General features: G+C 32.2%; 7 protein-coding genes, 1 long non-coding RNA gene and 1 other non-coding gene across 12 annotated transcripts; 5 read left to right on the top strand and 4 right to left on the bottom strand.

Moving 5' to 3' along the window:
* Window positions 1–13,074: 13,074 nt before the first annotated feature.
* LOC129876582 (uncharacterized) lies at window positions 13,075–14,311 on the top strand. Its single transcript, XM_055952052.1, has 2 exons — window positions 13,075–13,242; window positions 14,028–14,311. The coding sequence occupies exons 1-2, from the start codon at window positions 13,138–13,140 to the stop codon at window positions 14,160–14,162; spliced, it is 240 nt and encodes a 79-aa protein (XP_055808027.1). The 5' UTR covers window positions 13,075–13,137; the 3' UTR covers window positions 14,163–14,311.
* Window positions 14,312–17,173: 2,862 nt separating this feature from the next.
* On the bottom strand, window positions 17,174–18,951 carry LOC129877718 (GPI-anchored protein LLG2-like). The gene is made up of 3 exons (XM_055953247.1): window positions 18,873–18,951; window positions 18,622–18,678; window positions 17,174–17,547 (listed from the first exon to the last, which is right to left on the bottom strand). The coding sequence occupies exons 1-3, from the start codon at window positions 18,949–18,951 to the stop codon at window positions 17,174–17,176; spliced, it is 510 nt and encodes a 169-aa protein (XP_055809222.1).
* A 6,771-nt stretch (window positions 18,952–25,722) lies between these two features.
* Window positions 25,723–29,685, top strand: LOC129877801 (uncharacterized). The gene is made up of 2 exons (XM_055953335.1): window positions 25,723–26,048; window positions 29,195–29,685. Exons 1-2 carry the CDS (start codon window positions 25,811–25,813, stop codon window positions 29,506–29,508), a joined length of 552 nt encoding a protein of 183 aa, XP_055809310.1. The 5' UTR covers window positions 25,723–25,810; the 3' UTR covers window positions 29,509–29,685.
* A 7,227-nt stretch (window positions 29,686–36,912) lies between these two features.
* LOC129876701 (E3 ubiquitin-protein ligase RMA1H1-like) lies at window positions 36,913–43,259 on the top strand. Of its 3 annotated transcripts, none has more exons than XM_055952195.1 (2): window positions 36,913–37,032; window positions 37,793–38,637. In XM_055952195.1, exon 2 carries the CDS (start codon window positions 37,831–37,833, stop codon window positions 38,557–38,559), a length of 729 nt encoding a protein of 242 aa, XP_055808170.1. In that variant the 5' UTR covers window positions 36,913–37,032; window positions 37,793–37,830; the 3' UTR covers window positions 38,560–38,637. The 3 variants fall into 3 exon arrangements, 2 of the variants coding, with proteins under 2 accessions (XP_055808170.1, XP_055808169.1); XM_055952194.1 differs by lacking the exon at window positions 36,913–37,032 and adding an exon at window positions 42,854–43,259 and having other exon boundaries at window positions 37,355–38,449; XR_008763401.1 differs by lacking the exons at window positions 36,913–37,032; window positions 37,793–38,637 and adding exons at window positions 41,252–41,554; window positions 42,854–42,942.
* On the top strand, window positions 42,966–43,639 carry LOC129875843 (E3 ubiquitin-protein ligase RMA1H1-like). The gene is made up of 3 exons (XM_055951069.1): window positions 42,966–43,004; window positions 43,100–43,537; window positions 43,628–43,639. The coding sequence occupies exons 1-3, from the start codon at window positions 42,966–42,968 to the stop codon at window positions 43,637–43,639; spliced, it is 489 nt and encodes a 162-aa protein (XP_055807044.1).
* Window positions 43,640–43,933: 294 nt separating this feature from the next.
* On the bottom strand, window positions 43,934–47,433 carry LOC129876700 (uncharacterized). 2 transcript variants are annotated; one of them, XM_055952193.1, is made up of 5 exons: window positions 47,124–47,433; window positions 45,558–46,781; window positions 45,142–45,414; window positions 44,504–44,623; window positions 43,934–44,411 (listed from the first exon to the last, which is right to left on the bottom strand). In XM_055952193.1, exons 2-5 carry the CDS (start codon window positions 46,680–46,682, stop codon window positions 44,361–44,363), a joined length of 1,569 nt encoding a protein of 522 aa, XP_055808168.1. In that variant the 5' UTR covers window positions 46,683–46,781; window positions 47,124–47,433; the 3' UTR covers window positions 43,934–44,360. The 2 variants fall into 2 exon arrangements, with proteins under 2 accessions (XP_055808168.1, XP_055808167.1); XM_055952192.1 differs by having other exon boundaries at window positions 45,558–47,433.
* Window positions 47,434–55,506: 8,073 nt separating this feature from the next.
* On the bottom strand, window positions 55,507–56,141 carry LOC129877040 (uncharacterized). Its single transcript, XR_008763458.1, has 2 exons — window positions 55,957–56,141; window positions 55,507–55,811 (listed from the first exon to the last, which is right to left on the bottom strand). It is a non-coding gene; the product is annotated as an uncharacterized LOC129877040 (long non-coding RNA).
* A 3,546-nt stretch (window positions 56,142–59,687) lies between these two features.
* On the bottom strand, window positions 59,688–59,760 carry TRNAV-UAC (transfer RNA valine (anticodon UAC)). The gene has a single exon. It is a non-coding gene; the product is annotated as a tRNA-Val (tRNA).
* A 6,787-nt stretch (window positions 59,761–66,547) lies between these two features.
* On the top strand, window positions 66,548–70,047 carry LOC129876516 (expansin-B3-like). The gene is made up of 4 exons (XM_055951969.1): window positions 66,548–66,845; window positions 67,393–67,693; window positions 68,536–68,665; window positions 69,554–70,047. The coding sequence occupies exons 1-4, from the start codon at window positions 66,689–66,691 to the stop codon at window positions 69,749–69,751; spliced, it is 786 nt and encodes a 261-aa protein (XP_055807944.1). The 5' UTR covers window positions 66,548–66,688; the 3' UTR covers window positions 69,752–70,047.
* Window positions 70,048–71,672: the final 1,625 nt, after the last annotated feature.

The following is a 71,672-nucleotide window of genomic DNA, read 5'->3' as shown; positions in this document are numbered from 1 at the left end:
TTAGTCTACACACCTTCTTCCCTTGACTGACAAATCCCTGAGGAAGCTGCATATATATTTCATCCTCCAGGTCCCCATGGAGAAAGGCATTGAAGACATCCATTTGATGGATGTGCCAATTCTTAGAAACTGCAATTGAGAGAATGGCTCTGACAGTGACCATTTTCACAACAGAAGAGAAGGTCTCCTTGTAATCAATCCCTTCCTGTTGACTGTATCCTTTTGCAACTAACCTTACTTTGAACCTCTCTATTTCACATGTGGATTTGTACTTGACCTTGTATATCCATCTACAGCCAATAGGTCTTTTTCCGGCAGGTAATGAAGTGATCTCCCAAGTGTTGTTGCTTTCTAAGGCCTGGATCTCAGTCTGCATAGCTTCAACCCATCTTGGATCTTTGATTGCTTCAGCATAGCTTGTGGGTTCTATCACAGAAGATGTAGCTGCAATAAAACACTGATGAGATGGTGAAAGATGTGAATAGGCTACATAGTTGGACAGGGGATATTGGACATCCTGTTTGGCAGTTAGAGAAACAAAGTCCTTCAGCCAAATGGGAGGCTGTTTGGACCTGACAGATCTTCTAGTGATAGTTGGTCCAGATAACTCAGAGCCACCTGCATCAGTAGGTGGTAATGTAGGCACACAATGTTGCTCATCACCACTTGGATGCACACATGTATCCTCTACTGATAGTACAAATGGAATAGTACCTAAAACTATGAATGGAGGCATTTGATGGAGCTGTGGAGCTATATTACCTAGGCTTTGTAGGTTGTCTACAAACAGCTGCTGTGATGTAGATTTATCATTCTTGAAGAATGGAAATATGTCTTCTCTAAATTGAATATCTCTACTGATAAAGAATTAGCTGGTGTGCAAATCAAACAGAATATAGCCTTTTTGCACTTCAGAATATCCCATGTGAACTGTTGATTTTGATTTGGGCATAAGTTTGTCATGTTTAGTGAGGTTCTTGGCTAGGGATAGACAACCAAGTGTTCTCAAGTGAGATAAACCTGGCTTTCTGCCATACAACCTTTCATAAGGAGTGTGAAACTCAAGTACAGTACTGGGAATTCTGTTTATTAGATAAGCAGCAGCTAGCACACAGTGACCCCAAAATTTGATAGGTATTTTAGCTTGAAATCTGAGGGCTCTGGTTACTTCTAGTAGGTGTCTATGTTTCCTCTCAACCACACCATTTTGTTGAGGAGTGTATGGACATGACCTTTGATGTATAATACCCAGTGATTTGAACATACTATCACATACTAAGTTAACAAACTCAGTACCATTATCAGATCTTAGAACTTTAACCACCTTCCCAAACTGATTCTTAGTATACTTTAGAAAGAGTTTAAGAGACACACACACATCTGACTTGTGTTTAAGTAAGAATAGCCAAGTCATTCTTGAAAAATCATCAACAATTGTAAGGAAATACTTGTTACCATCAAATGTAGGTGTATTATAAGGACCCCAAAGATCAACATGTATCAAATCAAAATAGCTACTGCTTTTGATGATGCTAGAAGGAAATACAGGTCTAGTTTGCTTGGCAAATGGACACACTAAGCACTCAGACACCTTACATATACTAACTTTATTCATATTGAATATCTTGTCAAGTACAACTGAAGATACATGTCCTAGCCTTTTATGCCATAACTCCATATTGGATTCCTTGTTTGTTGACTGACCAGCATCTACAGAGTTGGCAGAATCCTGAGTCTTACTTGTAATATCTTGATTTAATTGGCTCCATAGCAGATACAGGCCACCCTCTTCTCTACCAACTTCTTTCACCTTCCTAGTGTAGAGCTCCAGGAAAACACAGAAATCAGGGAAGAAGGAGACTGAACATCCTAACTCCTTGGTTATTTTGCTAACAGACATTAAGTTGTACTTGAAATCCGGAATATGGAACACATTATTGATCAGACTTCTAGATGGTAGACTACAAGATCCAATATGAGTTACTTGAGTGGTACCACCATTTGGTAAGCACACATCCTTCGAAGTGGCAAGTTTAAGTACAGACTCTTTTAGCAGCATCTCTGTCACGACCCAATTTCGTAGGTCATGATGGCACCTACTATAACCCTCTAGTAGGTAAGCCAACCCGTCAACCCGGAACTTCAAGTAATGTGTTTGAAGGCAAAAACTATATAAGAGCATTGAATTATAAAAGTAAACAGAATGAATAAGCGGAAGTAAACCAAAACATGTTTTAAACAACTAAAGATCCCTCCCAGAACCTGGAAGTCACAAGTACAGAGCTGCTACAAAATAAAATACGAGTACAAGTCCCGAAAGTGGACCAAAAAGATATAAAACAACTGGCTAGTCTCAGAAGGCAAAAGACGGGCCATCCATGCTGAAGGAGACAAGAATGATCTAAAAACGCCAAGTACTCACCCTAGTCTCCGAAGTTGACTGCAACAGGCTTGATTTATCCACGGCGATAGCTGGTGCTCGGTCCTGCATCACGAAAGTAGATGCAGAGTGTAGTATGAGTACCAAGACAACAGGTACCCAGTAGGCATCATAGGCCGACTGAGCAGAAAAGGTAAAAACAATATGAAAAAGAAGAATAGCCTAAATAGGAGTCAACATAAGCATCAAAAGGAAAAAAAAGTACTACCTATGAAAACTACAGCTAACTATACCCAACTGGGCCCCCATAAGCCCAACCGGGACACTCGTGCGCAAGTTAAATAAAAACTCGGACGAACCCCCATAAGCCCGCCGAGTACACAGAATAGCTACAACTACCAAGGCTAGGAACCAAGAATCTGCGATGTTAGCAACTGAAGTACTATATCATTTCCAAAACCCAGAATCTCCAAGAGTCAATCGATCTAGGGGTGACTTAGGGGTCGAGGCCGGGACTGGGACCCAGATGCTCGCCCGAATATTCAAAGTGGCCAAGGCCGAGACTGGGTACCCGGATGCTTGCCATAATACATAAGTGCGGGACTGGGTACCCGGATGCTCGCCATAATACATCGGTGCGGTCGAGGCCGGGACTCTATACCCGGATGCTCGCCGTAATACATCGGTATGATCGAGGCCAAGACTGGATACCCGGATGCTCGTCATACTAGCAAGTCGGTAGAGGCCGGGACTGAGTACCCGGATGCTCCCCGATAATTCAAAACGGAGGCCGGGACTGGATACCCGGATGCTCCCCGATAATTCAGAACGGAGGCCGGGACTGGGTACCCGGATGCTCATAGATAATTTATCCCATGGTTTCGAATATTCTCCTTTCCAACTAAACAATAATAGTACCGAGAATCTCATTTCCAATGAGTCAACCAATATGCCATCAAAACTAAAACCGGAGCCAAAGTCAACGATCACGAAATCTAGTGCTGCCGACGCCTTACAAAAGTCACGATTATATCGAGTTATGGATGATGGTATTTTTAAGAGCAAGAGTAACGCCTAGCTAAGGCCAAACTATTAGGCACTAGCCCGCTACACCATTCTACAAGGATCTAAGTCTACCGGAGCGACGCCGGGACATCTAAAGCAAGTTTACATCCTATACTAAGGCCAACATACCCCACTGTATCAATAACATGCTCATTCAACTCTACTTATAAAACTTAACAAATAACGACAAGATACACATGCTTCTAAATATCCGAAAACCCGATAATAAGCCTAAAGCATGATTTCTAACGCCTAAGATATACAATCAAACTACCCAACCCAAATTCCAACTATTTCAACATGCTTTCACACATTTCGGCTCAATCTAAAGAAAGGTAAACCGTAGCCTACCTGTAGGCCAAACACGCGGGCTCCAAATCACTGTGCTGGAGCTTTTCCCTTTCGAACGGCCTCGGAACGCTGCCAAGCTGTCAAAAATAGAACCACAACGTCGATACGGTCGTTTAGACACTAATTTCATAATTTTTGGAAATGGACCAATTTTGGGGTCGAAAACGGGAATTGTGGGGCCCACATACGAAATTCCAGATTTGACCCCCAAAACAGGTTCTAAACGTCACCCCAATCACACAAATCAGATTTATAACATAATTCGGGGTGGGAAATTACGTAAGACGATCAAAAATCAATTTCCACATTTTTAAACTAAGAAAACGATATAAGGCAGCCTCTTTACACGTCGATTTCTCAAAAACGAAATACTTTCAATCAAAACAAATTATACCATGACGTTCCTTGCGAAAAACCCCACAATCTAGCCTCAAGAATCACTCAAAACGGAGTTATATTGACCAAGATACACTCTTTCAAAATTCAACAAAAATCCATTCCGAAAATGGACACAACTGTAATTAAAATCACGATTTTTACCAGAATCGAATACTCCAAATCAGTTTTCAATTTCTCCAATGCATTCTCCACGAAAAACCTCACAATTTTGCCTTTTGAATCACCCAATTTGGAGCTCTAGAACTCAAGAAATGAGGGTTCAAAGTTGAGGAGAAAATCTGAAAATTTTCTGCACTGTTGCTGCAGATTTTCTGGTTTAGCCACAATTTAAAGTCTCCGAACGAACCTTCGGAATTCGTTCGGAATCAGATAAAAATAAACCAAATATGCTACCCCACTAAATTCGACATTCCGAACTCAATGGCGCATTCAGAATTTCCATACGAGATCATTTTAATAAAAAGTGGGCCCCACACCCAAAAGTCATTTTCCACAACGGGTCTCGATATTAGCTCGGGAGCCTCGGGAAGCGAACGAAAGGTCGTTCCTAACCAAAATTGACATTCCGGAACTAACCGCACTGTCAGAATTTTTATTCGAGCGCATTTTCCAAGAATGTTGACCAAAGTCAACTATAGGCTAAGTTTCAAAGTCAAAAGCGCCAAATAGCCCCAAACTCGTATCAATTGACTCGATAGTCATTCCAACAGTGCTACTAGCCTAATTTGGTCATTCCGGAGCTGATGGAACCATCAGAATTTGAATTCGAGATTTCGTTAGCCCAAAACTCAAAAAGTCGCAACTAAACTAACTTAGGCCTTTAAAATACCAAAATGGACTCGGGACCTCTAAAAATTCAACCAATACTTATTCTAGACCAAAAACCATCTCCTGAATCCAACGGAGTTGTCGGAATTCCATTCCGAGCATCGGAACTCCAAAAGTTGACCAAAGTCAAACCTTGGCTTAAAGTTCCTCAAATTCTCAACTCAAGGCCTCAAATCTTCGTTACAGCTCCAAAACTGATTCCGTAAAGTCTCCTAAGCCTATTTCAACATTTCAGAGCTGCTGGAATCGACGGAATTCCATTCTGAAACCCGTAGCTCCAATTGACCCCAAATACCACTTTTTAACACTTAAAGCTTATGAAACTCAAAATTTCCAAGAACTTAACTTTTCATAGGATTTTCTAAAAATCAACACCTGGTAACAATTAGAAATGACTCGGGGCATCTAAAGAGAGGGGTAAAATGGTCATTTTACAAAAATTTCAAAAAAATGACCTTGAGGGTCATTACAATCTCCATCTTAGACACCATATAGTTTGTTGCACCTGTATCCACAATCCACACATCACTATTTTCAGTTACAAATAAGGCCTTACCTGCATTGTTTGCCTTATTGCAATCAGGTGCATTGGCTCTTGATCCTGACTGTTGATTCATCATCATAAGAATCTGCTCATACTGATCTTTTGTGAATGTACACCCCTGCAGTAGTTGCTTGACCTCTTTCTCAGCTGTCTTGTTAGAGGTAGTTGCAGTGTGCTGTCCTGTGCTGTTTCTATCCCATATTGCTTCATTAGTCACATTTGTGTTCAAACCATAAGAAAAACTAGCCTGACCTGACTGCTGGGATTGATTAGTGTCTGCATGAACCATGTTTGCACTCTGAACCTTCCTTTTGGACTTGAAATCTGGGGGGTATCCCACCACCTTATAGCAGGACTCTTTTGTGTGGCCTCTACACTTACAGAACTCACAGACTAAGGATGTATTTTTCTTAAACTTGTTATTAATACCTGAACTGTTTCCAACTCTAGAGTACATAGCTATTGAATCAGAATTTGATGAATAAAGCCCCAAATTGTTGATGCCTGTCACTACAGCCTTCTGACTTTCATCTCCTACCATCATAGCATATGCTTGATTGATAGTAGGTAAAGGATCTATCATGAGAATCTGACTCCTAGCTTGATGATATGTGTCGTTCAACCCCATTAGAAATTGATACAGCTTTTGTCTATTCATGTGAACTAGAAATCCTCTAGATTTCTCACAATTGCAATACGGTGGAGGCACTAACACTTCAAACTCATCCCACAGTGCCTTCAGCCTCGTATAATATGTTGAAACAGACGCTGTTTCTTGTTGTAAAGTGGCTATTTCTTTGTGTAGGCTGTAGGTTCTTGATCCATCAACCCTATCAAATCTCTCTTGCAGGTCAGACCACACACTTGAAGCATTTGACGCAAATGCAATTCCACTAAGTAGGCTCTTTGTTACTGAGTTCATAAGCCATGATAACACAATCGCATTTACCCTTTCCCATTGGCCCCATAGCTCTTCACTATACATTTCTTTTCTGCATGTACCATCCACAAGTCCTAATTTGTTTCTACCTAGCAAAGCTAGTTTGATTGATCGATTCCACAAGGTATAGTTTTCAATGCCTTGCAACTGGAATGATATGATACTAATACCACTCACATCCGTAGGACTAAGGAATGAGGGATGATTATAGTCAATACTTTGTCCATTATTACCTGTCGAGTTTGACGAACCTGATACAGCCACTCGTTGAGCTGAATCTGTGGCTTCGCCTGTCATCTCTTTATCTTTTAGCTCTTTGTTGCGGAACTTCGTTTGAGCTTCGATGAAGCTTCGATGAAGCTCAGATCTGTAAAAACTGAGCTAGAACCTTGATTGAATCCTTGACTCTGATCTTCGAGTCTTTGACTCAACTAGATGAACTTCTTGCTGCGATCACTGCTCTGATACCATGAGATTATCTGAGCTATTCTACATCTAAGCTCAAGATGAAGAAGAAGAGGAAGATAGAGAGAAGTTAGAGTAGAGAGAGAGGAAGAGAATTTTCATTTTGGGGCTTCTGTCAAAATGCCCTAATTGCCTTTAGCCTTAGTTACATATACATATATATAGGTAGTTACTTAGGCTAACTATCTAACTAATTGGTAGTTAGTTTGTTTAACTAAGAGGGCTGGAAGTGACTATAATACCCATGCTTCTAACTAATTTTCTAACTAACCTTTACATCTCAACAGACCTAACCCCCATCTTGAAAGGTAGGGCGACTGTTTCTAAAAAACCCTCGTCTCAGGAGAGGAAAACAAGATAAAGGTCCAAATAGGGACAAACATATCGAAAACAAGATGAAAACAAGAAATAACAAAACTGATAAAGTCATGATAGAATAGTACGGAAAGAAAAAGACAATAATTGCTATAAATAAATAAGATAATCAAAGTACAATAGCCCCATAGACAACAATACAATGCAGAAATCAAATAACAATAAACAATGAGCAGAACTAATTCTATAGATTAAAAAAAAAAATTATTCATATATATTATGTCTTGAACGTATCTTTTCTGATTTTGAAATATTTAATTTTATAGCTCTTTTTAAATTTGTTTTACTTGTTTGCTATTTTTATAAAAAGAATTATTTTTATATAAAAAAAACTTTTTTTTTCTTTTTTGTTCTGTTTGTAAATGATCGTAAAAAATCTTTTCATTCGTAATTACCCAGAGTTATGTAAAACAAATAAAAACTTAAATACATTTACCCTTCTAGAAGAAGTTGTCACGGACTTACCATTACCAAGTACCAATGTTAGTATTTTGTTTGGGTTTTTTTTTTTGATTTTTTCTTTGGTGTCGAAATTTATGGAATTTCGATTAAATTTGAATCATTCACTGCAGAGCTTATTTGGGGGTGACACTCTTACCCCTTGGTCTTAATATATTTATCATCTTTACTAAGATACAACAACAACCCAATGAAATCCCATAACGTGGGGTCTGGGGAGGGTAAAGTGTACGCAGACCTTACTCCTACCAAGGTACCAAGGTAGGACGGCTGTTTCCGAAAGACCCTCATCTCAAAAAAACATAAAAAAAGTTAGATAAGGCTAAGATAATTGTTTACTAAGATAATTGTCTCAAATATTTAATTCTTATTATAATATTTATCATTTTAGAAGTCCAAGATAAATACTATGTAAGCAGATCTTTTTTATCCTAATCTCTTTTACAGTCAAAGTATCTATGGCAATTAATTATTATTTTTACCTTTAATGGTAATTATCATTAAATACTATAAATATCTCAATTATAGCTTGTAATAGAATAAATAATCAATGAAAAGAGATTTTATCTTAAGACATAGATAAGGATAAAATAGTCAAATACTTATCTAACTAATGTTTTCTTAAGGCAGGTAAATAAAATTCATGATGAGTATTTTAAGTGTCATGATCCAAAATGGGTCATGAGTGTCACCTACACCTAACCTCCTAGGTGGGAAAATCAACGATACAAACTCCAACTTATAAAATGTGACAATAACGCAGAAACTCAATTAATGAGAGTAAGAGCCCTTTTGGATGGGCTTTAAGTTGGCCAAAACCAACTTAAAACCCCATTTTAGCTTTTGTACGTATTTGCCTGATGCTAACTTTAAGCCATAAAGTTTTTAAAATCAGTCAAAAATGAAAAGTTAGGATTCCTAACTTTTTTTTAAGTGCTTAAAGTCATTTCTTTGACCATGAAAATTACTTTTATATCCTTTATATTTTAACTAAATTCCCAAATTACCCTTTTATTCTTTTAACCCTAAAATTCACATCATTTTCCTCATTTAAGCACTTTTATCCAAACACTCAACTGCTTATTTATAAAAATAACTTTCAGCACTTCAAAGTTCTAAAAGCACTTTATACATAACAGTTACTTTTTTTAAACCCATCCAAACGGGCTCTAAGAAATAATGAAACCACTAAAGACTATTAGATAAGTTTTTTCAAAACCTGAAAGTCATCACTTCAAAGGCATCTAATTCTAAAATACTAAGACAAAATATTAAACACCAGAATAAATAAATAACTTAATGTGTCCGGAAATTAAGGACATCATGCCATGCCCGAGAGAATCCAACACGAGCTAAAATGAATAGCTCACCCTGAAACCTAATGTGTTGGACACTGGCTAGAGCTGAGGTCGAGTCAAAGTCGATGAAACACTCGTTGCACTCCACAAAATAAAACAAAGAAAAATACAAGTAGAGGTCAGTACAAGACAACATGTACTAAGTAGGTATCATCGGCCGACTCAAAATAGAAATCAATATGCATGAAGTAATAGCGGAAAATCAACCATATCACTTAAATGTGGCAACAAACAAGATCAAAATCAAGTGACAACACAATAAACAATTACATAACCAGTCAACAATATCAAGATCAACCACGAGGACTCAAGCCTGTACATCACGTTTTTTTGGAAAATGAGTTATTGAAGATTGGGTAACATTAAGTCATTTTAATTTATTTTCTTTAATATTATCGTGCCAAAACGTGACATCCGATCCAATATACCGTGTCGGAATGTGACACTCGATCCAATAATATCATGTCGAAACGTTATACCTGATCCAAATATAATTAATTTATCATTCTTTGTTATCACATTCCACTTCATTAACATATTTCATCAAGTCTTCTTTATTCAAGACACCATTTTTGATAGGACAAGTTCAAGAATATGGATTCCACGGTCTTGGGATTTCAGATCAATCACAACAACATATCAATCATTCAAACCACAACAATTAAATGCATAGTAAACTTGGCACATTATTCAATGACTATCAACCACTATTAAGAATCTATCTATGATATAGAATAAAACCATAACCTACCTCAATCGAAGATCCGAAGTCAAGCAAGCTAATTCACCAATGCTTTTTCTATATTCAAAGCCTCACGTTTTCAATCTATCAAGTATGCAATATTCGTAAGCAAACGAATCTGTAGATGCTAATATTATATATCTGTTTAACCTAGACCCAACAACTCACCCAATTTTATAACCAATTTCCTAAAACTCAAGCCTATATTAAGTCTTAATTCCTCCGAGTAACATAGCTTTAATGATACTCATATAATACAAACCCTTAATATTTAATTACGTATCTCAATATATTAAAATTTAAATTATAATGTGAAAAGTATAAGTAAATTTTGAAAAATCTCGAAGCCAAGTTACGAAAACAGTATGTTAATGCACGGAATACAACCACCCTATATTTCTATATATTATCAAACCTCAAGGAATCATTACCTATTAATTACTTGTATAACTAATGATGGACATCCAAATTTTTGTCCCACAAAATTCAAAAACGTCACTAACTTCAACTTTTGCAATCCACACTTAATTGAACCAATAATATACTATGGTGCCTATCCTAGATCTAATATACACAACAAGAATGAAGAGCCATTACCTGAAGCACAGATTGTTCCTTGTTCGGTTATGCCATCGCACTTTCGTTTGCGCAGATGGTTTTTCTCCTTTTTCTTTTCTTTTCTTCTGTAAAACTCTCGTGTATTAAAAGTGACAAATATCTCTAATTTATATTAATAATATAAAATAAGTTGTATATGATATTAAATAAATTATCACTTTAGCGCATTAATTAAATTAACTATCTAAAGTTACCCCTCAACTAAATAATCGTAGTTATCGAACAGTCCAAAATATCCATAATTTTTTTTTATGGAGTAAGCTTTTCATGAAATAAAAAGTTCTAATTCTCAAAACAACCTAATGGATCGTTACATTAAGATGGAGAGGATATTATTAAGTATATTATTATTTTATAATTGATGGTAATATATCTCTAAAAATAGCTCAAATCTAATATATTTCCTAAATGGAGGGACGAAAAATATATATTTTAATTAATTAAAAATCACAAAATTAAAACCAAATATTATTCCCTCTAAAAAAATCTCCAAGTGAAATAAGGAAAAGTAGTACTCCCCAATTTCAAAATAATTGTCTTAGTTACTATCTGAACATATTTTTATTATGAAATTTCTAAATATGTAAATTTATTTTTTAAAAAAATATTTTTTAATCCAAATTTCACACAAAAACATTAATTAATTTGACTCTCTCATTTTTCTGAATCAAAACACTCCTTTTGAAGGAGAGAGTATTTCGTTTGTTTTATTATATTTGATTTATTTACTAAAAATAGATATTGTATTTATTTTGATAAATCAAAAGAACGTTTTTTTTTATCATACTACATTCATATTAAATAGGCAAAACCCATCGGTGGCCCCTCAAAGTTGGCACCAACTTTCACTTAGACACCTAAATCAGAAGATGTTCATTTTAGACACATAATGTAAGGGTCTGATGTGTCATATTGACACTTTTTACACAGTTGGCACCTCGCATGTTTTTCACCTACCTGAGGCACGTAGAAGCTATTTTTCATCTGATGTGGCATCAAACAAGACCTATAATGGTAATATCTCTCCCATTTATGTATTTATACCCTTTCTTCTTCAATTTTGCCCTAATTCTTAGCTTCTTTATCTGATTTGGGGAAAAAAAATATTAGTTTTCTCTCTTGTTCTTTGGTTTCGACCTTCTCCTACACTTCCATGTCGAGCTTCTCCAACTCTTCCTTGGCCTCTTTGGATGAATGTCGATATTGTAAATATGGTAATGAAGCACTATTAAAGACTTCTTGGATCCAACTAAATTCGGTTGGTAGATTTTTTTACTTGTAAACTTTCAAAGGTAAAATAATTCTTTATTTTTCTTAAAGTTAATTGTATAATTAATTGTGGGCTTCTAATTCCCAGAAAAGCCACCAACAATTGCATAAATAAACTAAGCATTAAAAGAGAGAGAAAAAAACTAAATTTCCACTGATGTGTATTTTTCTTCTTCAGCAAGATAAACCTTCACAGCATCTCTCATATCTTCAACTTCATTACACCCACCAAGGAATTCAATGAGCTTCTTGGGCTCACCATCAGCAAGATCATCGGTAAATGAGATTTCTTTCGGAGTAGCAACACGGGTGAATTTCATGAAGAGTTTAATAAAACGGCGGTGACAAGTGTACAAGAATTTATTAATGGAAGCAACAACTACAGAGGCTGGATTTTTAGCAAGGGATTTCTTCCAGCTATGGCAGAGGTGGCTAGGGAGATTCCCCCGATTCTTGATGGACTTTGTTGGAGTTCTCTTGTTGATTTTAGACACCATTTTTCTTCTTCTCTGAACAAAAATACAATCTCCAACACCTGATTTCAACCTTTAAACCTGCAAATTGGCAACATAAACTAACATAACAATTAGTACTAACTAAAAATTGAATGAAAATCAAGAAAGATTGAACCTTCATATTCTTACCTAGGGTTTTGATCGGTGAACTGAAGAAGAGAAATGGGTTTTTGGAACTGAAGAAGAGAAAAGGCGATGGAGTTGAAAGATCAACTTTTAGCCTTTAAATTTGGAGCCAAATATAACGTGTAAAGAATAATGAGTGATATAATTGGTCAACTAATTCATGCGGACGAAATTGTAATACACGCTCTTGACTCCAACTTCAGATTATTTAAAAAGTGTCAACATGACACATCAGACCCTTACATTAGGTGTCTAAAATGAACATCTTCTGATTTAGGTGTCTAAGTGAAAGTTGGTGCCAACTTTGAGGGGTCATCGATGGATTTTGCCTATTAAATAACTATATAAAAATAACACGCAATCAAGAGGATGCAAGATTGCTTCGCCGAATGAGACGGACATCGCTCTTCGCTTCTTCAAGGCCTAATCGACTCTTTGTAGGAGTTAAATTCAGAATTTCAAAACATCAATAATAAGATTTATTTTAATAAAATACACTTTTAATTATTTTTTTAAAAAAATATATGTCAAAGTCAAGATTTAAATGTGAATACATGCCAGCGTGTCATGGATCCCACATATTAGCCTGTCCAATTTATTCAACTTACCTATAAATTCCTCCAATAATTTTCCCTCTTTTCTCCATTCTCAACTCAAAAAAAAAAAAAAAAAAAAAAAAAAAAACAAATTTACTTTCAAAAAGATGAAGAAATCAAGTATTTTTGTAGCCTCCATAACTGCAGCTTCTTCTGCAGCTGCTATTTCTTCTTCCAATTCTTCATCCAAAGTTCGAATTTCTCATCATCAGGTAATTAATTTCAATTTTTTTGGATTCCGATTTTAATACTACAATTTCATGTATTAATAATTGAATTTTAAATTTAATAACTCGTACCTCTATCCCTGTAATTTTCCCTTCTCAATTCTGCTGCGTCATCGTTTTTTTTTTGTGATTTTTCTCTTTTTTATATCCCCTGTTTTCTCTTTTTGACTTCAAATTCGAAATAGATCTGCAAATTTGAAGTTAGTAGATACAATTTCTAACTGTTTATTTGTGCAAATTGATCTAGAACTAGCTCAATTTACTGAATATATATGCTTTGAGTGAAAATAAAAGAGAGTAATTTTTCCCCTAAAACATAGAAAAACCCGTTGTCACTATTCTTTGGGGGTCACAATATAAACGTGGTACAATACTTTCTCTGTTTATTTTACTCGTTCATTTTAGATTTTACCACAACATTTATTTTTGAAACAATAAAAAAAAAAAGAATAACTCGATGTACTAAAGATCTGCTTATCGCAGGATCTGAAGGGAGTAGCTCGAAAATTATATAAAAATGTAAATCACATTAGATAATCTCGATGTGATAAGTTCTTACTGGAGAAGATTATTTGGGAGGAGAATTGATCTTGGATCTTCCACGTGGAATACCACTCAGACAACTAATAGAAAATGTATCATATGTGAACCCAATTTTTTTAGCGTGGAAAGAAAGCTGTTTTTTTTTTTCAATTTGAATTTCGATTCCTTTTCGCTGAAGAAATGAAAATCTTAATTTTTTTTCTCTTTTTGGGGAAAAATTAATTCAGGATAATAGTTCGTCGAAGAAGAAGGAGGAGGAAAATTCATCGAGGAAATTGGCAGAATCAAAATCTTCAGATAAATTTGCTCCAAAATTTGATGGATTGAGATTTATTGAGACATTGGTTACAGCTCATAGATAAGTTTACAAGAGGGCAAAAATATTTTTTGACAGATTTATAGGGAAATATTATCTGAGGAAAATATATGAATTGTATGATATCAATTTTCTTGAACTTTTTTTAATGGGTTGTTGATTTTTATTTTTTTTTTGGCTTAATTGTTCTTGTTATGGGATCTCTATATTGGTAGATTAGTAATTTTTTCCTCTTTTTAAGATTTTTTTTAATCTGGTTTCAATTTGATACAAGTAGGATAATTTATTTTTTTTTGAATCCTGAAATTAAAGATATATAGAAAATATTAAAATATTTTTTAATTTTATAATTTTAAACATGTTAGGTAAAAAGATAAAAAAAAATAGAATTAAAAAGTTATCAAAAAGAAGAAGAAAAGATGCATTTTTCTTAAAATGAACGATAAAAGTAAATAAAACAAAATAAAACGGAGAAAGTAATGGTAATGTCAAACCAATTTGGGCGCAACTTCGTTACTTTTCCCCAAAATAATTTTACTTATCAAGAACTTATATTTTGTTTAGCTAAACTTACTTATCGTATCTTTTATCTTTGCTGATATTTGAACTCTAATCTCTAATAATTTTAAACTTTTATCTATTTTAATGCTAGTTAGATTGATATAATCCAGGGAGAACCATACCCCTAAAATTAGCTATAGAAATGAAAGAGCTCAAGACTATGTAAACCTCACATAAGCTCTTCATTAAAATTGATGTGAGATTCAAGTCTAATACTTTATAATAGGATCACAACAAATCACCATGTTTCGTCTGTCGTCTTCAATAACTTTGCGCTAAATCATTTTCTAGTCTCGAAACAACACTACATATCAACATCACTATTCTTTAACGCACGATGAATACGAAGAGCGGTGGATAGCTATAATATCATTTATATAATCCCGAGATAAAACTATAAAAACTATACCACAAATAGTTGGCTATTGAAGTGAAATAACCCAAAATTATATAAATTCTATATTAACTCTCTATTAAATCGATGTGACATTCAAATTTCATATCTTGTAATAGGATCATAAATTGATATGGGCATATGGCATGGTAAAGACCATTTCTTTACCTTTTCTTTTTTGTAATGTAATAATTGGGACAAATGGCATGATAAATTACCAATAAACAAACATACAAAAGAAAAGTAAGAAACAAGCCATAGCAGATTTTGTTGAATTTGGTGTAATAAACTATTATTGTGACTTGTTTTTCAAGTCAAAATAGCGGAGAAGTCACCTGTATAACATCGAATTCATCAGAATTTAATATTTTAATATAATATATATATATATATATATATTTATTAAAATTATAATTTAAATTCATAATTTTTAAATAAAATATTTTCAAAATTAATAACCATAAAAATTTATTTATAAAATTTAAATATTGAATTCGTATCGGAAAACTTGCCCATTGAATATTTTCTTCATTTCGTCAAATCTCAACAATAATGCATTTCTCATCTGTTTTCCAATCACTTTATCGTTTTCTACTCCTCTTTTTTTTGCTAATATTCTTTAAGCTTGGCATCCAAGATTGACGGTTAATAAGAGCGGTAGAGTCAGAATTTTTATTAAAAAAGTTTAAAAACTAAAAAAGTAAATATATAAATTAGCCGAAAGGAGTTTGACATCTACTATATTATATAAAAAATTATTTTAACTATATATAAATAATATAATTTTTCACCGAAAGGAGTTACTTGACTGTAAGGTGGCTCTACCTTTGGTCAATAAAATGGAATGAAAATTATAAAAGATTTAAAAGAGTATTATGTCGCAACTAATAAAGTATTGTCTCACTTATCCTTTCGAATTAGTAACTATAGTATTATTTTTAGTATAGTTTCTTATATTTCAATTATCGCATTATTTTGTTGTAGTTACTATTCTAAATAATTTATCATGCTTTTTATCGTATTTTGTCACTACTTTGGACTATTTTTTCTTGGATCAAGGGCCTATCAAAACAAACTCTCTACCTCCAAGGTAGGAGTAAGGTCTATATACACTATATTTTTTTAAAAATTTCACTTTATAAAATTACACTGAATATATTATTGTTGTTGATTATGTCTAAATGATAAATTTTCAATTCTAAAAGTATTTGTTACGATAGAGTATACCGCACCACAAAAAAAATGATATTAAATTGGTGTTTTAATTAGTTAAAAATTGCAATTGCATTTATATGGATATCTAGTCAACCCCATCCAACTCGACATTGATTCATAGTTGAGAGGGATTAGCAATCTCTTGATTTACTTAATTGATAATTATCCATATATAATGACATAATTTTCTCATAAAATAATTCGAATTCATATAATTTTATAGAGCTAGAGTCCATTTGCATACGTGATCTCAAGAGTCTATTTCTTTAGGGAGCATTTTATCTTTCAATGTGACATTTTTCAATACGAATTTGAATTAGTCGCGCTTTAATATATATACCAAACATCGAGTACAAATCACGTTCTCGTAGTCAACTTTCTCATCCTTTGCTATTTTCATTGTGAGTTTCACAATTTTTTTCTCATACAAGAATTTTATATTGTCAGTACGTATAAGTTACGCTCGTCTATAAATAGATCTATTTTTTTAAAATCCTCTCCCAATAAAACAAAAAAAATCACAAGAAACTCCCATAAGAGCAATAAATAAAATGAAAAGTCACACTATGGAGAAGCAAAAATATTGAACTATAGGAAATTAACTACACCCAATGACCTTAGCTTGAAAATTGATGGTCTTGAATTTATGCCCCCGTTTACCCCATAGACGAACTTTCAAGGACAAAACTTAAGCCTGAAACTTTGTCCACAGAATAAATAAGGTCAAAAGTTCAAAAACCACCCATCTCTAAGGCCATTTTTATATAAATCACCCCGTTAATAAAAGAATTATTACAGGTCCCAATTATAACATTATATTTAAGTAAATGAAAGTATTACATAAAAAAAAATTAAAAAATTAAAAAGACTTATTATCCATCATTCATTCATATATTTAACATTAATATGATTAGAAAAGCGGCTATTACCATTAAAATTGTTGAACATTTAGTAGTACCTTTTGAAGAATGGCTCTTTTGTTCATCAGTTTTGCATTCAGGCTGAATAACATCTTTGCAATTTAGACCTTCTTTGTCCCCTTTGCACATATTTGCAAAAAGGCCAGGTGGATATTTGCCATAGAGATTAATGTAATTAAACATAGTTGTAGCACATCCATTTTGCACATCATTTATTTCTTCTGTATGTTTGCATGCTAATTGCTTGAATGCATTGCAACATATTGATGAATTGTAGTGAGGTCCTTTGCATTGGCTTGTTATGATGGTGTAGTTTTCCCTCTCAAAATCAATGGGACAATCTTTGAGAAAAAAAAGAAGAAGTCAACGAGTCAGAATTTTAACTAAAGGAATCAAATTCAAAATATAATGAAGTAAACATATTAAGATGTCACATGAGTCAGCACATAATTTATAGCAAAGGAGCCAATGGCACACAATTAGAGGCAAATGATGTACTTCAGACAGAAATGTTAAATTTTGTCCATAAAAATATAAGTCATTCAACTTGTTTAAACTCGAGCTGGTTGAGTTAAATATATATCAATTTTGGGGCAAGTGCACCTATAGTTGATTTGAGGATCACTATTCAAGGCCATATTTGAAAGTTACGAAATATTTAGTTAGTAGAGGCTTTAGAATCAACATTAGATCTACGAGATTGAAGTTGAAAATTCGAGTCTAAATTAAACTTCAAACATATGAGTCTGGCGTTGGGGACTGTCAAGCCAAACTTCAGATTGCTAATTGTATAATTCGAACTTCAGACTATTAATTAGAAAGTTAGACTTGACAGTCTTAACTACAAAACAATATATTTGAAGTTTGAATTATCAAGCCTAATTTCAGAATCGTATATCTAATTTTGAACTTCAATTCGAATGAAATTCAATTTTAGACATACATTAAAGTTTGAAGTTAGCAATTACATTAATTTTCTTCATAATATTCATTTCCATAACTTTTTTTCCTTTTAATTTTGGATTCCAAAATGTCAAATTTCATTCAAATTTTCAACCCCGACTAAAAGTTAAATACATTTAAAAATCTGAATATAACTTGAATAGCACAAATAAAATTGGCTACCTTATGCAATTTTTACATTCATTCATGGGCCGATTAAGGTTACATTCAAACCATTTTAACACGCTCAATTAATGTTCAACACTTTCAATTTGTCAGTTTTAACTCTTTTTTAATGAGCAATAAATCAATTTTTAGAGCTTTCAAGAACAAACATTAATTTTTTGAAGAAAAAACAAGACTAAAATACATCAACTCATAAAAATAATTGCATTAACATAACATTTTAAAATTCCACATAAGAATAAAAATAAGAAATATAACAAATAAAAAAGGATTAAAATGATACTAACTTCCTTGTTGCTGAAGAAGGGCACGTCCCGTTTGAACACGAGCCTCAACCACATCATCTGTTCGAACAATAACAACAATAATAATAATTATGCCTCAATCTTTAATAAATATATATAAAAAATTAAAACATTTTATTTTAAAAAAAATATGAACAATATTTTTTTTTGTTAATAACCCAATTTGATTATTAAAAAACAAGATCGTAAAAATAAAAATTAAAAATTAAAAAATTAAAAATAGAATAATTTACATTTGATGTAGGATGGAGAAGAAGAAGACAAGCCAAAAAGAAGGAAGAAGAGAAACAAGAAGAATTTTTGGAAGCCCATTAAGCTTCCCTTCTTCTTTTGGCAAATATTATGAATTTTCTTAATTAACCTAATTTTTTTAAAATTTTGTTCAAATACACATGGGATTAAAAAAAACTCTTAGATTTTTTTTTTGAATTTGCTTTTGTTTAGAGAGAGAAATGTTTTATTACATGAATAAAGAGTGGAAGCTAATTAAGAGAAAAGAGAAAAACTTGGAGAAAACAAAGGGCTTTTAAAGACCCTATAATTTCTCTATTTCCAAAGGTCTATCGGATAAATATGAATTAAATGTTATTTCCGTTAGAGAAACGGTTTAAATTTACTTTTGAACTATAATATTATTTAGAGTAAATTTATTATTTGTTATAGATAGGAGTAAGATGGCGCATATACCAATTTTTTTAGATCTCAATTATATAGAATATGTTATTTTTGTTTTTTAAAAAAATTGTTTTGTCTTCGTTGTTATTAAAATGGCTCAATTTGGTCATAAAAGGTGAATTTAGACCATTTGTAAGTTCAATATCACTCTGTTTTAATTTATATGGGTTTTTTTTAATTAGTCCCAAAAAGAATGACATTTTTCTATATTTAGTAATAATTTAATTTTAAAATATTCATTTTACTTTTAATGAAATGATTTATAGATACACAATATCTATGATTTATTTTAAGCCACAAATTTTATTTTTTAAAAAATTCCATATTAAATCAAAATATATCGCATAGATGGAGAAAGTATGATTTATTTGCAAACTTTAAAGGTAAATTCATTTAAATTCAATTGGAGGTAATTATGTGTCACTAACTATGAATAACCTTCTTCTTTTTTTGGCAATTAACAGTCATTTTTATTAATCACCAGTGCAAGCATTACATAGCCAGAGCAGTTACATCCTAAACTGCTCATCTCAAGAGTATCTTTGTAACTTCCTATTCCTTTACTAATAAACTATGAATAACCTTTAAAAGAGGATAAATGCATGTCATTGTATTTCAATTTAATTAATTAAACGTTTGAACTTTTTTTTCTCTCTCTTTAATCCTAACTTAATTATGGCTTTTATTGTCTCTTAACCTACGTTACTGATGTATCCAAACTATATTTGGAATAGTTACTATGTCAAAATGGCTCAATTTTGTCCGTCTAGGTTTATGACAATAAAATAAAAATAAATTTCATTCGACACGTGCAATTTCTTTTATTTCGATATGCCTAGACTATTTGCAAGTTGGCAAATATGAAATATTTACAAACTTTAATAGTAAGTTTATTTAAATTCAACCAAAGGAAGGTAATTGCGTGTCACTAAATATGAATAATCTTTAAAAAAGGATAAATGCATATCATAGTATTATCATTTTTTCTCGTTCTTTTTAAATTAAGTTTAATATGTTATGGCCATCCAATATATATAAGTATATGTTCTTCATCCAAAAGATAAACATCAATAAGAATTTGAACAAAAAGTTGAGCTAGTTAGCATATCATGACCTATATATCACTAAAGAATGTGGTGTAGTGAATGAAACTGCTTCTTTTTTGTTAGAGATTTCGATTTTGAGTAATGGGTATAGAAAAATTCTTGTTAGGGAGAGTTTCTCCCCGAATAGGTCCTATGTGAGCCGAATTTGAATTAGTCGGGTACAAATACAAATATCGAATGTAAAATAGAAAACAATTAAAAAAAACATAAGATGAGCTCATTTTTTATAGGGATTTTTTTAATTTAAAAATAATATCTCCTTCATCTTTTGAATAATATTTAAAAAGGTATTAAATCAACAGTAAAATATAAATTGGATCATTGCTTGTATTTGAAAGTATCAAAAAAATGACATAGAATGTTATGACCCGTTAGGTCATTTCGAGAACGAGTCCTCCTTTTTTTATAAAAGACTTTTTCCGTAAAATTTTATTGGAAATTTTGAACTATTCGATAACTATGATTAATTAGTTATTGAGCAATTTTAGACAATTAATTTAATTGGGGGGCTAAATTATTAATTTATTTAATATCCTATATCATATATATTTAATTAAGTAGTGGACTTGTCACTTTTAATACTTAATTAATTAAGAAAAGAAAGAAAAGAAAGAATAGCTGAGAATCGTACCTGCACGAAAACACGAAGACCATCAATTGTTTCAGGAATATACCTTTAATTTTGTATTAGTGAAGGGTTGTGAAAGAAAGGGAAGAAGATAATTATTTTATAATATTAAATTGTGTGTTTTGGAAGGAGATTGAGATTTGCAAACCTTGAGTATTAATATTATTTTCGGTGGCCAAGAATTAGGCCAAATTGGCACCAAATTGTCTAAGAAATTTAGAGGTAATGATGGCATAATGATTAGTCATTATTGAATAGGACAAAACGAAACATTGTTGACTTATAATTTTCTATACTGCAAGGTTCTTAAAAGTTTATACCTTTGTTTTTTTTTTCTTCTTCTTTCGTGGTTAAAGTTGCTGATCATTCCTTTTGCTTCTGTTTCAGTTTTATTTTCCTTATGATTATGAGATTATGATTGGAGTTAACACGGTAGTATATGAAATCAAATTTCATGTATATTGTATTATATTAATATCATTACATTTATTATAATTGGAGAAATTGAAATTTAACCTTAGTCTTGAAATTCAGAAAATATGGAAGTTGATATGTTGAGTGACATCAAGATTAAGAACATGTTTATAGATTTGCGTGTATTTTGGGGTTTAGGATAGACATAGGGTAATATGAGTGTTATTAGTTTCGAAATCTTATTGTGATTATTTATTTGACTAGATTATATTGATTTGGAGGCCCAAGGAAAAGGGAAGGCTCAAGTTCCGGAGTGATTGCTTGATTATTTGAGGCAAGTGAACTTCTAAACCTCAATTTAAATTTGTAGATGCTAGTATTTTCTTGTTACGTGTGTTGGGGAGTAATGAGAATTAAACTGGGTTATTGACTATATGAGTGATCCTAAAAATGGAGATGAGGGGTATAAAATGACAATCTAATAACGTGTATTGGTGTGATCGATGTGATGAGATTATTGACTTATTTTGGACATGTGAAGTGACTATATTGATATAAGATGTAAAAATTATTATTGATATCATGCGATTATTGTGAATTATATGAACCTTAATTGATTGCATTGGTTATGATATACTGTGCTAAGACTAGAAAATGATATGAAATCAAGGTGTCAGGCCACACGCTCCGTGGCAGGTTACATGGACAGAAATGTCCCTCATGGATTTTGGACTGTGATTCAGCAGATGTGTACCGATAAGACACACATGCATCATTTCATTGCACTGCATCGCACCTTTTTGATATTTGTGAGTTCGTATTTACCCCGTGTTACTCTGTATATGCTAAACTTGACTTGATATGATTCATTTGATGAGATAAATGATGAGTATTTGTGGACTGTATTATTATTATTATGGTACAAACTATAGAGTTGGGCTGATTTTATGCAGGTTGTAGTTAAGGAGGTTCGGTTGGGAGAACATGAGTACTTGTATCTATGAGCTTTGCTTAATTTTAGTTGTCCACTTGTTGAGTACCATGTTGTTTGGTACTTACCCCTTGCTTCTACACTTGTGTAGTTTGTGAGCCCGGTTCTGCTTTATCTCCTAGTATTTTCTACCACATCCGAGGCTATCATTTTGAGTGTTGAGGTAGCTGTTACATCCATCTAGCGGACACCTCTTATTCTTTTATTATGTTTTAGTCCTATTCTAGAGACAAAGACATTGTGACTGTATTTCTTTTCGTACTTCGATAATATATTAGTGGCTTGTACACGTGACAATCAATCTTGGAGGATTTTGAGTTTATTTTGTGTGTTTTGATTAAGTTAAAGTTCGATTCATTTTATTCTCTTCCACATTTACTTACCATTGGGCTTTAGGCTGACTTGTCTTAGTGGGTTGAGATGAGTGTCATCACACCTGAATTCGAATCGTGACATAGAATTAAGAGAGTCTATTGTCCAATTTAAAAGGTGATGTGAGTATGTTTCTCAAATCCAAAAGTTAAGGGTTCTAATAACACATATATAGTATGTTTCTCAAATCCAAAAAGTTAAGGGTTCTAATAATATATATACATAAACTCATTCTGTACCAGCCCAGACGCAAAAAAGAAAACAAAGGAGCCCGAAGTTGCCTTTTTTAACTGGACGAATAGGAGAGTCAGAAGGGCTTGGCTGATGGATTTGTTATAGTTTTTGGACGAAAGAGTGAAAATAAATCGAATCAAAGACTTGTTACCTAGGAGTTTCAGTTTCAAGCTTAGCTCGTCTTTCCTGCAAACGTACTAACTCTTTGACAGAGCTCAAATGGTCTTCGCCGCTGCAGGTCCTTTATTTAGGAATGCTAAATTCTTCTTAGTTTTCATCTATTCCTTCATCGCTTGAGTAAGCTATTCAAAGCAAAGAGAAAGTAGTGAGAAGATCGTGTGTATATATCTATATCTATCTATCTCTCTCTCTATATATATATATTATTATTATTATCTGTGTAATAAACTTTGACCTTATACATTTGATAATGAAATTATTATTGTGTTGTTTGTTCAATATTCTCATGTTATATCCACGTTATTTTTTAGCATTTAAAGGCAACTCAATAGAAATTAGGCGATTTTCTCAATCGTGCGTGTTACTTAATGAATTTTTTGCTGATATGATTTTTGGGATTTTTTTTTCATAACTCTTACAAGACTCTCCATAATGACATGGGAGAATAGTATAGCCTCACCATGATCCAGGTTATTTTTTAGCATTTAAGTGTCATTCAAAAGGATTAACCATTTTTTCCAGTTTTTTGTGTGTATTAGTGAATGAATGTTTTGGTGATATTATTTTTGAATAGTTTTTTTTCAAAACCTTTATAAGATCCTCCGTAATGACAGGGGGAAACAATACGTATAGCCTCACCATGATCCACACTATTATTTTTTCATTTAGGGATCATACAACAAGAATTATAAGATTTTCTCAATTTTTCGTATGTGTCAGTTAATGAATTTTTGGTGATTATTTTTAGACACTTTTTTTCAAAACCTTTATAAGACTCTTCGCAATGACCTAGGAGAATAGTATATATAGCCTCACAATGATTAACGCCTTTTCTTTTTGTATTTAAGGGCAGCTCAACAAGAACTAGCCAATTTTTTTTAGTTTTTTGTGTGTGTTATTCAATGAATTTTTTGGTAATATAATTTTTGGGCATTTTTTTTTCAAAACCTTTATAAGACCCTCCGTAATGACCTGGGGGAACAGTACGTATAGACTCACCATGATTCATGCCATATTTTTTATTTCTAGCATTTAGGGGGTTATTCAACAAGAATTAGGTGATTTTCTCAATTTTTCGTAACGCCAATGAATATTTTGATGATATGACTTTCGATCAAATTTTTTCTGAAATATTTATGGGACCCTCTGTAAGTCCCAACGGAGCAGTAAGTGTAGCCTTGACATGATGCACGGCGTACTCATAGCATTTAGTGGCCGCACAAGCGGAATTAGACGATTTTCTTATTTTTCATGTGTATTAGCCCATGAATATTTTGGTGATATGACATTCGATCAATTTTCATCTGAAAACTTTATAGGATCCTCCGTAAGTACCCGGGGGGAGCAGTACATATAGCCCTGAAATGATCCACACATATTCATAGCAATTAGGGGCCGCACAAGCGGAATTAGACAATTTTTTCATTTTTCGTGTGTATTAGCCCATGAATATTTTGGTGATATGACTTTCGATTAGTATTTTTTAAAACCTTTATGGAACCCTTCGTAAGTATCCGGGGGAGAAGTACGTGGAGACTCGGCATGATCCACGGTATATTCATAACATTTAGGGGCCACACAAGCGGAATTATGCGATTTAGTCATTTTTGTGTATGTTAGCCCATGAATATTTGCGTGATATGGATTTTTATCAATTTTTTTCGATACCTTCATGGGATCCTCCGTAAGTACCGGGGGAGCAGTACATGAAGCCTCGACATGATACACGGTGAATTCATATTATTTAGGGGCTGTACAAGCAGAATTAAATGATTTTCTTATTTTTTTCATGTGTGCCCATAAATATTTTAGTGATATGACTTTTGATCATTTTTTTCAAAACCTTTATGGGACCCTCCACAAGAAACTGGGAGAGAAGTACGTGTAGTCTCTGCACGATACACGGCATATTCATAGCATTTAGGGGCCACAAAGGCAGAATTAAGCAATTTTTTTATTTTTCGTGTGTGTTAGCCTAAGAAAATTTTGGTAATATGCTTTCGGTCAATTTTTTCTGAAATATTTATGGGACTCTCCGTAAGAATCCAGGGGAGGAGTATGTGTATCGTCGGCACGATCTATGACATACTTATAGCACTTAGGAGACGCTCAAGCGGAATTATGTGATTTTTTTATTTTTCGTGTATGTTAGCTTATTAATATTTTGGTGATATGAATTTCGATAATTTTCTTACGAAACCTTTATGGGACCCTCTGTAAGTACCGTCACTGCACCAGAACCCATGTTGGTTAGTTGTTCATATTACATTGCTAGTTTAGTAAGTGGAGGCCTATCACTAAATGCCGTAGTGTTGTAAATGAGATTGTTCCTCATTTAACCATAATTTTTAAGTTTTGAGCTTTAGATATAAAAAACTTCCCTAGTAAAGAGCCTTGCTCTCGATTGGATCTACCCGATGTAAATTTGAATTAATTAGATTTCATTGCTAATGTCGAACACCGAATCCGAGATTTTTTTTTAAAAAGTGGAGGTTTATTGTAGCTATAAATGTCTTTTTCACATTTTCATAAAACATAGAGATAGTCAATTAGTCTCACAGTTTCCCTCCTATGTCGACGATTCTCGATTCACTCGCCATCTCTTCCATTTTTTCCTCTAATCTCCGCCCATCCCTCCGCCCTTCTCCGCCGTTGTCCGCCGTATGGGACCGCCGCGCCTCTCTGAAATTCACCGGCTTTTCTATATCCTATACCACTTTTAATAATCAAGTTTCACTTGCATCTTCTTCAAGGATTTGTCGCCGCACTAATAGCGTCTCCGGAGAAGCTTCCGATGTCTCCTTCGATGGTTCGTTCCCATTCCACTCCATTTTTAAATGCCTTTTTACTACTCCATCCGTACCATTATTTCGCTTTTCGAGATTCAAACTTAACAACATTTTAAAATGTTTATTTGTTTTGGTAATGTTAGTACATATGAGAAGAATTGCATATAGTTTTAAAATATTTAAATTTAATTTTATAAATTTTGAGTTGATCTGATTGAATTTAGCTTTGAATATTAGTTGAATTAACTATCCATAATGGGAGAGAGGGAGGCACCCAAGGTGTGACCGAGTGGTTAATAAAGTGAATTAAGTAACACGAGTTCTCTGGTCTTGGTGGGCAGAGTTATGTGAAACTTATGTTATTTTTTTGATTGTGTGCTAGTTAACCTACGAATTTACGCATCAGAATCCAACCCCTCTTAGGAGTAGTTTGGTGCAATCTGCATCCACTTCTTAAAATCATGAATCCTCCTTTGTCTATAGAGCGCTATGGAGTTTTAACTTTTCGTTGTTGTTGGTTCTTCTCCTTGTAAATGGGTTGACAGTACCTATACATCATGTTATTATGGAAGTTGGAACTGCTTTTGTAGACTATTTTCTTTTTAGCTTGGGAAGCAAAAGAATGGGCATTTTTTGGTTTTCTTGATATTGTAAACTCCACCCCAAAACTTCCCTACCCAGGCGGGTGGACGCCCAAGATTAAACCGATTTCAAAGGGATACTTGAGTTTAGGAGGACTCAAGTATTATAGCTCGGTAATAACATAAGACAAACTGATCACCACTAAGATATGAAAATTTATTTGAGCTATCGAATAAAGCTCGTATAGAACATGACAGGATAACAATAAGGAGGATAGGGTGGTTGTGGTTTAAGTTTCAGCTACTAGCTTATTGCATTTTGATGTTTGCTAACTTCCTCTGGTTCCGCGAGTCAGCTACATATGCCGGATGTATCTCTGGCTGTTAGAAAGGTCAAGAATATAACCAGCTTTCTCATGTAAGGGTTTCAAGATTCAATGTACAATATAAGCATGCATTTCTCTCTTTTCTGATGACGTGACTTCCTTTTCCTATAAGTTGCAAAAATGTGAAGTGGACCTACTTTTGATGTGAGGGAAGAGGTAGTGTCCTAGATACAAGACATCATGAAAATTTTCATGGTAATTGTAAGATGCTGAGGTTAAGCTAATATTTGTTGCTGTCTAACTACCCTGGGTAGTTTATTAAGGTTTCAGTGGCAGATGCAGGGTTCGGATTTTGTCGTCACTGAGATATTGTGGATTACATAATAGGGGGTGAATTTTCTTGGTTAGAGGATTACTTAGTATTTGGCATAAAAAGACATGCAATTTAACAATGGTCATATCCTCATGATAATCAAGATGGCATGGACTAAGAGCACTACTCCCTACATGGTATTACTATCATCTGTTTAAATCCTCAGAATTGCTTAGCTGATTTTGGACATACTCAATTCTTGGAGAATCGTTCAGTAAAATGAGAACGTGTCTAGGTAATGGGGAAAAGTTTAGGTAGCCTGAGTAGGAGAAGTCAAATAATTTATGAAAAACATGATGTATCATAAAAACCTATAGAGGGACCGTCTGATCAAGTGTTATCTATGTGAGGAGTTTTGACAAATAGCAGCTAGATTAGTCCGTGGGTTGAGACGTTTAGTATTTAGTGTGAAATTTTCATTGAGGGTTTGAGCTAAAGAAAAATTCAATTAATTTTTAATACCTGAGAGCTTTGTCGAAACGTGAATCCAGTGGTTGCTGTGCGATAACAAGTTATGTCCTTCAGAGTGGCTGCTTGATTCTTTGTATGACCATTTAGTCATATAGTTGTTGGAACACCAATTTTGATGAAAACAGACCCCTTTATGTGCCATTCAGGATGGCCCTCAGGCCTCATCACTATTCTTTGGGGACTGAGAAAACCCGCACTGAAGATAACTTTTTTTTTTTTGATAACCTAGAATCGCGCAGTTCGAAACTCTGGATAATGAGCCCCGATGATGTTTTATCTTTTTACGATTCAGAAAGATATTACATTGGTATAACAGATAACCAGACAGAATCAGAAAATAAGGATCCCATATACAAGCTTGAGACATGCTTTTGTTCTACTTTTATTGCGACTTGTTGGAGCTTATTGGTGGTCTCTCTCTCTCTCTCTCTCTCTCTATCTATCTATCTATCTATCTATATATATATATATATATATGCTTGGTAGGAATTTTTCTTTCATGGACATTCTTAGCCTTGTCATTTCGTTTGTGTCTAAAGTTGATACTCCATGTGAGATTGAAAGTTGTAGCTCCTTTCATGTCAATCTTAGCCTATTGAAAATGAGTGTTCTAGTATAACACTTCTAGTCTTATCTACCTAACCAAGTTAAGATGGTACTTCTATACTGCTTTCTGTTGCACTATTCATTTCAAATCAATAGGCAAACGAGTTCTCTCGTCCAAATCTGCTTGCTATCATGCGCCATTTCCCTTGCTGTAGCTCTTTTCTCTTCTTTGTGGGTTTGGCCGTCATGTTAAAATCATCTGAAGTAGACAACGGTTCATTATCGGTGGTAGAGCAGCTAGGAGCTGTTTGAGAAGATAGGTGATTAATCGTGCTAACAGGTGTTTGTATTCTCAATATCACTCTATATTTTGGTGATCAATAAAGTAGGTGACTTCTTTCCATCTATCTAAGCCTTGATGGACAAAGTTACCCGATATTGGTGGAAGATAGTAAGTACTTGGTGAAATAGTTAAGGTACGATCAAGCTGACCCAGACACTAACGTCATAAAAAAAGAAACTTACACTTATTATGAGTCTGGCGTATATGTATATTCAAATTGGTTTTCTTACTAGCATAAATGTAGTCCGTCTTTGTATTTTCATTTCTTGGAAACTGTTTTAGATGGTGTTGTTTTTTATTATACCGAAGCAGAAGAATAAAAATTCCTTCTGTTGTTATGAATGTTCTTTTGACTTGGCTTTTGTGGGTGAGGTGGGGTATGTGTGAGGGAGACTGTCTGAATGATTTATAGACGCATAACGAACAACTATGCATTTGTCAGAGGTTCATCACTGGTTGAAAGTTTTTGCTTCCGGCTCAAATTTTCCTAATCTTCTTCTGTGGCTCTTTTTCTTGTTCTTTTCAGTTCCTACCGTGACAGAGAAAACGTGGGATTCACTCGTTCTCAATGCTACTGAACCTGTGGTGGTTGAGTTTTGGGCTCCCTGGTGTGGACCATGTCGCATGTTCCATCCAGTAATCAGCGAACTTGCAAAGCAATATGTAGGAAGGGTAAGGTGCTTCAAGTTGAATACCGATGACAGCCCTTGTGTAGCATCCAGATATGGAATCCGAAGCATCCCAACAATAATGATCTTCGTTAACGGAGAGAAGAAAGATGCTATCATTGGTGCTGTTCCCAAAACCAGTCTAACTACCAGCATAGACAAATTCTTGTAGAAGCTGCTGAATGGTAAAGCCAAAACTACATTTGGTTTGTTTGGCTTTTTTTCTTCTTTTTGATAGGTAAAGCTACATTTGGTTTTTTGTTATAATATCTGTTACCCTCTTGATTGTTCAATGGGTCATGTACTAGATTTTGAGCTTTTACTTAAATGAAGTCCATTTTTACCGGAATTAGAGGTGTTATTGGTATGTTTCTCATGTGAGACTCTTAACACCCCTCGTACACTCAGACGACCAATTGGAGCGTGGACAAACATAACATGGGTGCCCAAATAGAGACAGACCTGATTGTGATACCATGTAAGATATGGACCTTGAGACGATCAAGTCCATATAAGGAGACCACAGGTCTATTCTCCAAGGGCACCCAAATAGAGATGGACCTGATTGTGATATCAGGTAAGATATGGACCTTGAGCCGATCAAATCCATAAAAGGATACCACAATTCTATTCTCAACTAATGTGATATTGTTTCTTATCATACTTAAATTTTTTATTAAGTTGCTTGTCCAGTTCGACTTGCATGTAACTCGACTATATTAGATAATTGTTGTTTCTAACCAACACAAATATTAAATGACTCTACTCATCATACTTTCATTATATTATAATCATGATTTTAATATTGTGTTTAATTAATACCATCAATCATAAAATAATTTTAATTTTAAATTCTGAATCGAGATAATCCACCTAATCCCTTCAACCAGGGATTATACACCATTTCTGTAAGAATTGTTTTCTCTTTCTAGAAGTAGAACATTCTAGAATCCACAAACCATTTTTGCTTATGCTCTCATTTTCAAGTCCAAAACAACAGGTAATATCAATATTTTTTTAATAATTTATGTCTACCAAACTAACTATAAATATTTAGGTAACAAAACAAATTAGAGAATATATTATGGAAAAATTATCTAAATATAAATCTTATTTTATTATAATCTTTAAAAAATTTTATTATTTTAAAAAAGGGGTGATAATCATTTTCACCCCTCAACTTTGCTGTTAAAATCAAACTCCCCATCAACTTTGAACAATAATTTAACTCCCCCCCTTTATCCTAATTAAATTTTTAAAATGCCTATTATATCCTTTCATTATCAATTTTTTTTAATTCTTTAGAAGTCATGATATTTTCATTTTTTTATTTAATGTAACAAATTTTTCATAAAAGCATAAAAATTATTTTTTTGACAAAAAGTGAAAAATACTAATTAAGTATATAAGTTAATGATGTTCTATAATGAAGTAAATCAGCATAATGAGAAAATTAATTTTATTCATAATAATCAAAACTCTAATATTTATTTATACAAGTAAAAATAGAAGAGAATAATAACTATACAAATATATTTTAATGTAGGAAATACAAATAATTAATTTAATCAAGGACAAATTTTTAAAGATTGGATTATTTAGGTTTTAAATTTTTTTAGATTATAATTTATGTAATACTCCATCAATGTCAAATAAAACTTGTTTATTTATATAGAAGAGAATATCCACCGCCATTTATATTACTTGACTCTCATTCTAAAAATAGTTATTTTAATTTACTTGTCCAATTTATGAAATTTAAGAAATTTTTAATACCTTTTTATTTTTACCCTTAGTATTAAATAACTACATAAAGTAGTAATAGTCAAATTTAAGATTTTAAAATATTATTAATAATGTTAGTTTAGTAAAATACACCTCTAATTATTTATTTTAAGGGGTGTCATATATATGAAGAAGAGTCAAATAATATGAAATGCATGGAGTAAAATAGTGGAGAAAAGAAAAAATATACGTATACATACATATACACACACTTAATGCATATTATATTAAAATAACGCTCATATAAGAATAATATTAAATTTTGTGATAAATTCTTTAAAATATTATTCTACTTATAATGTTAAAGAACTTAAAGAAAAAGTTATAAATATCTATGTTAAAAAGTAAATTATATATAATATAAAGAGATATTAAATAGATGTGATACAATAAGGATAAAATAGACAATGCATGGGATAAAGGGGGGAATTTGATTATTGTTCAAAGTTGAGGGGGGTGGGGGTGGGGAGTTTGATTTTAAAAGCAAAATTGGAGGTTGAAAAATCGTCTCTCAGATACATCACTCCCCACTCGTTGATACATCCTTATCTCCTTCTCGGATACATCTCTTTCTTCTCTGATACATCTCTCCCTTCTCGAATACATCCCTCCCGTATGTATCTAGATGTCCTATCCCTCTTTGATACGTCTCTATCCCCTCTCTGATACATCCCTTCTCTATGTATTCAAATGTTTGCTGATGTATCCAATAGTCCAATGATGTATCTGAAATTCATAATTTTTTTTTTTTGTAATTTTAAAAAATAAATAAATAATATAATTAGCTCTTAAACAAGAAAATAATATAATCAGCCCTGCCAATCACCTATTCTTTGTTATGTTTGTGGGCCTGACTGCATGACCCACTCTTGCACGAAATTTTTTAAGAGTCCGTTGATTACTTAAAATACATCCTAATTAATAGTATATGGTTAGGGCATTTTTGCAATTTATATAAACATGACTTGGATCATCATTCATTGAGAAATAATAAGAGTTGATGACTGATCGTGAATTTTTTGTGTGTTCTTTCTTTTCATTATAAATGCTTTTATTTATGTTGTCTCACAACTTTCCTTCCCAATAAGTTTTCATTATAAATGTTTTTATTAATGTTGTCTCACAACTTTCCTTCCCAAGAAGGGAAAAAAATTACTTATGCAGTCAAGGTTTTCACAAAAAATATAATATGAGTAATTAAAATCACTAAAACAAGAAGAAGAAAATCACTTTCCTCCAACAATGAGAGGATTACATAAATCTCAATGTTAAGAGCTAGTACCAGGTAATTTTGCCCACAAGGTTAGGACAAATGGAAAAATTACCTAATGTTTTTTACTCCGCTAAATTTTGAACCTAAGACCTCGGGTTGTTAACTACTCATTGACCACTAGGCCACACCCTTGTGTGCAAAAAATCAACGCTTATTTTAAATAAAAATAATTTTAATATTTTATATACACAACAAAAGAAGATAGTAAAATACCTCTTCTAACTTAGTTTTGGCTTAAAAAATATTCTTTTATTTATTGATCCAAAAATGTCCTCAACTTTAGTTTTTGGCTTATTAAAATCTAATAAAAACTAGTACTAAATTCTTAAGCCACCTTCTTAAATATTGGAAGCCTACTAGGAACACAGATTTTCTAGAACACAGTTTTGATGTTGCAATTTAATTAACTTTGAGGTATTATATTCCTACTAATTAATTCAGATCAAGCGCGTAGTACTAATCACGGTGTTTATCAGTCAAATCGAGAAAACTTATTTAATTAATTAATTAACAATAGTGCTGTTTATTTATTATAGAGAGTCAGAGTATGTCTACTAACGATTAAGAAAAATGTCAAAATACATCATTAGACCTTCCAGTGTGAAAATGTAAAGAAGGGGTCCTACAAAACTAAAAGCTGGTGAATAAAAAAGCCCTAAATTAGAATAAAAGAAATTGGGTGATGAAGACTAATAACTTGACTTTAAGGGGTCGTTTGGTTGAGAACAAATTATTTCAGGATTAATTATTTTTGGATAAGTTATTCTGGAATAAGGTGAGATAAATATATATAGGATAACTTATTCCATCATTATGGTATAAATGGCGGGATAAGTTATCTCAAACTTGCTAACCAAACAAGACATCAAAATTTTATCTCTTAACTATTTTTTTATTCCATGACTATTTATATTTATCCCTTACACCAAACGACCATTAAGAGTATATACTAATTGCCAGGGTGGATAAGGCCTTACTTGAAAAATCAAGGTATGACTTTGATCTCTATAGTCAAGGGAGAAGGTGTGAAAGGTTGGCGATGGTGAATTTGAAGAGAGATAGAAGTAGGTCAAAAAGTATTGAAAAAAGTTGTTTAGATAAGATATGACGTATTTTCAGTTCATCAACACATGATCCTAAATAGAAGGTGTGGAAGTTACGAATAAGGATAGTAGTTAGTCGTCCATTGACTTATTTTCCTATGAGTTAGGTTTGGGATAGTTTGGCACACTGTATTTAAGCGGAGTAGATGAAATGGAGGCTCACATTCGGGGTACTGTATGATAAGATCGAATGTATCGCTAAGGCTTAAGGGTGTAAGTTTTATAGAGTGTGATAGTTAGACCAACATTTATGGATGTATGAGATAGAGTATTGGCCAATCAAGAATGACCACGTCCAAAAGATGAATGTAGCGAAGATGAGAGGATACTCAAAATAATGTGTGAGCTAAGAGAGATATAATTAGGAACGAAGTTATACGGGGTAAGATGAGAGTGACCTCTATGACAGATAAAATGATGGAAGCGAGACTAAGATGGTCACGTGAAGAGGAGTTGCACATATGCGCCAATTAGGAAGTGTGAGAGGTTGGTTGTAGCAGGAGGTAGGCCAAAAAAGAATTATGGGAAGGTGATCATTAGATTGAACATGATACAATTCAGCTTACATGACCCTAGATTAAAAAGGTATGAAGGTCAAGGATTATGTAGCCATTAAGTGGGGGGGGGGGAGCTTGCCACATACTTCCCTCTCATTCATTATCAGTAGTATTTAATAATCACGTAGTTTCTTATTCTTTTATGTATTTTTTTACTATTTGTTCTTTCGTTTTGCTAAGTATCTTGATATTTTGTTGTCATTTTTTTTACAATTCTTCTATGAATAACTCCTCTTTCAAGCTGAGGATCTATCAGAATTCAGAAACAATATTTTTACAGCACAAAGATAAGAAATTTACGTATTCTTTTTTATATATACTCCACTTATAAAATTACACTGATATATTATCGTTGTCATATAAGAATTTTCTAATTATTACTCCTAATTGATATAATAATCAATCAAGAATTTCGTGTGCATTGCAAAAGTTTTAATGCACCGTGCTGCTCCTCTCGAATCCTCGAAATTATATTAAAATGAGGTCAACGTTCTACCAAATATACAATTTTCATAGATATACACAAAAATATTAGTTGCTTTCTAGTTTGTAGCTACTTAATAATTAATCATAGAATTAGCACAAAGAATTTTTAAATTAAGCTGGCTTCTCGAATATTAGAAGCCACTAGGAACACAGATTTTCTAGAACACAATTTTAAAGTTGCAATTTAATTAACGCGTAATTACTTATCTTCGAGAGTCAGAGTATGAGCCCATTTGGTTTGGCTTATAAGTTATTTATAAGCTGTATTCAATTTTTTTGAGTATTTGACTGGTCAACTTAAAATCATTTTGTGCTTAAAATAAGTCTCAATACATAAATCCCGTTTGAATGGACTTAAAAAATGTAACTTTTATCTATGAAATGTTTTTAGAACTTTGAAATGCTGAAAGTTATTTTTATAAATAAGCAGTTGAGTGTTTGGATAAAAGTGCTTAAATGAGGAAAATAATGTGAATTTTAGGGTTACAAGAATAAAAATGGTAGTTTGGAAATTTAGTTAAAATATAAGGGATATAAAAGTAATTTCTATGATCAAAGAAAATGACTTTAAGCACTTAAAAAAAAAGGTTAGGAATCCTAACTTTTCATTTTTGACTGACTTTAAAAACCTTATGGCTTAAAGTTCGCATTAGGCAAACACGTCCAAAAGCTAAAAAGGGGCTTTAAGTTGGTTTTGACCAACTTAAAGCTCATCCAAACGGGCTCATAATTGAATTTGTTTGAATGAACTTATTTTAAGCAGCTTATAAGTCAAAAAAATAAGTTGGGCTGCACCTACTTATTTTTTTAACTTATAAGCAGTTTTTCAACTTATAAGTTACTTAAAATAAGTCCATCCAAACAGACTCTATGTCTACTAACAATTAGAAAATTTTTATTTTTGATTTTTCATTCGGTGTTTGATATCTGTATTGAAGCTCGATAAAATCCGAATTCACTATGAAAAATTCCATATCGAGGGGTAAAACACTTTCTAACCAAGATGACTCCGTATGTAGAGAGACTCGACCTCAAGACTTTTGATTAAAAATAAAGGAGTACTTATTACTCCACCACAATTCTTATTATAACGATTAGGAAATTTCTAAATAGCCCATTATACCTACCAGTGTGAAAACGAAAAACGAGGGTCCCACAAAACTAAAAGGTGGTGAATAAAGAAAGCCCTAAATTAAAATTAGATTAAGAATTGGGGTGATAAAGACTAATAACTTGACTTTAATATTACATACTAATTGTCGGTGTGTATAAGGTCTTAGTTGAAATGTCAAAAGTATTACTTTGATCTTGATATTAAAAGCCCTAATGATAATAAATTTGAAGAGTAATAAAGATAAATTAAAAAAGTATTAGATAAAAATAATTAGACGGGATAATATATTTTCAATTCATATAGAGGATATGATTTTAAATAAAATAATTTTAAAATTAGAATGGAAAATTAGTAGTTGATAAGCATGGTTTCACCTGTGATTTATATAGTTCTTTATCCTTTGATTTATGTGGCTACCAATTGTATCGTGTTTTTTTCTATATGTTCTCGTAGTTTGAATTGGGAGTCTTTTAAACATAGTGTCTCTATTTAATTGAAGAATCATGATTTTTTTAAAGAAATTTTAAAATATAAAGAAGTAAATATACGAAAATATCAAAATAATAATAATATCTATTACATATACAGACAAAAATATTTTAATTATATATAATCAATATAATTTTTTTATTAAAGAGAATTCAAATAAATTCTCTCGATTCAATTTAGTTTCACTTCTACTCTATTTTCATAAAATTAAAATAAGATATATATATATATATATACTTTACCTTTTTCCGATCTTATTCTATCTAAAACTATATTGAATATGTGATTATGATTATTTGATCCTTATCCCAAACACACAAGTGAGTGTATCTATTTTTGTCATTTTATTATCATCTAACTAAAATCCAAAAAGAAGTAACAAAAAGTAGAAAAATCCAAATATACAAAAAAGAAAACGCGTCCCACAAAACGGCGCGTATTACGCATTCTCCGTCATAGCCACGTCGTCCCCTTATCCAAACAAAATTGACAAAGTACTTTTTTTTTTCTTATCAATATCGGTATTAAAATCTGATTAAATTTAAATTTTTATTGAAAAATCTTATATTCAAACTAAAACGCTTTTTCATAAATTTGATTAAGTATTTTTTTTATTCAATATTTGATATCTATATCCAAACTCAATTAAATTTAAATATATATCAAAAAAATTTATATTGAAAATAAAATACTACCTAATGACTCTGTAATTTCTTATGCATACAGAACCCCATGTATCTACTACAGGCGCATCTTTTTAAAGCACTATATATAGTAAAGCCACCCACAGAATTACTTCATTGTATCTTCACTTTGCTGCTTCTCTTTTTTGATTGAAAATTCTGAAAATCAACAGTTAAAAGGACAATCTTGATACAAATATATTCAGGTAACTATATTCTTTGTATCTCTAATTCATTTATGGAGTATTAGATTGAAAAAGATTAGATCTTTTTATGGTTTCTTCTTTGCTTCTCTTGAGTCTAGTTCTATGAAAACAGTCTTTTTAAGTTTTGCTACATTTTACCCTCTATCCTCTTCAAATCTAACTCGTGGGATTATACCGGATATGTTGTTGTTGGTGTTGTTTCAAAAGTTTTGAGCTTTTATTCATGTATTTTGATTGAAAAAGATTAGAGCTTTTTGTGGTTCAGTTGGTGTTTTGAAAAGTTTTGAGGTTTTCTTGATGTATTAGATTGAAAAGATTAGAGATTTTTGTGGTTCAGTTGGTATTTTGAACAGATTTGAGGTTTTATTCATGTATTTTGACTGAAAAGATTAGAGCTTTTTGTGATTCAGTTGGTGTTTGAAAAGTTTTATGCAGAGTTTTTTTATTTTTTAATTATCAATTTTCCCTTATTAGAGACAAAATATTTAAGAGTTCAAGTAGAAACTTTGATCTTTTTGTTCGTGAGCTAGCTTTTTTGGATTATGGCCTAGTGGCGATATTTTACTAAAGGGGTTCGGAAAATAAAAATGTAGTGCATGAACCTGAGTGTTGATATCTCTGTCTTGTTGTCCGTTCATATTAGTAGTCATACTATTAGTCCGGTACATTTTGTCCTTCAATTTTTGTTACTATCTGTTAATTCCCTGTACCTCGATCTGGATTTTCTAATCCTTGTCCCTCATGGCATTTGTTTCTACAGGCACTAGAAATCAAGAAAACTACATCAAGAAACAGGATATGGCCTTAGATCTTCATTTCCAAGAACAAATAGGAGAAACTGCTTCCTTTGTTGAGTGTGCTACTTCTTCATTACAAAAGTGGAAGACGTTTGACGATGAGCGTGAAGAATACAATCGCTCTGGAGGCTTTGACTGTAACATATGTTTGGACGTTGTTCGTGATCCTGTGGTTACATTTTGCGGTCACCTTTATTGCTGGCCTTGCATCTACAAGTGGATTCAATTCCAGAGCGTCTCATCAAAAAATCGTGATCAGCAAAAGCCACAATGCCCTGTTTGCAAGGCTGAACTCTCACAGAAAATGTTGATTCCGCTCTATGGCCCTGGCAAAGCTACAAAACCATCTGAAGACGACGTTGCAAGTAAAGACATGGTTATACCACAAAGGCCTCTAAGGCCAAGATGTGGGGATCACACACTTATGGCAACTACCAATTCACTTCCATCGCAGCAACTTCACCATCGAAATCAGCCACATTCAGGGGGCTACATTGCCTCACCACCTGTGCTCAGCCTTGGTGGCACGACAACAACAAATGTGTTACACCCCATGCTTGGTGAAGTGGTTTATGCACGGGTTTTTGGAAACGCATGTCCAAACTCGTATAATCTTGCAGGTAACACTAGTTTGAGAATGAGAAGGCAGCTATTACATGCTGATAGATCACTCGGTAGATTATATTTTTTCCTCTTTTGTTGTGTATTGGTATGTCTTCTCTTGTTTTGACCACTTTCCGCGCTACGTTGCGTGTAATTTGTAGATATGAGTACTTTATTAGATGATGAATATACGAGTTTCCCTCAATGTAACATGTCGTGAAGCTTTCTGTATACTTGATTCTGGCTAATACACAATTTTTTAGCATAAGGTGTGCCAGTAACAACCAAAAGATGCTACCTTTCTTTGTACTTTGGGCTTGGTACTACTACTATAACAACATACCAGTGTAACCCTAAAGGGGGTCTGAGGATCAGAGGATAGTTGCGTAGGCAAACCTTACTTCTATGTAGATCGGCTTAAGTAAAGAAACAGTATTACAGTAACTACAACATAATTATACTATATTCGAAGTAAAAGAAACAACGTATAGTAACAAAAATCGAAGAACAAGCAACTACAAGAGGAATACTATGATTACTTGTATGGAAGGATAAATGAGACAATTAGTGGCGGAGCCAGGATTTTCAATAAGGAGGTTCAAAATCTGAAGAAGTAGATACACGAACTAGCCGAAAGGAGTTTGGTATCTACTATTTATATATAAAAAATCAAAATTATTTTAATCATATATAAATAATATAATTTTTCGCCGAAGGGGTTGGATGAATCTCTTAGCCATAATGTGGCTCCGCCCCTGGCGATAACTACCTACTAGCCTGCTACCCTAATATGTTTCCTCCATAGCTTCCTGTCTGTTTCCTCCATAGCTTTTTGTCTAAGGGCATCCGCCCTTGGAGACAATTACCTACTAGCCTGCTACCTTAATATGTTTCCTCCATAACCTCCTATCTAAGGGCATATCCTCAGTAAGTTAATATTTTGATAGAAAATGAGTTCTTTCGTCTCAAAATCTGAATAATATTCATTACTTAAAGTGGTTCTTTCGATCATTCATCGAAAGGAGACACTTGATTTTGAATTTGACCAATTGAGATATCAGAAAATAATATTCTTAATTTCTTCATTCGAAGTGAATTCTTAGCCTATTTCTATATTCTTTCTAGATTCAAAGACTAACCACAAAATCACAAAGAAAAAAGATTCATAAGTAGTTATTTAAAGTTGCGTCATGTTCTGTTTAATAACCTCTCTCCTATACTTACTTGGCCTACCTTTCCTGAAACCATCCATAGCCAACCTTTCACAACTCCACATTGAGGTATCCGTGCATTTCTTCTTCACATGCTCAAACCATCTCAGTCTCGCTTTGACATCTAGTTAAAAACTTTGGGGTTGGTAATCTTGTTAAAAACTTAAGCAAAATAGCTAATGCTCATCAAGAAACCAGTGTTGAATGGGTCTTTCCTTTGACAAACCAGTGTTTTTTATTTCTTTGTCAAACAAACATGTCTAAATTCCAGAGATTCTGTCAGCAGTTTGTGTAGTCGTCTAAAATATCAAAGGATGTTAATTTTGAATTTCTTGGTTTGACTTGAAAAATCTGCTTCTGTTGCAAAAATCTGTCTCAATCTAAAAAGAAACCTTCACTTCTGTATTTTTGAGCTCCTTTGTTTCAATTTGTTTATCCTATTTTGATTCGGTAAGAAGTTTAAGAAAGTAAAAAAAAACTTTCAAATTTTATGATCTAAGACTTAAGTATTCAATATAAATAAGAAATTTGAAACCTAATCATGAATTTTACGGAAATCTGAATTCGAATCCATAACGTTCAAATTTTGAATCAGTTTCTACCGACCAACACATCTCTCTCCTACTTACACATAAACCAGGTAACTCTTATTCACTAAAGACTTATATAAATGAAAATAAATCACATAATATTTTTTATTTTAATTAAAATTTAATTAAAATCATGGTGTTCAAGGTTTACACTTCCTCTCTTTTTTATTTTGTTTTTGGTTCTTTTGTAAATCGAAGAGTCCAAACATTATTGCAACTCTAATGAAAAGTACGATTTGCACAAATGCCCTTCTCATCATTTTTAGGACTATTATGTTTTATATGATCTATCTCATTGTTTTAATCATATGTTTTAATTCATGGTCAAAAGCGGATTTAAAATTTTGGGTTTTAGATGTCACATAATTTTGAATTTCGACTTGATCTATTTTGAGTTCGATTCGAATGTCCATTTTTTTGGCTTATAATATACAAATAGATCGAACCAAACCACACCATTCACTTTTAAAATTATTATTCCTTCTGTCCTAATTTATGAGACACGCTTTTCATTTAAATTCGTCCTTGAAAAAAATGTCATAATTTTATATTTAGTAACCATTTAAAATTGAAAATGCTCTCATTTTACCCAAATAAACCACGAGTTATTTTAAACAAATTTCTTTTTTTAAAATTGTGCTGCAAAATCAAATAACATCACATAAATTTGGACCATGAGAATATCTTTTATATGCTCTGTCTTACTTTTGCCACTAGAGTTATACAATAATCCCTCTGGTCCATATTAAATGAATTGTTGTGGTATGACACATCTCTTAAATAAGAACAAAAATTAAAAACGACTTTCTACTATTACCCTTTTAATTATTCTGCTAGAAAATGTAAATAATTACGAACCTTGTTAGAAGGAAGGATAACATGGAAAAAAGTCCAACATTTCTCTTAAACTTAAAAAAACAGACATGATGAGTGGTAGAGAAATGACAAATTGTTTTTCTTTTCGAGCTGCATCCCTACTCATCTGGTGTATGCACATCGCCCTCTCCATGAGGTTGGCCGCCTATCCTGTTTCCATTTCCAAGATTACTTATTTTGAATTACGAAAAAAAAGTTTTTTAAAGATTCACTTAATATATAGATTCTAGTGAGATCTTGCTTTAATCACGTTTGAAATATGGCCTAATGGGCGTATATATACTGCCAAAAGTGTCACACTTATAGCACACCATTCACTTTTGGGACTACTATTTTTTAGCCCCCCTCCATTCTTTTGGCCGTTTGGGAGGGTTTCATATCAATAAGTATATGATTAAAGAGATATTTTTTGATTGGGATGTTCTAATGCTTGCATCCAGTTGAGGTATTTTCCTTTTTCCTTCTTTGTGTCTATATTTTTAATTCAATTATGGAATGTTAGAAAGAAAAGATTAGATCTTTTTTTGTTTGAAAAGTTTTTAGGCAAAGTTGAGATTTTTTTTTCCTTTTATTGATCCCTTATCAAGAAAAAGATTTAAGAGTTCAAGAGTTTTTAACTATGTTGTTCGGATTCTTTAAAAATGTGAATGGATGTGTGTTAGAATTCTTCAAATGTAGGTAGTGTATTTTTGAAGAACACGACATGGGTGCGGAATCATTTTTGAAAAGTCCGAGCAAATGGGGCAAGTATCATATTTTTAGTTTTTTTTTAGTAAATGGGGTTTTGGTTTCTATGTTTTCTTGGGAATGGGGGTGGTAGAAATTTTACTTCTGGTAGGTGGGATTTTTTGGGCAGTGAATGTGTTTGTGGATTTGGATTTGGATGAGAGTGCCATTTCTACTGAAGATGGAAGTATTTTGTTGTTGTTTCTAATGGCTAGATACAACAACTAACATACCACAAGTGTGGGGTCTGGGAAGATAGAGTGTATGTAGAACTTGATCTTATTTCGTGGAGGTAGATAGTCTATTTTCGAAAGCTAGATAACTAATAAAAATGTAATCTTGGGCTAAAACAGTTCAAACTTACTCTCAACATAGTGTGATTTTGGACCAAAGTTGCATGATTTTTCGAAACAATGCCTCGTACACCAAGAGTCTGTCTCCTTAACTTGACTTCAATTGACATCTACGTCCTCTAATTTTGAATAATTTTGAATGTGCACGAGGAGACACTTAAATTTGTATAAAATTGAACAAGTGGACATACACATCCTAAATGACAATTGTTTCTTTAGGTTTTGTCTACAAAGATCCTAAGTTTCTAATGATTTTTGTGATATCAGTTTATTTGGTGTTTTATGATGTAAGTTAAGCTCTTGAATTGATGGCTACTTGCTACTGATTAGCTCTCTGGTGAAATATAATCTCCAACATGTGGTAAAAGGAGTTCCATGAGTTTAGATTCTCAAATTGATTAGTTTCTTTCATAATCTTGTAGCGATATGTTGTTGTTGTTGGATGATATAGATGGTAAAAATCATATCTTTACATATGTGTTGCTCGGACTCTCCAAAATTGTTGTCTCACCTATGTTAGATCCTCTAAAAATAGACATGCACCTGATGACATATTTGAAGAGTCCGAGTAACATAGTAATTAATTTCAACTCATTTTATCCATTGTGCGTTGTATTGAGATCCTGTAATCTAATAATTGTCCCTCATGTCATATGTTTCTGCAGGCACTAGCAATCAAGAGAATCACATCAAGAAGCATGATATGGCCCTAGATCTTCATTTCCCACAAGCAAATAGAAGAGGGTACTCCCTTAGAGAAGTCGAAGATGTTTGATGATGAACGTGAAGGCAGTTACCTCTCTTGTGGTTTTGAGTGTAACATTTGCCTTGATCTTGCCCATGATCCAGTGATTACCTTCTGTGGTCACTTGTATTGCTGGCCTTGCATCTACAAATGGATTCACTTACAGAGCATCCCTTCTGAAAATCCAGCTCAACGGCATCCACAATGTCCTGTTTGCAAGGCTGATGTTTCACAAAGAACCATGGTTCCACTCTATGGCCGCGGTCAAGTTACAAAAACATCTGAACATGAAGTTCCAAGTAATGATATGGTCATACCAGAAAGACCTCCAAGTTTAAGACGTGGAGGTCTAATAACTACTACTGATTCACATTCATCTCAGCAGCCTCAAGCACACGATGAGTCAAATTCAACCAGCATTGGTGGCACGACAACTAATGTGTTGTTACATCCCATGATTGGTGAAACGTCTTATGCAGCACGGGTTTCTGGAAACTCATCACCAACATTGTATCCATATCCAAACTCGTATCATCTAGCAGGCAGCAATACATTGAGAATGAGAAGGCATCAACTACACGCTGATGATAAATCACTTCGCAGAGTACATTTTTTTCTCATCTGTTGCGTAGTGATATGTCTTATATTGTTGTGATGACTTTTTTTCTGCTATAATTCAGTGTGTACTTTGTAGAAATATAAATAAGTAGCAATATTCAGCTATTATAAATAGAGAAATTCGACTTTTGAAAGTGTAGTTGTACTTGTAACTAGCCAGTGATTGAATATTTTTGTTATTCCGTGTTTCCCAACAAATACGTGTCTTTAGAATGCAATTTCTTATCTCGAAGTGAAAAGTTCAAGGCTTTCCCAATAAAAACTAGTGATTTGTTCATTTTGATTTTTTAGATTAGAGAGTGTCTGAAAATGAAAAGAGCTTTTATGCATTGTGAAAAGAATAAGATGGTATGAAGAAATTACACTTGTGGTGTAGAAAATATTCAAGCAGCTGCATGGATCCACATTGATATAAATCTCAAGCCTAGACAAGTATTTCTCAAAACCCTGTTCTACTGGGATTCACAGGAAAGATTTAAACTTCTCTCACGAAAAGAAATATGCGCCACCTGACAATTTTACGTTCGTCTCACACCTGTGAAGCATGATACGTGCATCTATAGCAAATAGGAGTACGTACATCTCCATCGAAAAGTCATGTCTACTCATATTACACAATCATCTCTAAAGTCCATCCATATACGCTAACTTTAGCAACCAATAGTTTCATCAGACACATGACATTTACAAAAGGGTTAATATCAACAGAAAGAGTAAGTTCTACACGTCATAGTAGTAAAGCCTCATTCTACGCATATAACAGCTGTGATCGCTCATCAATGTGACTCATTGGAAATATAGGCTCAGCTCTAAACATTAGCGCGATAAAAGTGCAGCAACTTGAGTGGTGATACATATTCCTGCAAAAAGTGCAAAAAGAAAGAGCATAATAAGATCCCTGAACATCACCCCCCTTCTAGTATATAGACAACATAAACTCTAATATTCCAACCTGGAGAAGATCATCATGCTCAGGCGGTAAATCGAAGCCTGTTGAGCAGTTCTGCAATACCTCAGGATTCTTCATCCATTCTTTACGTGCATCACTGAGTTTAATTTTGTGCCTGAACACCTGAAAATCAAGCTAAAGATCTAAGCTAACAAGTACTAATAACTTTGTTCACATCCACTCATAGTCAAAACGCAGCAATCAAGTGATTATAATATGGCAACATGATGGTACAAGTCTAAGTGACCCTCTGGGACCCACCACATTTCCTAGTTCGATGAGCAGACAGGACTCTCATAAATGGGCATTTTGAGAAAATAGAGATCACTAGTGTATCGGAGGATTACTACCCAGAAATAAAGTAATATTTTCTCCCAAGTTGCATTACACATACAGGAACAGGGAGTATTTTCTGTTAGTGAATCTAAGAAGAAATAGGATGTGGAAGAAACAGAAAATGTAAATGAATTGAATAGCATCAGTGTGGTGGTCAACAGCTATCCAAGCACATGAAAAAGCAAAAAAACGCATCCATTTTTGTTTCCCTTTTCCTGTTTCCTTTGGGGGTGGGGGGAGCAAAGAGGTAAGTTAAATTATAGGTGGAAAGAGAGGAATGGAAAATTGCAGGTTGTTTGCAAAACCTCAGAAAGCGAGACAATAGGCTTCTCCAGCTCATCTCCCTCCTCAATGCTTATACCAGTGCCCTGGCATTCTGGACAGAACACTGAGTATATCTGCCTTGCTGCTTTTATCTCATCTTTCTTAACTTTTGCACTGCGTTTGTTTCCTGTCTTCCTCTTAGATCTTCGTTTTGCTTTGGTTCCCATTTTTGGTTCGTCAACAGGTTTATAAGTTTCCAATTCACATAGAAGTATCCAATGAATGAGGCAAGATACGTGAAATACATGGAATGCCTGTGTTAACAAAAGGAACCATAAGTGCATGAATTGTAGTATTTAGGCAATAGATCTTTGGTAAGGTTTGTGGAGAAACAAGTCTACAACATAATATAAACAAATATCATATGGAAAAGACATCAAAACGGAGCAGTGTTTACCCCTGACAAATTTCTACTGCTGCACATAAGTTTTCCAGATTTCCTGCTCAGAAGAGTTGCCACATCCTTACCGGGAAGCATTTTCTGTTGGCAGATATCACACAATCTCTCAGAAGCTACTCGCTGCTGTTTCCTCAACTCTCTCCTCATAGTTTTGCTGGATATAATTCTTGAATTCACTAGTTGATCATCACGTGTTCCCAATATCAGTTTCAGATTTGAGTTATTTGTTGATTGAGATTCTTCTCCGGACGAATCACATTGATTACTAAGAGACTCACTGATATCCTCTGGGTCTGAAAATGACTTCCTCTTCCTCTTTCCAGCACCACTGTTTTCCTCAGATTCTGAATAAGGACTGGAGGGGAGCAAAAATCTGTCATCAAGTAATGTCTTCCTACCCAAATTATAGTTATAAGGAAATGTAATAACCGCAAAGTCATGATCTGGAACCACAGAGGCATCGACATCATCAGAATCCTTCTTTGCCAACCATTCACACCATATTCTACGAATGCTTTTTGAGTCAATGTCACGTACACTAAGCCGGGCAGCGATTTTTCCAATACCAATAAGCTTCACTTCTAGATCAGATAATTCATCTTTCCACAACACATCCGGAATAACCAAGTTATCACTCTCTCCATTATCAGTAAACTCACTATCCAGCAGGCAGTATTCATCATCCTGGGAAACATGTCCATCCCCATCACGTCTCAAGTTGTCATCATATTCAACAATAGCAAGGCTATTTTCATCTGCAAGAAAAGTGTCAACCAGCCTGCTTTTCCCAACATTCACAGCAGGTGAGTGCTTATCTTGCTCCGGATCATTAAAGAAAAGTACACCATCATTGAAGGGCCAAGGATTAGGTTTCAACAATGTGGCTTTAGCAGCAGCGAGCATTTCAGTATGGAGAATACCTTTCAAATGATTAAACAGAACAGAATCGCTATAACATGGAGAATGACATAGCGTGCAGAAAAAGACTAGCCTCTTCCCATCCTCTCTAAGCTCAACGTATATGTGCCCTTGAGACCTCACATTCTGCAAAGTTCTCCTCACTAATTGCTCTTTCAAATTACCACCACTCGTCTTAGGGAAATCTAATTGCCTACCCGCCATTCAATCCGTCCACAAACCAATTTTCCAGTTTCAACTCAGAGAACAACTTCTTGAAAATGATCAACAAAAACAAGTCTCTTAAATCTTTCTAACAGTACTCTGAAAAACAAAAACCAACAGATCTCTTACCAGATTTTCAATATTGTCCATATAATCACAGAAATCACCAAACGCTACTAAATTCTTTAGAATTTTCGCATGAAATACAACAACGAAAGAACTACTTCACACGAATTATGCAGAATTATCAAACAGAGAATTCAGAATTCGGTAATTCCGAATGATCAATTTCCCCCAAAATACCAAACTCAAATTCGCAACAACCTTTACGAAATTCCACACCAAATTCTTCAAATTCAGCTTGATTCAGTGAGAAACAAAAGAGATAAAAAGTAAAATGTAACCAACCCTAGCAGAAGATTTAACAAACCCTAAACTTACAACATCGAGGCGTATTCGGTATTATAGGTATCTTCGTGAACCGTGTAGCTATTCGATTTTTCACAGCGAATCTTCCAGAAGAAACCTCAGAAATCAACGAAAGCAAACACGAATCCTCCATTATCATCTCCATTAACAAAAAAACTTCGTCAATCAAAAAAAAACGAAGAAGGGAACCGAAACAAAAACCGGACTAGAAATCAGAATCAAAGAAGAAGAAACAGAGATTGCATATACAGAGAGTATATATATGTATGTATAGGTAGAGAGAGAAACTGGAACAAGTAAGGTTCGAGAGAGAGAGAGAGAGGAGGGAAGAAGAAGAGACAATTGTGAATTTTAACAAAAATTTGGTGAATATCTGTATTTATTTGGTAAAAACAAAACACAAAAAAATGGACAAATTATGAAATTATTTATCAAATATGAATCCAACGCTTAATAAACCAGAGAACCAAATTATTTATCCGCTTATCTCACTTTTTCTTTTTTTATTCCATACATAATGTCAGCATATTATCAGTATCACTATTATGAATTAATTATCTATGATATTCATTCAATATATTGATATCATACTCATATCATATACGATTAAGTTTAATTCTCTCTGATAGAATATTGAGATACTTGGAATCATACGATAAGCATAGATATGGAGCAAATTTTGTTGAAAATGTCATTCTTGAATGAGATTTGCAATGCACAAATTTAATCAAGGCTTCAATATAGACATTCGATATCGGGTAGGAAACCAAAAAAGGACTATAAGCATGGAAAATAATTTAATTAGTGTTAAGTAAGTGGAATGTCCACTTATGTTTTTAAATGAAGTGGGGCCCACTGAAAGTGGGCATCCCACTGAAAGTGGGCATCCCACTAAATTACTCCTATATAAACATGCCATATTGGCATGAACGGATGTAGAGAAAAAAAACATTTTCTGCTTCGTTATATTTCTTCCTTGTTTTCCCTTTCTCTGTTTCCCTTCCGTTTCCTTATTCTCTCCGTTAAAATTTGTTCATATATAGAATATTTTATAACACGTTATCAGCACGAGGCTCCGGCTAATTTTTCAAGGTAACAAAAAGTGGTAAGAGTTTTATTTAAATTTATTTTCATAAAATGGCAAATATTTCAAAAATTGAATTTGTTGCTTTGGATATCTCTGGAAAAGATTACTCCTCATGGGCACTAGATGTCGAAATTCATCTTGAATCGATGGGTCTGGCAGACACCATCAAAGACGATAACACGGCATCTAGTCAAGACCGTGCAAAAGCTATGATTTTCCTCCGCCACCATCTCGACGAGGGTCTTAAATTACAATATCTTACATTAAAAGATCCCTTGAAATTGTGGAAAAATTTAAAAGAAAGGTATGACCACCTGAAGTTGGTCATGCTTCCACAAGCACGTTATGACTGGTTAAATCTGAGACTGATGGACTTTAAAAATATAACTGAATATAATTCTGCTTTATTTAGAATTATAGCTCAGTTAACTTTATGCGGAGATGAAATCACGGAACAAGATAAACTTGAAAAAACATACTCCACATTTCCACCCGCGAATATGCTCCTGCAGCAGCAATATCGCGAAAAAGGCTTTAAAAAATATTCTGAATTACTTTCTCACCTTCTTATTGCTGAAAGACATAATGAACTATTAATGAAAAATCATGATAGTCGGCCAGTTGGTTCTTTGCCACTCCCTGAAGTGAATCAGGCAAATTCTAACCAACGAGAAAGAGGCCATTGCCCCAGTCGTGGTCGTGGTCGTGGTCGTAGTCAAAGAAGAAATTTTAATTATGATGCTCGGCTGGCACCGAGAAATAACCAGCAATATAAAAGGCAGGGTAAAAAGCCAGAAGCTTTACCGAAGAATAATTCAGAAACAATATGTCATAGATGTGGAGGTGTGGGGCACTGGTCGCGAATTTGCCGGTCATCAAAACGATTGGTTCAGCTATATCAGGCATCGTTAAAGAGGGCAGAAAATAATCCAGAGACAAATTTTATCTCTGAGGACAATATTGAGCCCATGCATCTGGATGTAGCTGATTTCTTTAATTTTCCAGAAGTAAATATAAATGTTGATAAGCCAGATAATATTTAAACAATTCTCTTTGTTGTTGTATTTATTAAATATTATGTTTATATTTTTCTAGATCCATGTAATAAAATAAAATTTTGTATAATAAATTATGTATTTATTATAATATTTACTTTCTTTCTTTGTGAAGAAAATATGGAAATGCGTCAAATCTTGTTTGGATCAATGATAAATCACGAGGATATTTGTGTAATTGATAGTGGAACAACACATGCTATATTTAAAGACGAGAAATATTTTTCCAATTTACTTAGAAGAAAAGCTAATGTTACTACAATTTCTGGTAATTCAAAAATGATAGAAGGCTCCGGAAGAGCTACTATAATTCTGCCTAAGGGAACAAAAATTGTTATAGAAGATGCACTATTTTCTTCTAAGTCCCCAAGAAACTTGTTAAGTTTTAAAGATATCCGCAGAAATGGATATCATGTTGAGACACTAAATGAAATAAATATTGAATATCTTGGTATAACCAAGAGTGTCTCAGGCCAAAAATATATTTTGGAAAAATTACCAACTTTGTCATCTGGCCTATATTATGCAAAAATTAGTGCAATTGAAGCACATATGATCGTAAACCAGAAGTTTATTGATCCAAATACATTTGTGCTATGGCATGATCGAATAGGTCATCCTGGATCAATAATGATGAGACGAATTCTTGAAAATTCAACTGGACATCCGTTAAAGAACCAGAAGATTCTTACAAATGATGAATTTTCATGTGCTGCTTGTTATCAAGGCAAATTAATTGCCAGACCATCGACCCTGAAGGTTGGCATCGAATCTCCTGGTTTTTTAGAGCGTATACATGGAGATATATGTGGACCTATTCATCCACCTAGTGGATTGTTTAGATATTTTATGGTCCTAATAGATGCATCATCTAGATGGTCTCATGTGTGCTTATTATCATCTCGCAACCTGGCATTTGCAAAGTTGTTAGCACAAATAATAAGATTAAGGGCGCAATTCTCAGATTATCCAATTAAGGCCATTCGCCTTGATAATGCTGAAGAATTTACATCCCAAGCTTTTAATGATTATTGCTTAGCAATTGGGATAAAAATTGAACATCCTGTTGCTCATGTTCATACTCAAAATGGCCTTGCAGAGTCATTTATAAAGCGCCTACAATTGATAGCAAGACCTTTACTAATGAAAACAAAATTGCCAATTACTGTTTGGGGTCATGCTATCTTACATGTAGCAGCACTTGTACGTCTCAGACCGACACATTATAATAAATATTCTCCGTCACAATTAGTATTTGGTCATGAACCAAATATAGCCCATTTAAGAATTTTTGGTTGTGCAGTATACGTGCCTGTAGCACCACCACAACGTACAAAAATGGGCCCTCAACGAAGGTTGGGCATATATGTTGGGTTTGACTCACCATCCATAATTCGATACCTTGAACCGTTGACTGGAGATTTATTCACTGCTCGATTTGCAGATTGTCGGTTTGATGAAACAATTTTCCCGCCATTAGGGGGAGAGAAAAAGGAACCCGAAAAAGAAAAAGAAATTGCGTGAAAAGTTTCATCACTATCACATTTTGATCCACGCACCCGCACATGTGAGCAGGAGGTCCAGAAGATCATCCACTTACAGAAAATAGCAAATCAAATGCCAGATGCATTTACTGATTTGAAACGGATAACTAAGTCACATATCCCTGCAGTGAATGTACCTATCCGAATTGATGTCCCAAAAGGACCATCTACAAGTATCATAGCTTCTAAATCTCAAACACGCCAGAAGCGTGGTAGACCGTTAGGTTCAAAGGATAAAAATCCTAGAAAAAGAAGCGTAAGAAATAATAAAGATGATACTACACAGGAACTTCCTGAAGAAGGTCAAGGTTTGAGTAATCCTGATATTCCTGAAGAAATCAGTGAACCCGATACTCAAGTGAATGAAGAACTTTCAATAAGTTCTACCGGTGATGAGATAAATTTAGATCGATCAAAAATTACGGTGGATAATGTTTTTGCGTATAATGTTGCAATTAACCTCATGCAAGATAGTGAAAGTCTTGAACCTAAATCCGTTGAAGATTGTCGACGTAGATGTGATTGGCCAGAATGGCAAAAGGTAATTCAATCAGAATTAGACTCACTTGCTAAACGTGAGGTTTTTGGACCTGTAGTCCAAACCCCTAAAGGTGTAAAACCAGTTGGCTATAAATGGGTTTTTGTGCGAAAACGAAATGAGAAAAATGAAATTGTAAGATACAAGGCACGCCTTGTTGCACAAGGATTTTCTCAAAGACCGGGAGTCAACTATGAAGAAACATATTCACCAATTATGGATGGAATAACATTTCGATATCTCATCAGTTTAGCTGTACATAAAAATCTTGAAATACACCTAATGGATGTGGTTACAGCTTACCTTTATGGTTCACTTGATAATGAAATTTACATGAAAATCCCAGAAGGATTAAAATTGCCTGAAGCATGTAAAAAGTCTCGGGAAGTATATAAAACTCGAAAGATCATTATATGGTCTGAAACAATCAGGGCGTATGTGATATAATCGCCTAAGTGAGTACTTAATAAATGAAGGTTATATTAATGATGTTATTTGTCCATGTGTTTTTATTAAGAAAACGGAATCAGAGTTTATTATACTCGCCGTTTATGTTGATGACATAAATCTCATTGGAACCCCTGAAGAGGTCCAAAAGGCAATTGAATATCTAAAGAAAGAATTTGAAATGAAAGACCTTGGAAAGACAAAACTTTGTCTAGGTCTGCAAATTGAACATTTAGCAGACGGAGTTTTTGTCCATCAATCTGCCTACACTGAGAAAATCTTAAAAAGATTTTACATGGACAATGCACATCCATTAAGTACTCCAATGGTTGTTCGATCACTTGAAGTGGAAAAAGATCAATTTCGACCTCCAGAAGAGGATGAAGAAATTCTTAGTCCTGAAGTACCATATCTCAGTGCTATTGGTGCACTTATGTATCTTGCTAACGCAACTAGGCCTGATATAACATTTTCTGTTAATTTGCTAGCAAGGTATAGTTCTTCCCCAACGCGAAGGCATTGGAACGGTATCAAACACATTTTGCGATACCTGAAGGGTACGATTGATATGGGTTTGTTTTATACTAACAAAGGTTGCGCAGACCTTATTGGTTATGCAGATGCAGGTTATTTATCGGACCCACATAAAGCCCGATCTCAAACAGGCTATCTATTTACACACGGAGGAACTGCTATATCATGGCGATCTACAAAGCAGTCCATTGTTGCTACTTCTTCAAACCATGCTGAAATAATAGCAATTCACGAAGTAAGTAGAAAATATGTGTGGTTGAGATCGATGATACAGTTCATCAAAGAAAGATGTGGCCTGGAAAATGATGTCAAAGTACCCACAATTATATTCGAAGACAATGCCGCGTGCATAGCTCAATTGAAAGGTGGCTTCATAAAAGGAGACAGAACGAAACATATTTCACCAAAATTATTCTTCACACATGATCTTCAGAAGAATGGTGATATTGATGTACAACAAGTTCGTTCAAGTGATAATCTTGCAGATTTATTCACAAAGGCATTACCTACATCAACTTTTGAGAAATTAAGATATAAAGTTGGAATGCGCCGTCTCCAAAATATCAAATGAAGCTTTCATCAGGGGGAGTAAAATACGCGCTGCACTCTTTTTTCCTTAACCAAGGTTTTGTCCCACTGGGTTTTCCTGGTAAGGTTTTTAATGAGGCAGCATTCAAGGCGTATTACCATATGTGTGTATTTTTTTTCCTTCACTAGGTTTTTTTTTTCCCACTGGGTTTTTCCTAGGAAAGTTTTTAACGAGACACAATAACTATGTATTTTATTTCTTGTAAAGTGTTTTTTTTATAGAGGCACATTACACGTGGACATCCAAGGGGGAGTGTTAAGTAAGTGGAATGTCCACTTATGTTTTTAAATGAAGTGGGGCCCACTGAAAGTGGGCATCCCACTAAATTACTCCTATATAAACATGTCATATTGGCATGAACGGATGTAGAGAAAAAAAACATTTTCTGCTTCGTTATATTTCTTCCTTGTTTTCCCTTTCTCTGTTTCCCTTCCGTTTCCTTATTCTCTCCGTTAAAATTTGTTCAGATATAGAATATTTTATAACAATTAGTTTTTTCTTTCCTTTGTGTTTTTTCTGTTATTTTTAAATAGTACTATATATTTTGTTTAAACAATTTTACACATAAGTGAATTGCCAACTGGCTGAATCTCGTGTTAGTTTTATATATTCATTTTCTTCTCATTGAGTATGATGTTTAGATTTTTTTTTTAAAACATCCCTATAATGTGATGTGATTGATAAGGTTAATTGGGAATCTTAAATATTCAATACTACTTGAACTTTCATTTTTCTTTTCCCAACCACTAATTTGACAAAAAAAATGATAAGATTATTGACATTTAACTAGAGATTTCGAAATTATTTTTTTTAAAAAAACTTAGCATAGTTAGTTATAAGTTACCAGTTGATGTTAGTAGGGTGTCTCTTACACATTGTTGAGATGGATGTTACATATTGTTTTACTATGTATCATGTATATATTGAATTGTTGAGATGGATGTATGGCCATATTAAAAACGATAAGATTATGAATGAGGATATTCGGGAGAAGGTGAGAGTGGCCTCTGCGGTGGATAAGTTGAGAAAAGTAAGATTGAAATGGTTTGGACATGTGAAGAGGAGATGCGTAGATGCACTAGTGAGAAGGTGCGAGAGGTTAGTTATAGAGGGTTCGAGGAGAGGTAGAGGTAAGCTGAATAAGTATTGGAGAAAGGTAAAAAGACATGATATGATACAACTACAGGTTATCGAGAACATGACTTTAGATAGGATGGTGTGTAGAACTCGTATTATGGTTGAATATTAGTAGGTAGTGTAGTCGGCTTGCTTAGGTGATTGGTGTTTCTCATAGTACTAGTTGTCGTATTGTAGCTCTTGTTTTCATTAATATATCCTAGTATGTTCTGTATTGTGTTTTGAGCATCGCATTATGTTGTTGTTTTTGCTCTCTTCTAGTAGACCTTACACTATCTTCTTGTTATCAGCTATATTTCTTAACTGTCCTCTTTTTCTTTGTACCTGGATTTGCTGCACTTGAGCCGATGGTGTTTTGAGAACAGTCTCTCTATCTGCACGAGATAGTGTTAAGGATTGTGTACATTCTACCCTCCTCAGACCCCACTTGTGATATTTCATTGGATATATTGTTGTTGTTGTTGTAATATTTGAATAGATAATGAATATAATATTGTTCTATATCGTTATATAATGTGACATCTTAACAATTTGAATGATAAACTTATAAGAAATGTAGGATACGGAGTAGAGATATTATAAAAGATAGGATAAAGAATAAAACAAGATTATTAAGTAATAATTAAAAACAAAATAAAAAGAAAATATTAAAATAACAATCAATCACACTAAATTAATCGTTACACAAAATTATAAAAAAAAATTAACAATAAACTTAAACAACATGATACAATTAAATTTATCGTAAAGCTAATTCCCAACTGGCGGAATCTCGTGTCAATATCAAACCTTGTATGATGTTAAAAAAATGCACATGATTCATGATGTCTTCTTCGATTCGAAAGTCTACCAACCATAATTAATTTTTCTAATTTAACTTTTATATATATATATATATATATATAACAATTGAGTAATGAGTTTTTTATATTATTAATATAATATAAATTAGCTTACAAAAAGTATTGCCATGGGCTTATGGTGCTCGTGAATTCAAGTACGTTTTTTTACATTTTCTTAATGATTTGACATGATATATAGGTTCTGGAAAAGACGAATATGGTTTTCGTCTCTAAAGGTTGATCCTAATTTGTGACGGAGTCAAAAATTTATTAAGAAGCATCAAAATATAAAAAAGTAAACACAAGAGTTTAGGAGTGTGTATATGTAATATATATATGTATATAGATTTCTTTGTTTACCTAACTACACAATATAATTTTTTGACTAAGATGTATCGATTAACATCTCTCAAGTACATGAGGCTCCGCGACTAATCCTAACATACCAGTCATTGTTATTAATTTTGTCAAATGAGCATTTTTATTACCGACAACTTTCAAACATATTATTACTTTTTTAAAAAATTTCATATTCAATCAAACTAAAGCGAAAGAATCCATCACACAATTAAACCATAAAAATAGAGAAACATAAAGGTTGTTGAATAGAACGCTACAAAAATACCAAGACTCTTTACATTTATATCTTTTCAAGAACCAACATTGCAAATTATACATAGTGACATAAAATCAAACTTCTCCCCAATGCTCAAAACCCCTCAAAGAAAATAAAAAGAAATTAGTAAAACCTACACCATGTTTAAAAAAAAACAAATTTTAATAATTTCAACTCCTTATGTGCTTGACCTTGTACCAACCCTTCTTGCAAGAATCTCCCACAATTTTCACTCCCTTCTTGAAAAAGATCTTCAATTCTTGTGCTCTCTCCTTCACTTGCTTCTCAAAACTTCCCATATTTCCCTTTCCCTATAAAAATATAGAAGAAAAAAAATCACAAACCAATACTCAAGAAAAGATAGAAATCAAAAGATTTCAAGAATGAAACAAGGGCGAAAACCATCTTATCTTGGACAAACACTAACAGTGACAGACGTGCAAAAACAATTCTTACCAATACTTTAGCCGACTTCTACGCAATGCAACAATTTCGTTGTATTACAATCTATAAGAGAGATACTCCGTTTGTTCCTTTATATATGTTGGAGTAATTTAAAGGAGCAAGCAAACTAAACTTATATATGCCTATTATTTCTTAGATGTCAAGAGAATGTTCAACCAAAAAAGCAAAAGTTTTTAAAGGAGTTGGGCTTCGTGGGATCCAACTCATAAGGTACATTATTGTTAGAAGATATAGACGTGAAGGAAGTTTCTATATAATTTCTTTTTTTTTTGTTATATATATGTATATAATATTTTTTATAATTATACTTTTATGAATTTTAAAAGAATGACATTAGGCCTTTTAATGTTTGCGAGTTATTGCATAAAAATAGGGGCGGTTCAACATAATTCGAGGTGTAAAGCAAGTTTTTTATTAGAGCCTAAAATATAAATAAACTTTCATGTGTATTTATTTATTTTTCTAACTTTTTAGATGCAATTTATTACTTAATTATCTTTTATAAATGATTTCTTTAAATACATTTTTTTAATTATTAATTTTAGGTAAGATTTTATCAATTCAATGTTATAAATATCTTTTTACTGAGGTAATTATTATATGAATTGTTAACATAATTCTATAAGTAATAAGTTGACAAACTTTAAACAAAGATAAGAGTTAGAACCATAGAATCTGATTTAAGAAGTTGATAACTTGGTATACCATACTTTTATGTTTGTTTTGATGGTTGAAAATTTAAGAAGAAATTAAAAAGAATTTGTAATTCACTTTATTCAACACTTTTCAACTATTGTTTAGTATTTTTGACAGAGTATTACTCTAACTTATCAAAAATTTGAAGAAAGCGAGTGCAAAAGGAATTAAAAAAAGATAAATAATGTGAATTTTAGCAAAAAGAATGTAAGAAGGCACAATAATATTTTCCTGATAAAAATAATTAATTTATCATAACTAATTAATTTTTTTCTATAAAAAATTAACACAATTTATTATAGGTAAAAGATTGAGGCACCCCAAAATTGGAGGCCTAAGGTATATGCCTTAAATTTTATACGTAAGAGCGATATAAGTGGTCAATTTAATCAGCGCACATACAAAAATGATAGCAACTGCGGATTCTCGTGGGTTCCAAATTATATATGCTTTACTTGCACTACAAGATGATGGTTATTTAGCTTTTTGGTACAAAACTTTTGGAAAAGAAATACTTTATTTCAATTTTATAACTTTCAAGACTTTCCTTGTGCTTTTCTTTTCCTTTTAAATTAAAATTGTTGTATAAACAACATAACAAAGACTCCAGAAAGGTAAAAGAAATAGTAGGGGATGAACCCAGAAAAAGTAAAAGGAAAGAGAGCAATCTAACACAGAGAGAAACATCAATGCTGAAAAATACATTTAGGTGTTGTAAGCAATTTGATAATTAAAAATATAATTATATATCTATATCAAAGTGTTGAATATGATAATTTTAAGTAGTTCATATGTATTTGATAAACATTTTTATATGTTAAAATGAATAAGATGTTCTTAAGATTATTTACAAAAATTATAAATTTAAAAGTATTTTCGCATAAAAGACGATGAATGATAGAATTAGAATAGAGAAATGATTAAAAAGTTATGGTTTAGCTAGGAAGAATGTTTTTGGGGACTACGAAAGATATTATGAATAAAATCATAAAAGAAAAAAAACTTGATCAAACCAGATTTCTTATAAGATGTAAAATGATAAGTTGAGGTGACCGACTTATAACTTTTGATCGATTCCAACTTACAAGTGCTTGCATGATGATAAGCATTGTTTGTGTTTATGTTGAATTATTATAAGTTGTGATTTTGATGATCAAAAATATTTATAAGCTAATTTGATCAACTCATAGGATTAACAAAAATCACGCTCTTTAGCAACCACGAATGTAATATTAATCTACACTACCTTCAAGTAGGGGTGTACATAGACCGGGTTGGTTCGAATTTTTTACAAACCAAACCAAACTATTTGTGTCGGGTTATTAAATCTATAAACCAAACCAAACCAATTAAAGTCGGGTTTTTCGATATCAATTTTTCTCGGGTTTTTCCGGTTTTTTCGGGGTTTTCGGGTTTCTCGGATTTTTTTGGATTTTTTTGGATTTTTTGGGTTTTTCATAGTATCTACTAAAAAGCACAGAGCAATGCTTCTTAAAAAGAGTTCTAGTACAAAATATCAACATATAAGATGGATGCAGAACACTGTTTGAAGTTTTAACTTTATAATATAACTTTATAAGATGAGCTTTTTTTGTATATTATTTAGATGAGCATCTCAAGTCCAAATCTAAATGTAAGAAAGAAAACAAAAATTATGAAAAAAATTTAAAAAATATTTATAAATTACATTTTTCGGATTTTTTGGGTTTTTCATAGTATCTACTAAAAAGCACAGAGCAATGCTTCTTAAAAAGAGTTCTAGTACAAAATATCAACATATAAGATGGATGTAGAACACTGTTTGAAGTTTTAACTTTATAATATAACTTTATAAGATGAACTTTTTTTGTATATTATTTAGATGAGCTTCTCAAGTCCAAATCTAAATGTAAGAAAGAAAATAAAAATTATGAAAAAAATTTAAAAAATATTTATAAATTACATTTTAATAAATATTTTTATGTATAACATAGTTTAAAATTAGTATATCTATAATTGGATCGGTTTGGTTTTTTTTAGTTAAAATCAAACCAACTCTATAATGGTCGGATTTTTTTTCCAAACACCAAACCAAGTCAAACCAAACCACTAGTCGGGTTTTTTTCCGATTTGATTCGATTTGTCGGTTTGATGCGATTTATCAATTTGCCCTGTACAGCCCTACCTTCAAGTTCAACTATGTATATGTAATGTAAAGTAATACTAATAGAATCATATATATGTGTAGTAATAATATATACAAGAATCCTTCCCATTGACTTTTAAAAAAAAAATGAAAAAAGAGTGGGATCCCAATCACCTCATTTCTTGCTTTGCCTTCTACTTTTAGTATGTTTCACTCCAGTGGTGGAACTAGAAATTTTATGAAGGGGATTCAAAAAAAAAATAAACACGCTAATCAGAAAAAAATGGGCTTATTAGAATTCAAACCCGCGAGCTGAGATAAGCTAAGGCAAAATATTGAACCCCATTTGCCACTAAGCTAGTCATTTGGGCTTATGCTCAGGGGTTCAATGTTAAATATATACACATAAATTAAAAAATTTATCTTATATATACAGTGTAATTTTTTAATGAAAAGAGTTTGAATGACTCCTTTCACTTGCACGTGGGTCCGCCCCTGTTTCACTCTACCTATATATTTTTAGTTTGATGGAAGGAAACAAATTCCTCGAAAATTTGAAGGAAAAAAAACAACCATTTGCTTTGAATCAAATCCCACCATCCAAGTACCAACTTCAATTATTCTCTTATGATTTTATTCACATGATATCACATGGAAAAATTTGGTTCTAAAAGCTTCAAAATCTCAATAATTTAATAAGGGGGAAATGCAACATGACTCAAACATGATGGAATATAAACTTCATAGATATAGTAAGAATAATGACCCCATCTATTTCCTCCAAAATTCTAATAACAATAAATTAAGGACAACAAAATTAGTCCATGAAAATATAACGCTACACTTAATATCGCTCATTTTATGTCAACTCAAAATCTCAGTGAAATTAAATTAATTCTTTTGTTGCTGCCCAGGATCGAACTGGGGACCTTTAGTGTGTAAGACTAACGTGATAATCACTACACCACAGCAACTTGATAATACAATAGACTCTAGTAATTATGTTTTTTATATCCCCTCGAATGGTTCTACCCGACATAAATTCAGATTAGTTGGACTCCAATGCAAATACCGACCATCGGATGAACAATCAAAATCAAAAATAGTTTTTTTTTCATTTAGTTTATGCTATAGTTGCTAAAATAGTGATAAATCTTTTTAACTCATAGTTTTGATAAATTCAAGTTTCAGAGCTCGTTCACTTTGAGCTAAATATGAATGGATTAAAATGAATCGAGTTAATATATACGAGGGTCATTTATCAGCTCAAAAATTACTTGGATTAAGAGGAGATGGGATCAAGTAAAATGAAAACTTATTTCAAATAAAATGAAAACTTAATTCAAAAATAAATAAATAATTTTTATGACCATACGGGTCCATCTATTTGTTGAGTCTGATCCTTCTAATTATAACTCTACAAGGATACCTCAAATATGAAATGATTGATTTATAGTATTGTTCTATAAGCTGAAAGGAAATCATAGAGATTTGGTACTTTAACTAACAGTCTGTAACAGATACTCCCTCTATTTGATCTAATACCGCATGGTTTCGTTGATCGATTACAACACCAAGACCTTATTGTATATTCAAGTCAAATTTTGAGAATTGAACGACTTTTTCTTTAATAATGTTCTTTTTAAAAAATTCTAAAGATTCTATATTGAATTTACAAACAAAAATTTTTACTCTCGAAATTATTAGTATCACGTAAATTAGGACAGGACGGAGTGGAAACCTCGACCCCGGCGAAAGTGCGATGTGTCTGGAAACTCGAGATTGTAAATGGATTCAAGTAATTCTCGTAAAATCGAGAATAAAGTTTTCATTCGCCAGAATGACACACTTCTATTCCGGGGACAAATATGTGTTTCCTCAAGACAGTGACTTGTGTCATGATATCTTGAAGAAGGCGCATAGCTCACCTTTTTTCCTGCACCTAGGGAGCACGAAGATGATCACACAGAATCTTCATATATAGCCAATTTTCCATTTCTGATAGAAGGTGTTATCCAAAAACTTTCATAACATTGGCGTGATTCGATCTGATTATACCATAGACTCTACTTTAATACGTGTAGAGAAAAGCTACGCATTTTAGTTATTTGATTGGTTTAGGGTCGGTGTATTAAGAGTTTTACTCTTAATAAAGTATTTAAAATAACTGTATAACTAACAGAAAATCTTAACTTTATGGAATTGATGAAATTAATTAAGGGTATCCTAATAATGTAGGACTAATAAACAATGTAATCTTTAACTGTACTACTTAATTAATTAACCTATACATCATAGCTACCAATATATTTGTGAATTGTATGATTTTGATGATAGAACCGTGAACCAGGTTCCTGATGATGAAACAGAAGCGATAGATAAATAATATATTATTATATATATTATATATGATAGCTGGAATATATTATTGCATTGGACGGCTGGAAGAAAATCATTGAAAAAGAAAAAGCAGGACTAGGACATGAGTCCAATTCAAAAGAGGAAAGGAAATTATTTATGGAATTAATTTGTGAATAGGAGACAGTATCTTATTCGACTAAAGCAAGGAGAAAGTATGTGTTATATATATAAAACAAAAAGGATAGGGTAAAAATCACCTTTTTGCAAAAAGTTGAATTGGCGAATCAAAACAACAAGGAGGAGAAAAAACATCTTGATCTAAAGCTATTGCCGAAATAGTTACCAAGTTGTAATAGTTTCTAGGGTGTGATTAAAAGTTGAGTGTTTGTGAAAGTTTGTGACAAGAAGCGAGTTTGACTTATTGGAGAGTAGACGAAATAGTTTGAGAAGACTATTGAGGTGAGGTACTAAAGTTAGTCCCTTAGATTGCTAAGTTATAATCTGAAACTTTGTTCTTGTTATATATAAAGTGAATCTGAAAAGCCTACGAGCTGTAGGGCGTGAGGTTTTGCTCCCTTGAGCAAGGAGCTTTTTACACGATAAACAATTGTGTTTGTGAATATCGTTTTACTGTGTTACTACAATCTAAGAATCAGGTTCTTAGATTCTTTCAATATTCCCTCCGTTCCAAAACATTTATCATAATGTTTTTTAAGAGTCAAATTATATGAATTTTAATTAATATTTTAAAATATTTTATCTTTTTTATTATATTGATATGATTTTATAATTTATAGTACTTTTCGTATGATTTTTGAATATCTGAATTGTAATTAACTCTCAAAAATCAAAGCGTCACAATTATTTTAGAACGACGGAGTATTTATCAGTTTCCTGCACACGTGTACTACGTACATAATCTATATTTTTAAAGTATAAATTGTAGAGAAAATATCAGAAGTGCATAATATAATTCCTTGGAATGTTGAGAAGGTTTATTATATATATTCCGTCAGTTTAAATTGATTGTTCGATTTTGAATTGACACAAAAAAAATTTAAAAAAAATAAAAATTTTGTAGTGTTAAACTAAAGATATATTAAATATACTAAAATATTTTTTAATCTTATGATCTTAAAAATGTTATGCAAAAAGTTAAAATTTAAAAGTTCTTTTTCTCATTTTACCTTAGAGTAATTGTTTTTTTTTTCATTATAAATACCTCAATTATGAGTTAATGATACATAAATAGAGTAAAAATTAATGAAGAAAAATTATATTTTAAAACATAAATAAGGGTAATTAAAATAGTCAAACACCCTTCATAATTAGTTACTCCTTCCATCTTAATTAATATGACATAATTTATGTTCCGAGAGTCAAATAATTTTTTTTTGATTATAAGTATATGTTAATTATTTTTTAAAATTGTTAAGAATTGTATATTCGAATACACGATCAAAATGAAAGAAAAAATTAACTCTCAAATCTAGACTATATCATATCAATTAAAATAGAAGAAACAATATATTTTTTTAAAAGTGCATAAATAAAAAATACGATAAATAATTTAAAACACAAAAAATATTGTCCATTCGTTATTACTCTTTCGAACCGTAGATTTTCTCTTTCTTATTTCTAAAGAAAAAGTCGCTCCCACTTCGTGCAAAGAACATAATAACGTGTCAATCATTGAATATAGTAAAAGTTAGACATGTTTTTGCCTAAAATAATTATGAAGTGTGTGTGTGATTGGTGATCCATTTGTTGGATAGATAAGGAACGCACGAGGCATGTTTTTGCCTCAACCCTAATATATAATTCTTACACTTCGAAGGCTAGAGTTGTTAGAATATATACTGTTAATCATGCGTTTAGATATTGTATTATTTATTGAATAATTATTTATTTATTTATTTAATTTAATAAAATATTATATTATATAGATTATTTTGTCATATATGTGTCCTCAACTTATATAGTAGATGATTTGGTGTATAGAGTTTGAGTTTATACAGAGAAGATTAAATCATCGGTTCTTATAAGTTAAAAGTTATAGTTCACAATCGTAGATGGGAATTCGGACAAACCATCAGAAAGATTGTAGCATGAGATTAAATGTAATTTATCTTGATTATGAGAATGATATAGTTCTAACTTTTCGTGCTAGTGCATTTTGTATGTATTGAACGGCATAGAGTAGAAATAGATATTTTAGACTGACTGATAAAAACATATTCTCTAAATTATTAAATGTACTTATATTCTCAATCTTGATATAACGATTATGATCTATATATATTAATTATCATTTTGATTTATTAAAATGTGAGATTATGAGATTTATCGAACGATATATAAATTTATATTATATTATTATAAATTATATTATAAATTTTTGTAGGAATAAATTTATCGAACGATATATAAATTTTCTTCTTAATTATATTAATAATATGTAAAATCAAAATATATACTCATAAATAACTAATATTTAATTTTGTATATCACATAATTTTTCAACGAAAAGTATGCAATAAACCACCCTCCGCCTAAATAATTCCGCCTATGCCACTTACTATCTTTTCTTGCTGTAATTTTAATTCTTCATAGGTGAGAAAATAAGGATGAAACAACTTTGGTTATACACATTTGTTACTCGTCGTTTCTGTCTTAATAATTTATGTGGTACTTTTTTATTTTTCGTTTTATGAATATTTCCGTCACATGTTTGTGCTCCTAGCCTGTCTTGTGATTTGGTTATTGGTTAAGCGGAACTATGTATATATGTCGAGTTCCATTTACTAATTAGTAGTAAAATTAGTGTATGTTATGATGAGGAAATATAGTCATTTTATTCTTATCTGCTGCCTAATATTTATATTGGGAATGATTCGTCTAATTCTGATTCATATATGTCGCATAAGACAACTAAAGGAGGAAATACTCTTCAATATGATTTTTTATTTTCATATACAAGACTCAAACTCAACACCTTTAATTAATGATGTAAGAATGTTATCTATCTATTTATCGCTTATTACCTAAAATAACATTCTTTCTATCTCATTTTTTTTTTGTTTTTCACTCAATGTCCGGAGTTCATAGAGCTCCGACTAAATTCTATCTCGCTCATTCGAGGGTGGCGCTCCCAATAATATTTTCTTCATATCCAAAGCTCGAACCCGAGATCTCTAATTAAGGATAAAACAGTTCCACTGCATCCCACACTATGTGAGTGACATTCTTTCTATCTCGCTATAGCCTTTGGAGGTAAGGAGTCGTCCATTGGTTATTAATGTAGTATCAAAAGCTTTATGTTAATGCATAATCGGTCCTTAAATTTATCAAAATATTTCATTTAAATGTTTGAATTAAGCCTTTGTTTTAACTGAACACCTCGACTATTTCTATAAAATGTTTTGATTTGATATCTTTGATTTAAATTTGAATTTTTTTTATATGTATTCTCTTTTTATATATTAAATAATTAAATAAATCAAATAAAATATGTCACGACAATTTCTGTGGTATGACTTTGAACAAAGATGGGTTGTCCAAGATCCCAAAAGTCATGAAAAAACAGAATCAGTATATATAACAGGCTAATAGAGGTGTCAATCACATGAGATAAAGTTCTCCCTAAAGAGATGCCTAAAGTGAAAGATAGAACGTGAAAATGCCAATAATATATATAAAGCCAATAATATTCTGAAAGTCAAAATAACTAACAAGACTTTTGATGACTTTATAAAATTATGTTATGTGTAAGCGGATTTAAAATTTAATTTTTATGTGTTTAATTTTTTAAAATTTTTAATATTAAATTTATTGTATGATTAAAAATTTTAAGTTTATGTCTCCTATTTTACACGTAATTTTTTAATATAGATGTGTTAATTATATATTTTTTAAAAATAATAATAACATAGACATGTTAATTACTTATAACAAAATTTGAAGTGCAATTCTATGAAAACTAAATAAAAAAAAACAACTAAAAATCTAAACAAAAATGGATTGTAACTACTAAAATGTCAAAAAATTAAAATTTGAGAAAATGTAAAAATCGAACACAGATGAGTCCATTAAATATCCACTCGTGAACGCTAAATCAACCGATAGAACCACTTTACCTTGGTTGCTGAGGATGTCAACACAGAAATACATATGTTATTTAAAATATATATACACTTTAGAGTCTTAAAATGAAAACATTTTATTAAAAAATAAAAAAATCTTAATCATCTCATCACAATCATGTCGGTAGAAAGTCACTTTTCATTACCATTAGACAAAAGAACGTTCAATTATTAATGTTTATTTGAGGTAAAAAGCAAGACAAAAATGGATGAAGAAAAGTTGATCTAATTGTTATATTACTGGATCCAAATTTTGAAAAATAAAAGATTCTTACCCACTTTTTCTTTGTCTTTTAAGATGAAACCAAAGAATATGGATCCCAATTATAGTTTTAAAAAAAACAGTGCCACTAAAACTCTCGCTATGCGCAGAATCTGGATTATAATTAGTACATAAAAAATCCCAAATCCACCCAAAAACCAATAAACAAACAAGAATAACGGTAGAATACTCCATTCTTTTCACCAAATGACCAGTATGCCCCTAAATACTGACCGTTGAGCAAGTATTTTATAGTACCACGTTATACCTATGTAGTAAGTTTTGTATAATTTATACGATATTTGGTAGATTGATAGGAAATAAATTATTCATGTATAAAGTTAATATTATGTTTGGTTTGACAATTTAGAAATTTGCGTAATTAATACATGTATAAGTTATGAGGAAATTTATATATTATTTTATGTAGGATAAAATGTGGAATAACTAGTACATCTATTACTAATACATGAATAACTAATCCACGTATAAAATAATATATAAATTCATCCATAATTAATATATGTGTAATTCTAATCAGCTACCAAACGACTCGTTATTATTTGTTGAATATGACAATTAATTCAGTATAATATCTATAACTAAACAAACAAACAAACTGACCCCTCAACTGACAAGAACTATACTTAGCTTGCTGTTCTAACGCCTTAACTGTCGCTGGCCCCCATTTATTTATATATAAAAAAGTTCATGGTGGCACCATCATGAATACAAATCATTCCAATATAATATGATCGTCATGAATTTAGAATTTAAATTTTGTAATTTTAATTTTTAATATTCTTTATATTGAATTCATTGTATTTCTTACATTTTTAGTATATTTTTACTTAAATTAATATTTCACACTAAAAATATTAAATTCAGATGAATTTGCTGCGTCCGTTTAGAGGTCACATGGACCCTAAAAGTTCCACTAACCATTATATTCCCACCTTATAAAAATAGCTACACTAGCTATAAAATCTCCAAATTGATAATTAAACTTTCTTCTTCTTCTTAGTTCTAAATTCTTACTCACTCCATCTCTTCCTCCATTCTTACAATCTTACTACCTCGGTTTCTCCGCAAAGGACGAGAGAAACCGAGGACGTACTATACAATATTTACAACATTATGGATTCTAGTAATTGTCTTTTTAGTTATGTTGTATCATTGATTCTGGTTTTTTTAGCCGTTGCATCGGCTGGCCCTCTCAGACGTGCTGCGAACCCACATTGGCACTCTGCTTCCGCTACTTGGTATGGTAGTCCTAACGGAGATGGTAGTGACGGTATGCTTCGAGTCTTATACTCTATGTTGTTCACATTCTTCAAAAATACTAACAGCAAATGATGATGTTGAAATATTCTCTTCTTCTTTTTTTGAGAATTTGATACGGATGTGATAGTATTCTCTTTAGTCTGTCTCAAAATGAATGTCACATTTTTCAGTCAAGAGGCGTATTCATTTCTTTTTTAAATTTTGTATCAAATCAAACAGGGTCACGTAATAAATCGGGACAAAGTGAGTAGAACAATTATTGAATTCTCTTTACTCTTTTTATATTTTAAATTCACTTAATAAAAATTCAAGTTCAGCCCTTGTTCACATCTACTTCTAATTGGTTCTATATATATAAGGAGACACAAGTTAATTAATTAATGAGGAATTTTTTGATATTAAAAATGCATTATAACGTGCTTCCCAGGTCATGCATTACGGCCCAATGGGAATATAATAAAATCTAGCTTTTATTAATTGTAGTGGAATCAAAAATTTATGACTAGAAAACTTCGACATATCTTAATTTGGTTGTGAATGATGGAATTTTGGTGTAGGTGGAGCATGCGGGTACGGAACGATGGTAGATGTGAAGCCATTCAGGGCCCGAGTTGGGGCCGTGAGTTCAGCCCTATTCAAAAAGGGCGAAGGTTGTGGCGCCTGCTATAAAGTAAGATGTTTGGACAAGACTATTTGCTCAAAACGGGCCGTGACAGTTATTATTACCGACGAATCACCGGCCCTAACTAAAGGTCTAGTCCACTTCGACCTTAGTGGGTCTGCGTTCGGACGCATGGCTATTTCGGGTCGTAACACTAACCTCCGCAACCGTGGTAAAATATTCATCATTTACCGCAAGTAAGTCATAATGAGTATTTCGCTTTATTTTATGCGTCTTAATATGATTCGTTACAACACTTAAAGAAAATAAAATAAATTTTTGAATTTTGTAATTTGAAACTAATAGTAATTCATTTAGCTAAGCTTTTAGAAAATTAACAGTGCTTATTTTGAAGTTTTTTAAGAAAAAAAAAAGTTAAGGATTTTGATAATAGCAGAAACTGTTTTTCATAAGTTAGAAAAAAGTGTATATTTTTTTCCACTAAATACTTTTATAACCTTAGTCAAATACAAATGACTGCTCTAATATTAACAAATGTCATTTTTAGATTAACTAGTTAAACATAAACTAATATTATCCAAAAATACAGCACTCTAGACTTATTATTTTTTGTTAAAATAAAATAAAATAGTGGAGTAATAGTAACAGACTGCAGTTTCAGTTTTGTCAATTTATGGTTAGTGGTTGATTAATTAATTAATTTAACAAAAGTACACGGTACAATTTTTCTTTAAAAGTTTTGAAAAAGTAGTGACAAACTGACATGACACTTCAGTCACTTTAATGGGGTTATATATTTCTTTTTAATTTTTAATATTTTCTATTACTATTTCTCTTTTTTCATCAAGCGACCAATGAAATCCTTTGCAAATTATTTAAATACGAAAAAGAGGTATCGTCTGTTGCTGCCTAGAGCAATCGAGACTTAACTTTTTATCACTTCCACTTATGAAATAAAATTTAAGTATGGCATGAAATATTGTTAGTGATAGAGCAACATTATTGTAGCGATCGATTGAGATTTAATTTTTTATTGCTTCTATTAATAAAATACTTAACTTTGAATTTGTGGGTGTAGGACTCCTTGTAAATATCCTGGACAAAACATTGCATTTCATGTAAATGCAGGATCAACAGCATATTGGCTCTCTCTTTTGGTGGAATTTGAGGATGGAGATGGTGATATTGGATCCATGCATATTAGAGAGGTACATATCTTAATCGAATTTATATTATATATGCTCTGATAGTGTAAAATATATTCACTTTATCTTATAAATAATCTAATTATGTAAGTATATATTTTCTACACCATTATAGCATTGAACTTCAACTCGATCATGTTTAGAGTTAACTTTTAATTTTAGATTACTAGAAATTCAAAAGATAATATTAATTAGCTGATAAATAAGTCTAGCAACATGTTACTACATGTTAATTTATACTTATAATATGGGCGGAGATATTATATAATAAGTTATGGTTTATCTGAATCAATATCTTTAACTCAAACATGTAAATATTGTAAAGTAATAACCATAACAAAGTAGAATCTATAGATGGTAATTCAAATGATTTTTGGTAAAATTTCGAATTTAAATTTATAAAATTTTCATATTCTAAAACTTTTTGATTATTATCTCTTCTAATATACACCACACATCATTGGTAATAGAATATAATATCTTCTTTTTGTCATGCAATATTTTCTTGCCATCTAATTTCACTTTCTTCACATGCTCTTTTTCTTTTTTTTTCACAAGTGCAATAATATACAAAATTGACTTAACCTTTCCAACCAACCATATAGTGCAAAATGACATATTTCCTCTTCTTATTTTTTTATTACTTTTCTTGCATTAGTGAGACAATAATAAGTGCATACTTTTATTGCACTTTTTATGTAAGTTTTGTTGCCCGATAGTATGACACGTGTACTGATCATATCAAGGGATATGTCCTAAAATAAAATAATATGATAAAATGACATTTTTATCTGTCGTTTAATATTTTGATATATTTATTAAAAAATATTTAATATTATTAATTATAAAAGAGGTAATATTTTGACTAAATTACTCATATATATTTTTCAGGCAAGGTCAAATCAATGGTTAACCATGACACATTTATGGGGTGCAAATTGGTGCATTATTGGTGGACCATTACAAGGACCATTTTCAGTGAAGTTAACAACACTATCCAAAAGGAGAACCCTATCAGCTAGAGATGTTATTCCAAGTAAATGGACTCCTAAGGCCACATATACATCTCGACTTAACTTCTTAAAGTAGTTTTTTTTTTGACTTCTATCACAACATAGATTTTAAATCTTGAATCCGTCTCTTTCGACAGATTCAGAAGAAATAAAATATTAAAAATTCGATAACAATATCAATCGCTTGTATTTTTAAAAAAAGGGAAATCAGCCTTTGGATTAGTATAATAAGTATCCAATGCTCATTCTTTTTTTTTTCTTTATTATTGATGTAATTTTGTTTCTTTTTTTCCTATTATTTTGTAAAATGCTAATATAAGGTTTGTTAATAGTAGTAGCCCTCTCCAAAGGAGAGTGAGCCCTTTATGTTTTTTTTTTGTGTGTGTGTTAAAGTGGTTTCCTATGTTTATTTTTGAGTTGTATGTTAAGTGAATTACATTTTATGCTTTGTTGTTTAAAATATATAAAAATAAAATGAATGATGTAGGAAGGCTTATCTTCTTCTCTTTTGGGTAGCTTTGTTTTGTTTCAAATTTTGGGTCAAATTATTAATAAGGGGATTTTGGATTAAACTTTTAATAACAGATGTATTTTCGAACCAAAGTATCACATAGTTTAAGAGCGATCCTTTTCCATATAAAAAGATGAGTTTAAATGAAGTGAATGTTGTTGAAAAAAACTTGAAAGTATTGGCAAAACACTATTGTCTCAAAATGAGTTTGTTAGAGTAGTTGTCGTTTTGAGAATTAGCATTTTTAGAAATTATTTTTTTATGATAGTTGAAACTTATGTTTTAAATTTGAGCACATATCGACTATCGAATAGATTTAAGCATCAAATTATGTGTTCAATTATTGAAATTTTTGAAAAATAAACTCTTAACTTGTTTCTCGACAAATATTTATTCAACTGAACCTCAAATATAAATAATTAAACATCAATTATATATGATTAACATGCATTCAAAAATAACTAAACTTCAATCACTTATAATTCACGTACTTATAAAAATGTTTGAAATTCAACCACGTTTGGTTGGGGCAAAGCAAAGGGTAGCCAGTACTTATGAGGGCATGACTATTATCTTTGAAACAAAGAAATATCATCCTCACATTCACAATAGTTGAGAACTAGCTTGAGAAGTAGACAAAGCATATATTTTGTTAATTTATTTTTAATTTGATATTCGGTATTCCCATGAAAATCCGATTAAATTCGAATTTCGCACTAGAAAATCTCACATTAGGAGGTAAAATACTCCCTAATAAACACAATTCTGACTCGAACCCGAAATCTTTAATTAACGATGAAAGAATATTTATAACTCTACCACAATTCTTGTTAATAAACAAGTATATTATTATATAAAAATATTCCACACATGGAGGAGGTCCCAATAACTAATGACTCCAACTATTTTTTGGGGATCAAACTGACACTGAATAGTTCTTGCCCATGTGAATAAGCATGTGTTCAAATCATCCCCACATTGAAGGGGAAAAGTCACACTTATGACAGTACATGTTCCTTTAATGACACAATTGTATTTATACAAAATTCAAGAAAGAAATAAAAAATAATTCAAATATGTTCTTAAAATGTTTGAAATTGTGTAGGTATGATAACCTTCTTTAATAGTTTTAACTCACATATGTACACTAAAACAAAAACAATTTTTACCTGTAATAAATATGCATATTAATAAAAAGTGATTAAATATTTATCTGTATTAATTAATTGCTATTGAATTCAATGTCGTTGTATAAATTTTAGCGACACGTATAAAGAGTATTAATTGCTTCTAAAAGAACACATTTAGCAGTAATTAAACTATTGTTGTTATTTAATTGCCGCTAAAAATCATTTTTGATATAATATTAGGTTATATTTGAAAAGTCATGTGTTATTATCAAACGGTGTAATCTCTATAATAGTAATTACACAATCTGATAATTACATAATTGTATAATAGTTACAATGATTTGTTTGTTTGTCAG

The sequence above is a fragment of the Solanum dulcamara genome, chromosome 12 (assembly GCF_947179165.1).
Source record: "Solanum dulcamara chromosome 12, daSolDulc1.2, whole genome shotgun sequence".
Classification (NCBI taxonomy): Eukaryota; Viridiplantae; Streptophyta; class Magnoliopsida; order Solanales; family Solanaceae; genus Solanum; species Solanum dulcamara.
The sequence above is the reverse complement of the archived record's forward strand: the minus strand, read 5'-3'. Positions and strand labels throughout refer to the sequence as shown.

What these genes read in the sequence shown, in the direction of transcription:
- LOC129876582 (XM_055952052.1), top strand. Translation starts at nt 13,138, where the DNA reads ATGAAGAAATCAAGTATTTTTGTAGCCTCCATAACTGCAGCTTCTTCT. An exon ending in TTCGAATTTCTCATCATCAG is followed by an intron (nt 13,243 to 14,027) that starts GTAATTAATTTC and finishes AAATTAATTCAG; the next exon opens with GATAATAGTTCGTCGAAGAA.
- LOC129877718 (XM_055953247.1), bottom strand. Translation starts at nt 18,951, where the DNA reads ATGGGCTTCCAAAAATTCTTCTTGTTTCTCTTCTTCCTTCTTTTTGGC. An exon ending in TTCTCCATCCTACATCAAAT is followed by an intron (nt 18,679 to 18,872) that starts GTAAATTATTCT and finishes TTGTTCGAACAG; the next exon opens with ATGATGTGGTTGAGGCTCGT. An exon ending in CCTTCTTCAGCAACAAGGAA is followed by an intron (nt 17,548 to 18,621) that starts GTTAGTATCATT and finishes TTTTTCTCAAAG; the next exon opens with ATTGTCCCATTGATTTTGAG.
- LOC129877801 (XM_055953335.1), top strand. Translation starts at nt 25,811, where the DNA reads ATGTCGACGATTCTCGATTCACTCGCCATCTCTTCCATTTTTTCCTCT. An exon ending in TTCCGATGTCTCCTTCGATG is followed by an intron (nt 26,049 to 29,194) that starts GTTCGTTCCCAT and finishes TGTTCTTTTCAG; the next exon opens with TTCCTACCGTGACAGAGAAA.
- LOC129876701 (XM_055952194.1), top strand. Translation starts at nt 37,774, where the DNA reads ATGGCATTTGTTTCTACAGGCACTAGAAATCAAGAAAACTACATCAAG. An exon ending in AAACTCGTATAATCTTGCAG is followed by an intron (nt 38,450 to 42,853) that starts GTAACACTAGTT and finishes ATGTTTCTGCAG; the next exon opens with GCACTAGCAATCAAGAGAAT.
- LOC129875843 (XM_055951069.1), top strand. Translation starts at nt 42,966, where the DNA reads ATGAACGTGAAGGCAGTTACCTCTCTTGTGGTTTTGAGT. An exon ending in CCTCTCTTGTGGTTTTGAGT is followed by an intron (nt 43,005 to 43,099) that starts GTAACATTTGCC and finishes ATTCACTTACAG; the next exon opens with AGCATCCCTTCTGAAAATCC.
- LOC129876700 (XM_055952192.1), bottom strand. Translation starts at nt 46,682, where the DNA reads ATGGCGGGTAGGCAATTAGATTTCCCTAAGACGAGTGGTGGTAATTTG. An exon ending in GCAGTAGAAATTTGTCAGGG is followed by an intron (nt 45,415 to 45,557) that starts GTAAACACTGCT and finishes TTGTTAACACAG; the next exon opens with GCATTCCATGTATTTCACGT. An exon ending in CTATTGTCTCGCTTTCTGAG is followed by an intron (nt 44,624 to 45,141) that starts GTTTTGCAAACA and finishes CTTGATTTTCAG; the next exon opens with GTGTTCAGGCACAAAATTAA.
- LOC129876516 (XM_055951969.1), top strand. Translation starts at nt 66,689, where the DNA reads ATGGATTCTAGTAATTGTCTTTTTAGTTATGTTGTATCATTGATTCTG. An exon ending in TAACGGAGATGGTAGTGACG is followed by an intron (nt 66,846 to 67,392) that starts GTATGCTTCGAG and finishes ATTTTGGTGTAG; the next exon opens with GTGGAGCATGCGGGTACGGA. An exon ending in GATCCATGCATATTAGAGAG is followed by an intron (nt 68,666 to 69,553) that starts GTACATATCTTA and finishes TATATTTTTCAG; the next exon opens with GCAAGGTCAAATCAATGGTT.